Here is a 50,791-nt window from a genome sequence, read left to right on the forward strand (position 1 = left end):
AGCGCTCGACAACATTGTATAGAAGCTTTGCTATATCTATAATAATAGAGTCTTGAATGGGAGTCAGTTCGTATAGAGACCCATAGACAATATTTTTTAATTTTTTCTAAATGGTACAGCAAAAAAAAAGTCTGTGTTAATAAGAATGACATATACTAGTTTGATTTTATCAAAGTCATTGTGCAATGGGAAAGCGCTCTGGGTGAAAAAAAAAATGAATCAAGCCAAACAAAGTCTGGTTGAAAAACAGAATGGACTTCTGTAGATAAGGGTGCGCGGAGCCCATCAATAGTTGGCTCGATCAATAACGGCTATTGATAGAGAGGAAGACTGGACACTCCAGTTTGTTTCAGTTGCGTAAAGTGTTTACGTGTGCGGTGTTTACGAAGAAATTATCTGCTGAGACTGCAAGTCCTCACACACACGATTTAACACACCGTGCGCGAATGACTGACTTTGGTCATTTCTTGGTTCTAATGTGACACTGCATTATTATTTAAACGTTCTCAACATCTTGCAAAGATTACTCCTTAATTCCTCATCGACATGATGACAATTTGCATGACCAATAATTTTGCTTTGTGTCGTAAATAATGCAACAGGAACTCTTTTCTGATGATAAAGTTCCGTTTTTAAAAGTGTATTTATCATTGTTCGATTGTGCCCCTTCGTAGACATTAGTCCAGAGTCCACATTTGCTCATTTTAGACTTTAAAAAAAAGAATGTTGACTCTCTGTAGGTCTAGAAGTAACATCCGATGTGTTTGAAAGTAGGGTTTCTATCAGCGGTCAAACCCTGTTATCCAGGTTGTCCACTTGCAGCGCGCTGTGCTGAAACTGTAATCAATATGCAAAGCAGTCACTGAGTGACCAACAGTGACTGTGTCTGAATAAACACTGATATGGTAATTTGTGCTGTTAAGTTGATCAATACCTCTGATTAAATGTTTGGAATTCAAATTCTCTTTTAATCTGTCAGCCTGTAAACCCATTCAGGTTGATGGGGCATTTGATCAATCATAGGTTAATTAACCAATCAGACTGAGTATCAGCCATTAACTGATCAACTGAGCTCACTGTTTGTCATTGTCACAAACTCATTATACAGAGCACACACTAAATGCAACGAGTGCAGTGTTTCCTGCTTTATCAAGAGGATTCATTGATCTGATAGGATACTCAACATTTTACAGGATGCCACAGATTTTCAAGACAGGATTGAGTTGTCTGAGGTGTAATTGAACTACCACAATAAATTGTAAAATACTCAAGTTTTAAATTCTGTATTGTGTTAGTATCCATGGGGACACTTGAAATAAAAGGTTGTCATTGAAGCTACAAAAGAGTTGCCACACACAATAAGAACATTTGTTATCTTTCATGTGTTCTCTTGACAACTTGCTGTTTAAAATGGAATTAACGCCACCTTGTGGTTATAGGTGGTGCTAGCAAATGAAAGAATAATAATAATATGGTTGAATAAATGTCTTTATTGCACATTCATAACTGGAATACAGTTTTTGGTAGCCTACAGTAATGCTTTGCAAAAACTAACATCAAACAGTGCAACGTGGCAGAAAAACGGCAACATAGAAACAACACATAAATATAAAATGCTTTTTTTAGTCAGAAGAAATATAATAATTTCCAACTTTATATGATTGGACAGCCATTGATATATTTTGACTGGTCTGATCATTGCTTGATATTGACATACATGAGCTCCATTAATAACACAGGCAGTGATTTTGTCCCTGGATTTGTTGTCAGTGCATTAATGTCCACAGTTGTCAGAGTCCCTTCATCAGTGCAGGCCACCCCCTACAGCCATGACACCAAGTGCCAGCGAGAGCAGCGACGTCATTTTGGAGCCTTCAGTTCCTGCCGCTGCAACAGGAAAGGCGCAGAGAGTGGAGGAGGAAGTCAGAGACAGGAAGGGAGGGGTAAGTAAATGACAAAACACTTGAAAGCCATGACATCTTATCACATGAAAATGCACAACCTAACCTGTGTGTCTTTGCTGTATCATTGAATTCCTTATTTAGTGATGTATACAGTGTTACACCATTACCCCAAACATCTCTGATCCCATACTGGCCTTGAAGCACAATGAATTTCATCCTTTTCAAGTTTATATCGACAAGAATTTATCTGCTGCATTATACATCTTACAACAGTGCCCAGAACAGCTCTAAAGGAATGTCTAACCCAGATAATTCATTTGCCGATTCATTTGAACTAGACTAGAGAAATGAATGGTATGCTACGGCCGTGAACAGACCAAATGGAACTATCAATAGTCCTAAAGGACCGTGTTTATGCATTTTTTACGTTATCACAACTACTAATTGTACATCCCATTCTGCTGTGTATTAGACATTTAGATGTACTGTGTTTTGTCTACAGTTCCAGGGATCGATTGATTTCTGTTCATTTCTATGTGACGTGAAAATCTATGAGCACACACTCTTGAAACATGCTATGGTTATACACTAATAATCTATTTCACCTTACACAGCTTTACTAGTAATTCATCACTTTTCTCAGTATTACACGAGACATAAGTACGGTATTTGTGTAAGGTTAATGCAGTAAAGACTTTTGAAGCCAATCTGTGTGTAAACCGCATAATTACATGACCATAACTAATGCAAGCGCGATGGACTACTCAACTTAATAAGCACGTTTCAAAGTCATCTAACCAATAGTTATGCTGTACATAAAATAATGGAAAGCAATGCCTGCCTGCAGGGAGAAATACATTAAAACAATCAATATCTGCACGCAATCAAACATGATATATATATATATAGATGTATAACATATATGCTGAATGTAATTGGCTTTGAATCTAGTTTTAATGTAATGTAATGTTAATGAATGAATGAATGAAATTTATTTATGGAGCGCTTTTCACAGACATAACATCACAAAGTGCTGAACAGAGCAGAAAGTTAAAAGCATAAAAAAACATAATGTGACCCTCGGGTCAATAAATTACATTCACAGAGAAAAATAAATAAATAAAGAATAATAAAAAATAAAATAAAAATTTAAAACACATTTTAAGAGCAGGTCTAGGACATGGGTTTTTACTCAAACGCCAGCCTAAACAGGTGGGTTTTGAGCTGTTTTTTAAAAGTATCCACAGTATCTGCGAGGCGCAGAGTTGCAGGCAGAGCATTCCAGAGCCTCGGGGCCACTGCCTCAAAGGCTCGGTCACCACGGGTCTTAAATCGTGTGCGTGGGACTGACAGAAGACCTAGAGCGTTTGACCTGAGAGTGCGGGCGGGTGAATAGGGGCGAAGTAGATCAGCTACATAAGCCGGAGCCTGACCGTGAAGTGCTCTGGAAGTGATGGTGAGAATTTTGAAGTGTATCCGAGATGCTACAGGAAGCCAGTGGAGAGATCGGAGTACGGGGGTGATGTGAGACCGTCAATTTGTCCTGGTTAAGGTTGCTAAAGAGTGACGGACATATTTTAAATATCAACACAGTACTGATATACTGTGTTACTTTACACACCGTACGCTGTGAAGTGTTGGTAAAAAACAACAACAGATCTTACCATTTGAGAATTTGGAGTTTTCTGGAATTGAAAAAGACAGAAAAAGGGAGTTAACAGACAACCCCTCATCAATGGATGCTCAGATTATTGCACATACTGACGTTAACACACATGGGAGTGAGACTGACGTACATATCATTTACACAATCACGACACGTGCATACACACCTATGATGGCGAAAGTGGTCTCCATGCCGGCATGAATGTGATCAGTGACGTGACAGTGGAGCAACCAAGTCCCCGGGTTCCCAGCAACCATCTCCACAGTCTGGAAAACCCCGGGGAAGAGATCAAAGACGTCCGCACGGTGCACATGGTCCGTCTAACACACACAGCACATACGATACAACAGAGGGGAACGGAGAAAAAGAAACATGCTCAAACGGAGCAGAGGAACTTTCTGCGTGGGCATGTAGAGATTGTCATGCTCAAGAATAACATTTATTTCTACAATCAACACTTGAAATGATGAAGGCACCTGCAAATGACAAGGCAGTACAAAATACAAACCACACTTTTGGTGACCCGCCTTCACCACCCCACCCAAGACCTCACCAAACCCACCCTTCTTTTGTTCCCACAAAATGTACCAACGAGGAAGATCTTGCGGAGATAATGATGAGAATAAATATGAAACACACTTTTGAACATACCCGCGAAACCAAAAAGGAAATCTGGTTTGAATTGACACCAAACGCAGTTACTGAGCTTGTTTACAAGATGTTTAGCCAAGGCTTATCTATAGAGGGAACCAAAAGGTGCATCTTTGGATCGATGGGAAAAACAACACTGAATGGAAATATGTTGACTCCTTCAGCCTATAAAGAATTCATGAACAGTTCCTGATCGGTTTGGGATACACTCAAACAAACTGCTCCCAAATGTAAACCGTTGACTGGACTGAAAACAAATAAAACAAAACAAAATCATACAACTTAAATTATATTTAACGTAAACTGTCAGGATCCAGGATCCCTGTCTGACCCTGATCTCCTCTCCTCATGTGTTCTGTCATTCCCCTGTTTGTGATTGTGTGCCATGTGCTCTGTGTTTGTCCTCTGCCTCCAGACACCTCCCATGGCCGCACCCTTGATGGTGCACAGCTGAGGACACTCCAGCCGATCACCTCCTGCAGCCTGACACACCAGACTCAGGGCCCACTAATGAGTCCCCTGTCTCGATATAAACTCTGGTCCTGCAGTCTGGGGTTGTCAGGTCGTACCGTCTTTCACCCGCTTCAACCCCGTGGCATCCTCTGCCCGCCTTGTGTTCTACGGATTACACTCCGCCGCTCTGCCCTCCTTGTGTTACACGGACTACACACGCCGTCAAGCTGCCAGCCCTCCGGTGTCGAGCCACGGGCCTCACACCGTCGATCTGCCACTCGGGTGTCGGACCACGGGCTCCCACCGTCCTGTCTTAGTCAGGCTAAATAAAACCTGTTTCCATTAACTTCTGTCTCCTGTGGTCTTGCGTTTGGGTCCTACCTGTGAACTCCCGTGACATAAACAAAACATTTTAAATGATCTCAGCGCGTTCTGCTTTCCGACTATGCAAAGCATTCAAGACAAACTTCCACTGAAGGCACATCTCAACACACAATGCAGATGTAGCACCTTACCGCATGTTTCAGAGGGTTATAAACATTGACAACACCCGATATCAGAATTTTAGTGCGCAACTGAATTCAAACAGATGCGTGTGTGGATATGGAAGGATGGGACTTTTGTAAGATTATTTGTATGTATATATATATATATATATATATATATATATATTTTGCCTTTAGGCTTACCTTGTAGGTAAAAGTCTCTGCGTGGAAGTGAACGGTGTGCATGTCCACTTCGTTGCCCATGCCCAGTAGATACCAGTCAACTTTCTGGCCCCTGATCATCTCCAGTCCATGGAGGTTACCATAAAGTTTACCGTTGATCCCTTCAATAGACACATTCATAGAGATTACCACACACTCATCACATATAGAATCAGACACAAGCGGGACTTCCTCTGATGACAATGTATCGAAGGCTAATTTTAATATTTGATTTAATTTAGTTTACGTCTTGTATTTTGGTGAGCTTGCGTTTAAGCATTTATTTTTTTATTACATGTTTTATGTATCGTATTATATATTACATATCTTATGATTGAGTCTGTGTGAGTTCCATATTTCCCCATGTGGGCGATAAAGATAAAGTATAAAAATGTCAATGGTTCTGTCAGTTTTACACTGTATTCTCCACACGTTTCTATTCCTTTTTTTTATGTTCAATTCCATCCTAATCTTTTTCCTGCTGGGATGAACCTCCCTCCTCCGCTCTTATCTCTCACCGTGCATCATGTTACTCTCCTTGAAGTCTTCGTCTGGAATGAAGGTATCCGGGTTGACGTCAAGGTATGTTCTGATGTTGTCATGCAAGTACCAGGACTGGTTTTCATCATGCACCATAAAGAGCAGAGCAAACTCCTTCTCCACGTCCACCCTCTGCCTGTCGGGCCCCTCCCCACGCTCCAGAGTCCCAGGCCTGCATATCACCAGAGGCCCCAGAAGACCACTGTACAGATCCTGAACATGAACATAAACATATGAACCCGCTCCATCATAGTCATCCACACTTCAACCCCGACCTAAACATGTCCATTAAGGTCATTCTTTTTACAGCAACACTGAGATGTATGTGCTTCTATGTGACTGTGACTGTATAGAGGGAATATTTACCTTAATATAGTCAACATTAGAGTAGTAGGCATAAGAGATGCAATTAGGATCTGAGACCCCTGGAGCAGAGCTTTCAGGAACATCCCACGTCAGCTCGATTATGTGACCTGGACGCAAGAGAACATTAACTTTTTGTTAGAAAGCAACAGCAGACATTTTAAATGTTTTTTTCAAATATGATTCTTACCAGGTTTGACAGGAATGTGAGCGCCGCTGGCCTTCACTCCGTGTGCGCTAATCGAGTACGGACGGCTGGCTTTGTTCTTGAATGTGATCACGATCTGCTCTCCTACCTCTGCTTTGATTATAGGACCTACAGAGGAGGAAAACAACTGTTTTATTGATTTTAAACTTCAGAAAACCAATTGAGAGGGAGAATGCTCGTTTTCAATGATGCCGAGGTATACATGCAATAAGTGGAGAGACAAATGAAATCAAATCGTATAAAGGAAGACTACATGATTATATTAATGATAACAACAACAACAAAACAAATACTCTTCAATCCTTTCTTGGTGTAAGAAAAATATAAAGAGCGCTAAGCTTACCCATGATTCCCAAGTGTTGTTGGTTGGCCTGTCGTTCCTTCTGAACTCTGAAGGTGTCATCAGTGTATTCTCTATATACCACCTTCTTATAGCGCGAGCCAATTCTGTTTTTCCCATTCGCCACAAATATATTGCCTGGACTGGGAGACATGTACCAATTTGCTTCCATTAACAAACAGTAATAAGTTACGCCACTAATCACAGGCTCCGGCTCACAGAAATACATCATCCTCCAGTTATCTTACTCACACACCTGTTCTCTAGTGTGGCGTGGAGTACCGCTAGCTCCCAGTCTCTTTCAGGTGAGAAGTCCCACTCGATTTCTTCAGCACTAATAAAATACTGCACAAGCTTGGTCGGCCCTCCTGAGTGTGGGAGCTTTGGTTTGCGTTGCGGGCAGAGCTTCACTCTGTACTGCTGCCTCATGCCGGCTGAGTAGTGGTCCGTTACTCTGCAGCTCACCTCATACAGGCCTGACAGGGGAATGAAAAGAGGTTCAGCGTGTTGGACACATGAGTGAATATGTTTATGGCTTTAAAAATGACTGTGGAATTTTCTTTTAAGCGGTCTGGGATGAAGCCCTCAAAATATATCTCAGTAAATAATGCAAATACTGCAGATAGTTTTGACATTTCCGAATTGTATTGTCGTTGTTGATGTCACCAGTTGGGAGTAGTGTACACGTCACACAAGGTTATCTAAGCATGTTTATGAACATACGTCAAACAAAAGATGAATTATGGATGAATGCTGACAATGTGTGTGAGGAAAGGGATGTGGTTTTGGAGCGGCAGCACAGTGTACCGAGTGTGTGTGTGTGTGTGTGTGTGTGTGTGTGTGTGTGTGTGTGTGTAATATGACTAACCAGGAGTGCTTGGCTGCATGAAGGCAGTAGCGGTGGTGTGAGGGAACACGCTGATAGTGTCACGTGTTGTGCTCTGCTTCTCGAAGGTGTTCCCCTCGAAATAAACACCATGGATGTCCACCTCTGTACCTAGCCCAAAGGTGTACCACATAACTTTGTCCCCGGCACACATCTCCAACCCATGAAGGTTCCCATACATGCGTCCGTTTACAGCTGATATTAAAAGGAAGATTAAAACAGAAAAATACAGAGAGAAGTAAGAAAATACTGAAGAAATACTAGAAATAGCAGTACAAATATTGTATTAATGGTATGGACTTATAATCAGTATCAATCAAATAATATTTAAATGAAATACACGCAGTGAGGTAAAACACACTCTTTGCCAAACACGTTGATTACCATGCATCAAATTGCTCTCCTCAAAGTCTTCATCTTCTGGATTTGTCCTGTTGCTGCCAAACATCTTAATATTCTCCTCCAAATACCAGCTCATGTTTTCATCCATGACAGAAAACAGAAGGAAGAACTCCTTATTTATACCCTTCTGTAAAACAAGGCACACAGTAACAGTAAGGACATACATTGTAATAAATAAAAAAAGAAATACATTACATTGTTTTAAATTAAAACGTCAATGCCTGCCTTTCAAAGAAGTGAACTGTTTTGTTGTTACAATCAACTATATCACGTTATCTGATCTGTGATGGCCCAATTTCCTGACGATAGTGCTAAATAGATTATTCCCTGCATTTCTCAGTGAGAGAAAGTGTGTGTGAATGGATAGTAAAGCAGCACCTGGGCTCCGTTCTCCCCCAGCGTTCCCTTCTTGCACACGAGCAGAGGTCCTACTAATCCAGAGTTGGTGTCCGAGGCGGGATCAGTTGCAGAGTAGTACAGGTAGGGGATACAGGGAGAATCCGATGAAGACGGACCTTCTAGCACCTGCCAGGTGTAGGTGAAGTTCTCCCCTGGACCAACGTGGGAGCCTGGCTTGTCAACACCTACAGTATTGCACACAAAGAAGTAACTGTTTGTTTGAAATAGGCTTTTTGCTGTAAAACTCTATGCCTATAAATTGAGCCCGGAAACTGTTTTTCTATTGCAGTTTTTTTCAGAAATACAAACTCACTCTATTGAAACGCAGTCCTTACATGACTGTGATTAATTAAATGAATAAACCTTTCAGCATGAATTAATGCAGAATGGGAAGGCCAATTATCATTTGAACTTTTGGTCTTTGTTCAAATAAAATGAATTCCCTCGTCTAGCCAACATCAGAAGCACAGACAGACGGGGATATTTATTTCAGTCTTGAAACAAATGTCTCTGTCAACCTTAAATGTTAACAATCGGCTATAGCGCCTGTTTATAGAACACAGTTTAATGAATCCTCTCCCCTTATTACCACCTCAGTTAATCAAACAGTTGTAATGATGGCAACGCCACTGGTTGCTTCCTCACCGTCCTCATAGCTGATTCCCTGGAAGTGTTTATCATAGTACAGGCCATGAGGCTGTATGCTATAGTTTCTATCAGCTTTATTGAGGAATGTCACTCTGACAGTGTCTCCTTCCTCTGCCCTCAGGACTGGACCTGGACAAATACAAAAACATTATAACCAGACAAGAGAACTCAGGAGTAAGACAAGACGCCAGTGTACCAGAAACATACAACAACGGCAGAATGAAATGCTTCCCCAAATTTGGAATTTGGCGAAAGAGGGAGGCCTTACCTAAGATTCCTAAGTGTTGAGAATAAGGTGGCTTTGTGACGGTGAAGGTATTGTCTGTGTACTCTACGTATATCACTTTCATGTAGTCACCTCCGATCCTCCCGTCATCTCTCCCAAAAAACACCTCAGATGCACTATGAGAGAAAGGGGTATGAAGCACAATGTACTGTAGGTGAAGAGAACAGAGAATGACTGATATGCATTGTATATGTGGTCTTGATGAAACAGCGAGTTGGTAATTTCCCCTCACAGAAAAAGTAAACACAACAACTAGCTGACCAGTCAAGAGGGGGGGGGGGACGGACAATGTGTCGGGTCAGGAACAATAACAGAGACACAATAACAACTGAGTCACTGCATCACAATCTACACCGTTTACTCTGGACGCCACAAAACTGCCTCACCACAGGAACGACCAGTTCACGTATCATCAAGCCTGAGCAGTGGCCATACACACAGACAGCGAAATAGAAAAAGCTAAATAGTTGGGAGAAGGCTGGCATGAAACCACATGTGCACGGCTCACTGTGTGTTTGGTATAAACCTCAGTAGAGCTTTGCGTTACATCGCTGTTACCATTGATTCGGTTGGATGCAGCAGTATGCCACTCCTAATTTGATAAGGTGCCTGCCCACCTGTCGGCCTCAGTGAGGGATGCATTTTGAATCAGATTCCTTCCTGAGGGACCGTAGCTCCACTGGACTTTCTTTGCTGCCAGGTAATAGTTCCTCACCACGCCGCCCATCACTGTAGAGCCGGCTTTATTGCCACATGCCTTCACTTCATAAAACGCCTGCATCCCAGCTGGAACAGATAAAAAGAGACACACACAAACGTTACATGGACCATACATGCACAAAGTTAAAGCCTGTGGTGAAACTGGGCCTTCAGAGCCTCAGGGAATCTTCTTGTCTGAAACCCGACGAGTCTAAAGGGTCCGATTTAATAGTCTATACAAAATAAATATTCCAGGCTTCAGTTATCAGATTACTTCCTTATCTTTTCCTTGAGCAAACGACTGAAGGTGTGATTTGTATAGTACATCTATATATATCTGTGGATGTTTCTTTAAAGTCCCAGAAATACAAATAGGCTATTATGGTAAGCCTGGTATGATACAAAGGAAAGGAGTTTCACAAACGTAAGCATTATTTATCATGTAGCCATAATGTTGACCAAGTATGAATGACTCAGTTCTTAGTTCAATGGACTTTGGACAGCCTTAAAGTACAAGTCCTGACGTGTTTAGAGTAGAAATACAAGCTCAGCTGAGAGGAGACTCGTAACATCCCTTTGAAAAAATAACAGAGGTGTATAAAAGAAACGCATTCCCCACGTCATCAACTCTGCGCAACGTGAGCAGAGAGGCAAACGGTCACACAGAGGTTAAAGGTCAGGTGCCCTACCCAGCAAGTGGTCATTAACCTGGCAGGTCAACAACCACTTTCCTGTTGCTTTCGGGAGCATCTCAGCTGTCGCAAAGGTGGCTGGGAACAGGCTGAGGACGTCAGTGCGGTGGCCCCGGTCCAGCAGTGTATTCCCATGGAAAAAGGCAGAATGAATGTCCACCTCGTTACCCATGCCAAACAAATGCCAGGCCACTGCACGGTGCTGGCATAACTTGATTCCGGGCAGGTTACCAAACATGTAGCCATTAATAGCTGTGAAAAAAAACACAGACCGAGGTCAGAGAAAAGGACGAAGAGAACAAGCCTTGAAACCTTCTTGTATGCACTTTGTAAAAGGAATTTGAAGTGATGAGTCAGTCACATACCACAGTCAATTAAAGAATGTAGGGCATGCAGGGGGGGGGGGGGAGAAAACTGAGATAACCATTTTTAGATTGTGTAAAAAACTTCACATTAAAAAATAATATCTTTGTTGTCAACCGACTTTATGTGTGCGCAGCCGTTTTAGTATGAATTAAATGTGAGAGAAAGATCCCTCTCACCGTGCATCAGGTTTGACTCCTCAAAGTCTGGGTCTTCCCGGTCGACTCCGGCTGGATCAGAGCAGTTCTGAATGTTGTCCTCCAGGTACCAGCTCAAGTTTTCGTCCACCACGTTGAACATCAGGAAGACATCCTGGTCAACGTCATTACGGGCCGACTCTACGACAGACTCCAGCTTTGCCTGACCCCGGACTGGATCTGGAGTCTCCTTCAAGATTCCTGCGCTCATAGAGAAAGATGAGACATAGAGAAGGAAGCAGGATGAATATGTTAAATATTTATGCAGTCAAGCACAGATAAAACAACATTTCATCTTTTTTTCCCAACTAACTCATTCATTCCCCTGTGGTTTCCCACCATATTTGTATTCTTATGAAGCGTTCTTTTGTTGGCATTTTTTCATTGTAGTAAAGACTACGAAGCGGTGGTGTAATTGACTTTTTAAGCATGGGTGTGAAGAGGCCTCTGGTGACTGTAGCTACTGTATGATCAAGGAACATACAAATAAATTACATTTGGTATACAAATCAAACAGACAATATACAGACACATCATGAGAAACATGTCTTCTGATGTAGATTCAGTGAGATGAAATAGGACGTAGTCACATATCTTCATACCTTTCTTGCAGGTGAGCAGAGCCCCGATAAGTCCTGAGGCGATTTCCCTGGGCGCATCCAAGTGAGAGTGGTAGACCCATGTCAGGCAGTTGGCATCGTCATCTGTGGGGGCAAATTCTGGCCTGACTTCCCAGCGGTAACTGTAGCTGCCCCCGGGAGGAACAGAGTCGTCCTCCTTCAGCTTGTTTGATGTCCCATCTGGATAGAGCGCCCCTGTTAGACAAACACAAGCTGTTTATACTGGGACTATTCTGTTTCCTCTGATGTTTGGAGAGCAGTTCAGCCTGTATGTTTTCACTTTATGTCAGTAGAAAGCAATGCTATCGTCTTAACAAGCACATTTCTCTGATTTATCTGTTTTAAAAGCTAAACTGAGTGCATGAATGATGCAAAACATAAAATGCATGAATTTAATGATTCAACTGCAAATAGGTTGGATAAGCACATTATTCAATGGAGGTTTCCCCAAGTCCAGGTCATATTAATTTCCTCCATGGGTCTTATCTCTGTTAAACTTTCAGCCTCTATGTGTATAAGTCATATATGAACACATGTATGACCTCAGTCTTAGTGATTGATGTCACGGGTACACTGACCTCTGTACCAATCTGCACCCGTCACATGACATGGTTTAACACAGAATTAGCTGTTTTTTTTTACCAGTTTTATGTCTTGATGTGTTGACACCACCCCTTTTCTCCGCTTCCTCTATCCCTTCATCTCGCTCCCTTCCTGCCCGTATTTGCCATTTATTGAAATTAGTTGTCACTTAACAGAAATGTTCTTCATGACCAATTGACAGATTGATGTGAATTGCTTCATAAAGCAGTACATACATCTGTGTTAAGAGGGGAAAGAAACTGTTAGTTTCGGTTCCCGTCTGAAACTCCCCTGATGAGCGGGGGATGGGGGCCTGTTGCATAAGAAAGGGCTGCAAAGTTCAGAATACTACTTACCATAAAATACCATATTAGTCACCCAGTTATTGGAACTGTGCTGTGTCACCTTTTGTACTCTCTCACAGGTCATATTGGACTCATTTATTCCGTATCAGATTTGTTAGTCCTTTTATCTTATCAGTCTGTCAGTATATTTTTGTCAGAGATGGTCTGACTGGCATTACACAAAACTTAGTGGAAAAAAAGTCTGAAGTACATTAAACTTTAAAGGCCGTCCAGTGATCCCAATATCTTAATATCGGCTCCTGCACAGCTTATGTCTCCTTATTTCCGGGAGAAATAAGCCATGGCCTCGATAAAATACTCTGATTTAGCAGAACAGTTTTGCTTGTTTAGTGAGTCAGCACTAGTCAGAGTTAATTCTTCAGATATCTGTATCCCCATTGCTGTCATTATAACATATAAAGTTGTAAACCGTTAAAACTGATAAACTGCTATTGATTTTCGAAGGAAATCCTTTAGTATAATATGCAATATGAAACATCAGAAGTCGTCTTATTGTTATTACAGCAACTACGAGGTATCAGTTTACATGAACAGGTGTTCCTTTCCGTCTGAGTTATATCACAATAGATTCTGCACGGCTTTCTGTGTGTGAATACAGTGGATCTCTAATGGTGTTATGTAGCACTATACCCTCTGTATTCTTCTCATAGAAAACTCCATGAGGATGCATAGAGTAGTTCCTGGCCGCAAAGTTCTTCAGGTGGACCACAATAACTTCATCAACCTCAGCTCGCAGTATCGGCCCCAGGAAGCCCAACCAGGCCGGTCGGGGGGCCAGGCCGCTGTACGTGGCATCTGTATACTGTCTGAACATGGCTTTCTTATAAACACTGCCAATACGGTGGGGTCCTCTTTTCAGGAACACAGATGCATACCTGAGATAGAAGTGGAGACAGAGAACAGGTTCAACAGAAAGAAGAGGAGACAGAGGAGAAAGAGAAAGCCACTAATCCTGATTTGTTGGCCATTTCTTCAGGCTAGGTCAGGCTATTGGAGAGTACAGGATTACACAATGACATGCAGTTGTATGTTCTTATCATGAGACATGAATTCTTTTTGCAAAAAAGAAGCATCAATAAATACATCTGTCTTTAAATACAAGTGAGAGAAGCACAACAGCCACATGTGCAAACGACATGACACCACCATGACAACAGCGCAGCTGCCTAATTATTGCCACGGTACCTGGACTGTGTGACTGCAGCCGAGTGCACAACTGTATGTAATTAGCGCAAAAAGTAGAATAACTATTAAAAAGGAGCAAAGTGCCAATGTGGCAAAAAGGCGTGATGCCATTTAAGCGCACTCTGTACGATCTCACAAAAGGCTCCAAAAGGGATTATTTAACATGATTATTTCACATGATTTCCGAATGTCATTATGAAATGTACATGAAGGTGATGAATCCCTTAAATGTAGATGTAATGCAGCAGAACAAATTGCATCTGGTTGCAGCCTTCCAACAATTAGACTTGTCATTATCGTGATTACAGGTTTCTGTGGGCTAATAAGGTGTTACTGGAGCTGTAGCAAACAGTATTGCTTCTGTATATCCAGCCCTAACCCAAAGCAACAGGGAAGATGTTTACTTGATTCACAAACGGGTCGAACTGACAACCTTCAGATAAAGGAGCACCTGGTCAGAACAATTCTGTGCTAACGTGGGGGCTAAACGAACCTATTTCTGATCATTATGTAGGCGTGCTTCCTTCAGTATTGATGAGATTTGAGACAATCATCTCTATGTTGCATTCTACTGTATGCACCTTTTGTTATTGAAATGCAATGTAACTGCATCAAGGTTATAGTAAAACACATTACATCTTGGTTTTCCATTGGCTGATATTAGATTTTTTTATGAAGGGCTACGTATGAGAGACACCAAATTGATGAAGTATCTTTAGTATAAATGATCCACCAATGGATTTAATAACAAGTCAAATAGGAGGAACAAATAGACAATCTGATATCTGGAGAAGATAAGAAATATTGATCAATATATGCTAAAATAGCTTGGTTTGCTTATAACCAATGATTCGTCTGCGCTTTGACATTGTAAAATGACTGTTGGGTAAATTGGCTGGCTGATATAAGTCGAGAGATTCCAGCATTGTGCAAGCGACAGTTGTACTGTGCTTCAAAGTTATTAAACTATAAGATATCACCTCAGATGTCTGTCAGGTATTTCGTTATCGTCGAAGAAGAGCTTGACTCAGATACCTGTCAGGTATTTATAAGCTTATCAATCTAAAACTCAGCTGCAAAATACATGAATTGGGAAGCATTCAGAAAGGTCCACACTTGAACATTCTTATTGCACCTGCTTTCTGTTTAGTAACCTTTACATCTAAAATAACAGCAGTGGTGGTGTGATGCAATTGTCTCTCTGTGAGCGGCAGCTATCCTTGTTTCCTGACTTATTTTGGTCATACACTTAGCAAAGGAAGCCTCCAACCTCATGAAAGAAGTCACTCACTGTTAATCACTCAAGTACGATCATCTTTCCTGTACATCTGCCAGACTACCAGCAAAGCACACAACTCTGCCTTCTAATGTCTAGACACTGTCACACCCTGACAAGATGACATAGGACTTTTTTGTAATCTTAGTTTGGGTTGCTTCTGTTTTCTCTTACAAAGTATTGTAATCGCCTGAGATAAACTCAACACCCCATGTGTGTATTTGATATGACTGCTCTGCGATGACATTTAATCTGTAACATGTTTTTTTCTCTCTCTAAATAACTTGACTGCATCACAACTCACTCGTCATTTTCGACGCTTTGTCCGTTAAGCAGGTTTTTTCCACTTGGTGCGTAATCCCAATAGTCCTCAATGATCCCCACATAGTAGACTCTCTCCCTGCTGCGCCTCCCTTCCGCACCGGAGGAGAGAAGGAACATCAAACAATTCGCAATCAGCCCCAAAGTCCGCGCCATGTCCGGCTGATAGCTCCGTCTTAAAGCACGGCTTAATGTTGAGCGGATTTTGGTTCAAGAGGAGCAAGTGGAAACCTCCGTTGACTCTTCCACGCGAGCGCGTATTAGCTGTGTGCTTTGGGGCTGCAGCACTTGTGGAATTCTGCAAAGGGAAACAGTTGGCCTATTCAGCCAGAGAGCCACCGCGGCGTTACCGCCTCCTGTGGTATCAGAGTACAGGGATAATAAACACTCAGTGTTCTCGCGGTAATTATTGTAAAATGTTATTGAAATTGCCTACTGGGAAATTAAGGTAATTGATCCACTTATGCAAAAATGCAGACTCAGGCACCACGGGGAGTCTTAATTGGCTGTCAACTTTCCAGATGTGATGAACGTTAGTCAGCTGTCTAAAAATCTAATTTTTTAATTAAAAAAATAAAAGAATTGTTTAGATAGATAGATAGATAGACCCCTTTCTGATAAGACACCTTCGTCACCACTTAGTGGCTTCATGGTTAATACGCCATTTAGTAATGGATTATAGCTCAATAAGAACAACTTTGGTTTCCAGGTTGTGAAAAATCCCTCTGGCTGGTGTTTATCTTCTGTAGGCTATTTGGTGACATTAATGTTGATACTACATCATTTTTTTTTTAACTGGAGGTTTTACACTGAAGTCAACAAGCAAATGAATAAAATCATTTTTGTCCAGATTCTTTACAGTTTCTGACAGTGTCCTGTTGGAGGATAAAGCTATTCTATTATAACTGATCTTTAAAGTATAATGAGACGATGTATTGACCATGAACACTGTAATCCGTACAGTTTACAAACCCTTTATAAGTGGTAATCTTGTCTGAAGATAATCCTAATTGGGCTGAATTTGATCCAGCTCATGCTCTCAACCCCCAGCACAGCAGCCACAGCCTTCTTTCAGCCTGAAGCTTTGCATCGTTCTCTGCATCAAAGTGGAGAGGCTGACACCTGCTGACCAGCTGCGAGCTGTACAACTGTCGAGACCAAGGTGGGTGAAGATATGGCTCTGCCTCTGCAAAGTATGCAGGATACGTTGATATTACACAAAACACACATGCATATTCTGATCACTCTGCTCTTGTTACCTTCATTTGTATGATTGTGGTCCTTGAGCTTCTTATTTATGATAATCTCCACAAATCTCTTAAATACAATTTGCAACTCAAGCACAGTAATGATATGAAAACAAGTGTATTGGGTAGTGGTTCTCGTGTATTACCAGGGTCAGCTTCGGCACAGGACTCGATTGTGTTTCCTTTTGTCTTAAGCCCATCGAAAGAACACATTGTTCCACATAACACATAACACATAACACATTGTTCCACATTGTGTGCTGTCTGATACGGTGGTCAGTGATATTGGAGCCCCACAGGGAACTGTTTTGTCTCCCTTCCTGTTCACCTTGTACACCACTGTCTTCCAGTACAACTCTGGGTCATGCCATCTGCAGAAGTTCTCTGATGACTCTGCAGTGGTCGGGTGTATAAGGGACGGACGGGAGGAGGAGGACAGGGCAGTAGTGGAGGACTTTGTAGAGTGGGCCGGTAGAAATCACCTGCTTCTGAACGTGGCCAAGACCAGAGAGATGGTGGTCGACTTCAGGAGGCCAGATCATCCTCCACATAACTACACACTGCTCACTGTTGTTTGCTGGGGTTGACTTTTGCACTACTGTTCTTCACCTAGTCAGATAATTTAACACTATTCTATTTCATTGTGCATTTTTGTTTTATCTTATATATTCTATATTCTGATATTTAATTAGTCATACTCTGTTATTCTATTGTATATATTGTGCATTTTTTAATACTCAATATTTTGGTTACTCTGTTACTTTGCTTTTTGGTGTGTCTTGCTGCTGGGGATGAATAAAGTATCTATCTATCTATCTATCTATCTATAATCACTTGTGCTTTAATTTATTGTCAGGCCCCAGCCCAGCGCTTTAATTTGGTGATCTTCTCCAGGCTGTACGTTTCATTAGAGTTATGATTTGCATCTCAACTGATATGCCTTTCTCAAGTTTGTTTGTGGCTCTGTAATGTTTGTGCTGTTACATTATGTTACAGTCTAACAAGAGAGACAAAGTATTCACATTTTAGTGTGTCGTATCTCCACTGCCAACCACCAAACACCAGTGTTTAGGCTACATTGCCTTCCTTCGAACAGGACCTACACTTATTTTTCTTGTCACAGCGATGGTTAACATCTTGTGTCAGATTAAGCCTAATCTGATTCCAGATTTAGTTGAAGATTGAGACAGATTTATGTATTAATCTGCAGCGCTACCACGGTGAGCAGGTGGGGCATTGCACCTGTTTGTAGATTTGCAGCAAAGAACAGACGTCTTACACATTTTCACACAGCTACCCACCTCCTTCATACTACTGATTCTGGTTGAGAATGGACCTGCATTTATAATCTTACATTTTGAGAACTCAGAAAAGATTTTGAAGGATTAATCTAATTTCTATGTGAATGTTTATCAATTGAATGTATTTGAGAATTAGTGGTAATAAACGGTATGGCCTTTTTCCATTCATTCATAATTTATTATTATATTATATATATTGAAGATTAGGTGATTAAGTGAATGTATGAAATAGTAATGTTTTTAACACATAAATATAATAAAGAATCAAGAACATCTGAAGGGTTTTACTTCACTAATGTTCAATAAACCATTGATTCATAATGCAGCCATAGACTGTAGGATGTGAAACTATTCGTAGATCAGTAAAATATAGTCCCGACAGCGCCGTGCACGTGCACAGCTCGGTTACGTGCCTGCGCTCCCGTCCCAATGAACGCGCGTCTGCTGTTGGTTGTTGTGCAGTAGTGGTACAGACATGGCCGCCCTCAGCAAAATACCACACAGCTGCTACGAGATCGGTCATACCTGGAACCCGTCGTGTGTGCAGTCTGCTGTGGACGTCGCCAGGGGTGCTCTGGAGGTCTCCTTCAAAATATACGCGCCTCTCTACCTGGTAAATGTGGCCGTTTGACCTGAGATATTTGAACTTGTGACAGTTTTAGGTGAGACTCGAGCTAAAGTTAGCTAGCTAGCTAACCAAGTTAACTAGGCTAACTGTCGATACTTCTGCGGTAACGTCGTAAAGGTTTGCTGACACGTCGCTAGTTTTCATTAGGGGACAAAGTTTGAATGCATTGCTCGTGATAAATCTCAGTAGCAGGTAATAAAACATTGCATGCGGTACTTTACCCTTGCCCTATGAATACAAACTGCATGACAGTGAGCGGCTAATGATACGTAAGCACTTTGAATTACCTTGTTGTTGAAATGTGCTATACAAATAAACTTGCCTTGCCTTACCGTAAACAGGATCTGATCAGTTCAACCAGTTTTTGACGCACTGGAAGCATTCCTTAATACCGCACAGCCAACCATTATTATTGTTATTATTATTATTATTATTATTATTATTATTATTATTATTATTATTATTATTATTATTATTATTATTATTATTATAGCTCCAGCTGGAGAGTTTAATACAATTGCACAACATTCCTTACGTTTTCTCAACTGTCACGAAATGATTTGGCAACCATGTGACGTTATTGCAGATAGCAGCAGTTCTGAGGAGAAGGAAGAAGGATTACTATCTTAAAAGGCTTCTCCCGGAGATCTTGTGGTCCTCCTCTTTCCTCGCTGCCAATGGAGGCCTCTACATTGTTTTCTTTTGCCTGCTCAGGTTAGTAACGTTACCTTTAACACATACAATACACACACTGGTAATGACCCCGGCTCAGTTCAGAGTTTCAGATGCTATATTATCAGTGTTTGGATGTTTATGAATTATTATCTCAGGGTCTGCTGAGTTGCTTGAATGTGCCCTATTGCGGGTTTTTTTTGGAAAGATTAGATAAGATAAGCCTTTGTTGATCTCCAGAGAGGAACGTCAGGCATTGCAGTTGATCAAAACAAACCAAAGTCTTATAAATGCATGCTCAGTGTTACTCGCCTCAACACCTGGTGCATATTCTTTACGCTCAAAAGTGCTGCACGTGTTTCAAAATGTCTACCCAAACATTGCTTCTTTAAAGAAAGTCTGTGCTGACTGTGCTTGAGTCCGCTTTCCAGTTGAAAAACATAAAATGACACTGTTTATTAACTTCAGGAAACTGTTGGGAGGGTTCCACTCCTGGTCTGCGGGGTTTGGCTCGGCACTGCCTGCCTCCTATATTGCCATCCTCCTGGAGCGCAAGAACAGGTGACATTCCAGTTCTTCGTTTATTCTCACTTGATTTTTCTCATTTCTCCTTCTCTCTGAAAGTCTTTCCATGTTGAGAACAAGGGACACATTTGCCAAGTAACAGCACTGCACACACGTGACACTTATTTTTTGGGACCTAATTAAGTTGTTGGAAGCATCTGAAGCATCAGGTTCTGTGTTTATTGATAATATATCTGTATCTTTCTTTCTCTTGTCAGGAGAGGGATGCTGACAATATACATGACAAATCTTGTAAGAGCTACTTTGTTCATTTGAGCATTATTTGATATACTTAGAGATGTATAAGCTTCTTTTTTTTCACACAATGTATTTGTGACCGTGTCCTCTTGTCAGGCCACTGAGACTTTGTTCCGCATGGCAGTGACACGAGGCATCGTCAAACCCATCAGACACGGCGAGGTGAGATGACAGGGAGGTGTGGGAGTGAAGGGAGGGAGCTAAATAACGGGGCTCGGGGGCCCAAATAATATAAAAGTTCTGCTGCTAAGGGCGTTACACCCTGATCGTGTGTGTTCTTTCACATATTGCCAATCTCATGTGTCAGTAAAGAATATGAAGTAACTCAGCAAAAGTTGTCATATGTGCGTAAATAATAGTTTGTGTCCCATGACGATTAAATCATTATATCGTATGACTTTCATTACAGATGTGACCAGATGCTTATTTTTCACCTGATGCCCTTTTTTTCTGTCTTCCATTAGGTGCTCTTGTTCTGCACAACAGCGTCGCTCTACATGTTCTTCTTCAGGTCAGAGCAGCACAGCGGACAGATTCCTCCAGTCAAATCTGAAACGTTGGTCAAAAATGAAAAATGTATTCGAGTGAACGTTAAGAGTTTGAGTTAAATGTTGTGTTTTTATGCCGCAGGAGTAAAGACGGTCTCAAAGGCTTTGCATTCTCTGCGTTAAAGTAAGTCGTGCCTTCTCCCACCGATGCCTCAGTTTAGATCGACTGGTGGTGTTTTTGGTAAAGCTTACGTAGGTGGTGGGCTTTTTCTGTCACAGGTTCATCATCGGGAAAGAAGAGATTCCAACTCACTCCGTCGGGGCAGGGCAGATCAGCTCGAGGCCCCTTGAGAGGACGGAGGATCCCCAGGCCTCCGGAGAAAGGCCACCCAGGAGCAGAACTCTGGTAGCCCGCATCAGGGAACTGCTACAATCAATGTGAGAGGATGCACTCCTTTACACTGATGCAAAGATCTGTACAGAGTGCCTAATATTGACCTTTTATTGTTATTTTTTTCAGATGCAAAAAGGGTCCAAGACACAGATGTTGTAAACATTACCAAGACAACTGCATTTCCTACTGTGTGAAAGTAAGACACGTTTGTTATGATGGATATTAACACTCACATTTCTTTCTTTTATTGAATATTTCTTTCTTTTCTCTCATTGTCCAGGGATTTGTCCGGATGTTCAGTGTTGGCTACCTGATTCAGTGTTGTCTCAAAGTGCCTTCAGCATTCAGGTACGTGTTTACCAAACCCTCCCGGCTCCCGGCCCTCTTCTACAACAAGGAGAACTTCCAGCTCGGGGCCTTTCTGGGATCGTTCGTCAGTATCTATAAGGTACATGCTGTTATTTCTAAAATTGCGTCTTTTTGGTACTATGTTAACTGTTTCCCATATTTTTCCCATCTCAGTATCTCTTGTGTTATCTTGTGAATTTCTTTTTAACTATGTTTCTCTTTCGCTCAGGGAACAAGCTGCTTGCTGCGCTGGCTGCGCAACATTGACGATGAACTCCATGCACTGATTGCTGGTGAGACGGTATTGTGTAAACTGTCAAACAAAGTTTGTGTAGAGCAATTCTCCGGATTGTCTCAGCTGATGTTGAGTCATGTGTCAGCTGCTCTAACCGTAGGGATGTACAACTCGGTCAGAGGGTTACAAAATTGCGATTTGCTGTGCGTGTACATTTTAGGACCGCTTGCTTCTGCTTTAAAACGATGTGAGCATAATGGTAGCTAAAAGTGCTGTCTGTCTGTCTCTCTGTCTGTCTGTCTCTCTGTCTGTCTGTCTGTCTCTGTCTGTCTGTCTCTCTGTCTGTCTGTCTGTCTGTCTGTCTGTTTGTCTCTCTGTCTGCCTGTCTCTCTGTCTGTCTGTTTGTCTCTCTGTCTCTCTGTCTCTGTCTCTCTGTCTCTTTCTCTCTCTCTGTCTGTCTCTCTTTCTCTCTCTCTGTCTGTCTGTCTCTCTCTCTCTCTGTCTGTCTCTGTATGTCTGTCTCAGTCCCGCCCCCACATGCTCTATATGAATTTGAGTGTGTGTGTGAGTGTGTGTGTGTGTGTGTGTGTGAGTGTGTGTGTGTGTGTGTGTGTGTGTGCGTTCAGCTGAGAGGTTGTGTCCTGCCGAGTAGAGACCAGAGACTTGTCTTCAGTGTTTGACAGATATTAACAACTTAATTAATGATAAAATATATTCAGAGATGCATTGACGGTCTACATTGAGAAACGACGGCGCCAGCAACTTCGACAATTGAATTTAAAACCAATAAATAAGATCATCTACGGCATAAACACATGTCCCCCTCTTAATATAACATTGTTTATTTCTGTTGAATAAGAGTGCCTTTAACTTTCTCGTAGAACATTACATTAACCATCAATGTGGCATGTCTTGATAAACCTTACAGTGAAGGTGTCAATGAATAATTATAAAACAATAAGTAAGATTTAATGATGACAGAAGTTCTGATCAATCAGGAATATGCATTGTTTTAAAGATGAATAGCTTTTTAAAGAAGGTGGGCTAAAATGCACTAGAAGCCTAATCCTTTACAATAATTCGGGAAATATGCAATAATTAAGATCAGTGTTTATGATGGAATATTGGCATTAGAATATACCAGAGGCCACAAAATGAAGGCTTTTACAGGCCACAAGTGTTCACAAATCCCCCCCCCCCCCCCCCCCCCTGCTGGCTGGCTACGCCAAACTACAGTGGAATTACTATTTGTTCAAGCATATAGCACAGGCCTTTGTCACATGGTTATATGATGTAAAGCAGGTCACATTTGTTTCCAGACTTTGGCTAGCTCTGTAGTAACGTTCACGCCTGTAATCTGTTTGTCGGATGTCTCTTTCTGTCCTTAAAGGCTTCCTGGCTGGTATGTCCATGTTCTTCTACAAAAGCACGTCAATATCCATGTATCTCTTCTCTAAGCTGGTGGAGGTAAAGAGAATATCTGGGAAACACTTCCAACAGTAAAAAAAGAAAGAGCTACACACTGACTTTAATCTCTCATCTCAAGGATAGCAAAACCATATTTACTGAATATCAGTAAAAAGTAGGAGACACCTTTCAAATAACACATTAATGTGCATTATTTTGTTAAATATTAATGTCGGGGTTCACTGACGAACACCTAATTTTCATCCACATCCAGACAGTCCCTGGTGTGCACAAGTGTGTTTGCATGCATACAGACTGGAGCGTTAGAAATGCTATAGACATTGTCGTAGTTCCTAAGTTAGCTTGTTGCCAGAACAACTACAACAGATAAGATAGACTTGCATGTTAGTAACGCGCTACTAAACATGTCTGCTTATCTGTGTTCACCAGTTTATCGTTAACGGCACATGTACTAATCTCTGTCTTTAGACCATGTACTTCAAAGGCATTGAGGCGGGACGCTTCCCGTACTTTCCTCATGCAGACACAGTCCTGTATGCCATCTCCACTGCCATCTGTTTCCAGGCTGTAAGTAGCACGTATCCAAACATACATGCATACCTACTCGCAAAAATATGCAGAGTTAAGGATATAATGTATGACTCGTTACTGTCACACAGGCTGTGATGGAAGTGCAGAACCTCAGGCCTTCGTACTGGAAGTTCCTGCAACGTTTAACGAAGGGCAGGTACGAAACCTGGTGTGGGCGCTGTCAAAACTGTCATTGTAAAGGGACAATTCTCCACCTTTAACGTTGATTGTTGTCCATTGGAAGTAATAACTTCCTCGGTGCTTGCTATGCTGCTCACTGAGCCGTGCCTACATGTCCCAGGATGCATTGTGCGCCAGCCGAAGCGTAGTGTAGCTGAGTTGCAAGTTGAGAAACTTGAATTATGCCGTTTTAAGGAGTTTTCACAGCGATGTGAAATAGATACTAGAGAGGGAATTATGACATATTCAACTTCCAAACACTCGCTCGAAGCGGCTTGTAATACATCATTAAAATGACCAATGCCTAGATCTTTTATTTGAGTTTTTATGCAAATAACCACTGAGGATGATTATATCTCGCATAGAAACATGCATAGAATGAGAGAAGGTTGGAAATCTGCAGTTTTGTCACTTGAACAATGTCATCAAATCCTGTCTTTTTAACAGTAGTCCAACTGTTTTTACCATGTTACGGTATTTTTCACAACATTACAGAGATCCTTTTCCATTTTCCGCTCCTAGATTTGGTCTGATGAACCGACAGTTGCTAGATGTGTTTGGGACTGAAGCCTCCCGGGACTTTAAAGGCTTTGCTCCCAAACTGGACCCTCGTTACACCACGGTGCTTCCCCCAGGAGCCGACATCCAGCTCGGTTGAGTTGGGACTGGGCTGTGGGAGAGCTGTTCAGGGTGTCCCGCAACAGGGAAGAGGAAAGATTGTATGTTATCTCTGAGGAACTTAAGGATTTCTTCTGAAGGTGGTATGACAGCTCAGATGATGTGGTGTTGTGAGATGGGGTGATGCTTTGGAGGATGATAAGCTTAAGCAGGGCATCATGAGTTTCACATGTGGTGCTACACAACCGGGCTTTTATGAAAACAGGTAGCTGGTGAAATGAATGAAATGCATATAGAAGTATTGATTATTATTATATTAAGTCCTAATGAAACACTCAACAGAACAAGATATATATATATATATATATATATATATATATATATATATATATATATATATTGTTTATACTTTTTGTCAGGGTGACGTTACCTGTTCTGTAAGATGTGGATGGTTGTAGTACGGTAGATCACCGTATGCTGTGATTTGGATGGTTGCTCTAACAAGTCGCTCATCTTTTTCAATCGGGAACCGTGATGCTGACTGTGATTTAACAGGAGAAAGAGTTTGGGCTCACTACTCGATCATTTCTGAATACTGTTTCAACTGGTGTAAGTGATGATGAATGTAATTCTGTAGCCTGATCAAATATTTTATTCAGGAGTAAACAATGGGAGATGCATTCAGATTGTGATCTATGATGTGAAACACGGGGGTAGAAATTCACCATTTTTAACAAGTTACTCAAATCGATTTGTTTTTTGTTTATTTTTATTATTATTTTTAATGCAAGTTTTAACTACACTTGACAATAATGATTGCAATCAAAAGTCACCTATATAGATCATGTGGTTAAGGCAGCAGCAAGAACAATGGTGAATATTACTTTTGTGGAGAAGATGGTGAAGCATAAACAAAATGGTTTGGTAATTTGTCAGTTTACAAGACTCATTTACTGTAAATGAAGTGATGAAAATACCAATAATTTCACCTTGACACAAATTGGGTGTAAATACAGCTCAATAAACATTTGTAAATCACACTGACTATTCGTTTACAAGATAGTGAAATCATGCTAAGGCAGGAAATCAGAATGTGTTTACAACACATGCAAAGCACTGTTCTGATTACTTTGAAACCTGCATTCGCAGTTACAGTTATATGTATAAGTTTATTAAAAAGATAAAATACAAAACATGTAGCTGTACGGCTCTGGGAGAGGTTTATGGTGCCATTTTTACAAATTGTGTGCATATGTTTTTTTACTAATTGTCTGCTTTTAACTGCAAACTAACTCATTTGAGACATAATTATGTAGCTATACTGCCTCCCTGTGGACGGTTCGTGAGAAGAAAATATAATCACCACCGTCACAATCACACTTGAGTGCACTGTTTCATGATGTATTACATGGCAGAGGTCTTCAACAGGGGGTCCGCGAAATCTTTGGTTGATTAGACAATTATTTTTTATTCAAAATGCCTGGTAGTTTATTTGAACTGCCAGTTTGTTAACTTCATATTTTGAATTATATTCCAGCTTTAGACACCGCTGACCTCCCCAACAGAAGCAATAATTGTAAAAAGTGCACAATTCATGTTGAGACTAAAGTAGCGGTGTTTAAATAATAGTTAACATGTTAACTAAATCTATGGTTCCAGAGTTATATTACAAATCTCAGCAAATGTTTTTGATTGATGCAAAAAGAGTGTATATTAAAATATTTTTCAATCCAAGTGCAAATGTTGTTAGTTTTATGTGCTGAGTTTGTTCTCATATCATTTTAATGTTTGTTATATTTTTTGTGCTAGAAGATCATCCAAGTCTAAAATCTAAATGTTTCCAGAGCAGCGCAAGATGTTGACTCCTAACCTTTCACGGGTTCCACAATATGATTCCTTGTGATTTTGGAAACCTAAACCTTCCAGCTGACCACCCTCACAAAATTCCCCCTTGCCAATACAATGTCATATTAAATGTTCTGTGTCAGGTCAAAAGAGGTAACATCCCTGTATTTCTATAGACTCCTACTTTCCTCTAGTGCCACATAGTCAGTAAATCAATTGATTGACAGTATTCATAGTGAGCAACAACGTATGGATTTAGTTTCATCAATTCCGTGGGTTTTTTAAAAGTAAAAAGTGCTAATATTTGAGGATTAGTAAGTGTACAGCTCGAGTTACCTGCCTTGTTGACATCTAAAGTTCCTTTGCTGAAAGGAACAGTGTGTGAGATTTAGTGGCATCTAGTGGTGAGGATGCAGTTTACAAGCAACAACCTAATCCTCCGTTCTGCAGGTAGGAATATATCTTTAGGAATGCATTACTGCTGGGAACAACTCTTATCAATACGTACAATTTTAAAAACTCATAATTCAGGTTTGAAACAGGTTTGAATCATTTAGATACAACTAAATATTGCTTCTCGAGCAGCAACTAATGTTTGCAACAACAAACAGCAAAGTAATAGTAGTAGTATAAAGTAATTAATATCTCACTGGACACAAATCTAAAATTAAATCAATAGCATTCCTGAGTGAGGTTGATATCACTGAGCAAAAATAGGCAAGGTAATCGTGTTAAAACACTGCATTTGCAATTTTTCACAAACAAATAGCACACCTGATTAATAATGGGTTTATTTATTTGTTTAAGTACCAGGGAAAGGCTTGCAAAACCCAGGGAGTTGAGACTCAGGGTGAGGGTGCTGGTGTTGTGTCCATACTCCTGTGGACAAGACAAGAGAAAGGACACACCTGCTATAGGCCTGGACAGGAAATTGCCTTTGGAGATACGTTGTGGTCTTTGTTCCCCCAACTTAAGTTATGGAACGCCATTAGCTTTGATCATAAATAGTGTTTTCATCACTAGTTTAGCTTCTTACATCACCGCTCCTCCACCTACCAGCACCCGGCCATTACCACAGGTCCTCCTCACCCTGCGGCACTCCCGACATGCAGCATCACTGCAGTGTGACCACATGTGATGATGATATCTATTACATAATCAGGATGATTTGTTTAGGGTTAGTATTTCGTATTATTCCTTAGTTTGTCTAGTATTATTCATTTTTCAAAGTTGCTAGGCCTATTGTCTCTCATGGGTCCTCGACCTTCCTTCTCCCATATCCATCAATCCGAAATCAGCTGAGCTGCAAGATGAAACACAAACAGGTATTAGTCAACAGATTCACAAAGCCTAAACATAACTTGGGGGGAGCATTCAACAGGGTTATGCGAGCAGTGACACCAGACGGAGACAGTGCAGCATGTAATTATGTCATGGAGGAGAAGTGATGGCAACTGAAATGAGGAAAATTGGACTAACAGAAATATCAGGAATGAATATTTTAGTACAGAAGTAACGGAAAAGGGTATAATGTAGCTGTTTATTAACTTCTTGAGAGACTGGTTGAATAAAAAAGGACCTACCGGTAGTATGCAGATGGCGCAGTAATGGTCTAGATCCAGAAGGAGGCAGTAATGCAACAGAACGGATGCCGGCTGCCGTAAAAAAAACAAATGAAGAAGAAGAGAAAGGAAGTCCTCAGATCCGTCATTCGTATCCCGAGCAGTGGCTCCACTCTGAGTCATTCAAAAGGATACAAACTGATTACTTTTAAGATTAATGCGAATTCATGGGGGGTAAGAATAAACAGCGAACTAAAGGAAATGTTCGGGTAAGTACTGATGTCTGTACGTTAACGTAGCTAACGGCACAGTGTCCCAACTGCTTCATAACCACAACGTGTCTGCCTGGCTAACGTGTCTCTCCCGCTACTAGCCGTCCAGTAGCGGCCGAGCTGCTGCGGTGCTGACCCGGGAGGGTGGTGTCATCCCGGGGTTCGTGGGCTTCGACACGTCGGTCACCTCGGAGCTGAGTTATGTCCCCGCTATCCACGGCGCGGAGGAGATAGACAACCTGGTGGACGCAGATTTCCGCCTGGTACTCAGGAAACTCTCGAAGAGGGATGTTGTTACCAGACTGAAGGTAAGTTTAATATTATGGTCTTCTAATCACAGATAACACACACATGTAATATAACACAGGTAGCTACAACCAACCACTTGAAATATCATGAAAAACAATCTCCCATTGGGTGATGTTGAAGCCTCCCCGGGGTGTCTTTTGGTCCCGGTGTTGGTCTTGATGTTGGGTTCTCCTCTCAGGCGGTGCAGGACTTTGGGTCCATGTGTCAGGAGCGGGACGCTGAAGAGGTGAAAGGGGTCCTGCCATACTGGCCAAGGATTTACTGCAAGATATCCGTGGTGAGCTGGACATTCACCACACGACTTCATGTGCTCAAGTGTTTGACGCTTGTCTACATCAACTTTTGTAACTTTTCTCTCTATCAATATTGTCTCATCAGGACCACGATCGCCGGATCAGGGAGGCCACCCAGCAGGCCTTTGAGCAGCTGGTGCTGAAAGTGCGTCGCAGCTTGGCCCCCTTTCTGAAGAGCTTGATGGGCCACTGGATTCTGTCCCAGTGTGACACTTACACACCGGCAGCTTCCGCCGCATGCCAGGCCTTCCAGGCTGCTTTCTCTCCCACCAAACAGCCGGAGGCTCTCAGCTTCTGCAAGGACGATATCCTCAGTGTGAGTAGTACTGGTGGCCTTAGTGCGGACAAGGGAGTTTGTTATCCACTGAACTGAAAACAGTCAATTGTTCTTATAACTGCAGGTATTTCAAGATACTTTGTTGAAGGAAACGGCAGACACACTGAGTGATCCACAGTAAGTTCAAGTCTCTGTGTCCATTATTCTAACTCTGTAGGCACAACAATGTTACATTCGGTCAGATCCTTTTGCTGAGGAAACTGCTTCCCCTTGTTCTCCAGAAGTGTGACGGAGGAGGAGAGAGAAGGCAAATATGTGCGCATGCTGACCAGTTCTCTGTTGGGGGTGAAGAGGCTGCTCTCCCTGCTGCTCCAGAGTGACAGGACGGTCCTGGAGGAGAGACTGGCACATCTTCTTAACTCTGGGAAGTTCTGGAAGTACAGCAAACACAAGACACCACAGGTACTGGCATTGAGTGGGACTCCTAAACTAGTTCACTTGGTATGTGTTTTCATTTTGATGAACGGTTCTAGTTTGCAAAGATTGTAAGGGATAATATGTGATCTCCCCAAAAATACCTCATGCTACCTGAATCTTTGTGAGCTGGTCTCTCTGGATGCATTTAAAGGAGTTTTAAATGGTTTGGAGGCAGTAACATCTGGCTGTAGACGTTTCAGTTAAAATGTTAAATTACATCAGTTTGTCCTGCCAAATGCCACCTAAAATACATGCAATAATGTGTTTTGAATTATTAAATACTACTATGTTTCTCCACAGGTGCGAGGGGCATTTTTCGAGATGCTGTGTGCTCTGTGTGAGTTTACTCCAGGACTGGTCCAGGCTGAACCAGCCCGACTCTGCCCCGCTATTCTCCTCAGCATTGACGACACGGATCCCGTAGTGCTGCCTCCAGTGTGGGAGGCCGTCCTTCACGTCGTCTCTACGATCCCGGTAAGGCCGTGTTCAAAGGAATGACCTCACGTGTGCAGTCCATGCTACTGCCATTGTATTGTCAGGTGGTCTGAAAATGTTGTATCTGATCTCTGCTTTTCCCGCTCCTGTTACAGGATTGCTGGACACATGTGAACGCCAAGAAGGGCTTCTTACCTAAACTTTGGGCTCTACTGAAAGAGGGGGGCAAAGGCATGGCTAAAGCACTCCACCCTAATCTAATGCCCTTCCTCAACAAACTGCCCCAGCAGGTCACCGATCCCACCGTGGACTTCCACACCACCTTCTTCTCTTCAGTCATACAAGGGTAATTAGTTTTTGTGTGTGTCGGTACAATGTAAAGTATTCACCCTCCTGGTGTTTTTCCTACGTTGTTGCATTATAACCTGGAATTTAAGTGGAGTTCTATTGTGCGTGCCCATGTATTCACCCATCAAGTACCTTCAGAAGTCACATGATTCGTTAAATACAATCCACCTGTAAGCAGTAGTTTCTTTATAACCCAATCCTGCCTTCTTCTCCAGAACCTTGTCCCTGACCTGTCTCGAGAGCTCCTTGGTCTTCATGTTGCAAATTGCTTAGAGGTGTAGACTCCAGCCTTTCAGAGCAGGTGTAAAGAGACTGAGGTCATGTGACGTATCATATGACACTAAGATTGCACAAACTGCAATTATTGAACTAATTGTGTGCATTTGGTGCCACCAGATCCTATTTAGGGGCTTTTTTTAGCAAAGGGGGTGAACACATAGTCACCACTCCTTTAGGTTTTAAAATCTTTTTTTATTTTACGTCTCCATTTTTTTGGGGCACATTCCATGCAATACATTCAAATGCCTGGTTATAATACAACAAAATACATATATATATATATATATATGCATGCGCTTGGTCCGGATGATTATTCAATATTGCTATTATTTATCAAATATTAAGGAAACAATATTGTGAAAATCAGCTCATTTTGTGTGATCACTTCAGAAAATCCTATTGGCCAAATCAGATTCTATGCAAATTTTTTAACTATAATCAAAGGACATTGTAATTTGAAATCTTACTTAACAGCTTAAAACACCTTTTCCTGATTCATTGCACTGAGCAGTGATTTTAATTCTGTTGGATTTGATTTTGAATGTATTTGTCATATCTTCAGATGCATTGTGATAAAAAGAATCCACTTGTTGAAAGTTACAAATCATTACTCCTGTATCACACTCATCATCAAGTGTCTCTGCGTTTGTCTCAGGCTGTCAAGTGAGCGTGCTGTGACAAGTCCATCGGAAAGTGCCGTGATAGTGGCGTCCGTTGTCGAGTGCCTGCGGTACTGCATACTGCACAATACAGAAGAAGCGGAACAACAGAAGAAAATACGAACCATGCTTATTTCACAGCAGGTGGGATCACAGAGTTGCACGTATTTTCCCGTACATGTCAGATCTACTTAGGTCCGGTCTCACATTGTTTTGTTGTCTTTCTGTAGCTCCTGCCACTTCTAGAAAAGGCTCTTGGAACCCCCTCCCTTCAAAATGGTCCCCTCTTCCTTTTGGTCACTGAAATGCTTGTTTCCTGGGAGAGAAAGGCCGGCCTACATAGTGACGACGAAGCTAATGACAGCAGGGATGTCTTTCAAGTGCTTCTGGCAGACTTCTGGGAGGCGATGGGTCTTCTGTTTATGCGTTATGCCGACAGCGAGGATGCAGATCCCCAGGCTTTGGAAGGAGTAGCCACCTTGCTGCAGGTTTGGGGAATCTCTGGTTCAGACATGCACGGATACAGCGGCTCAACATGGCTGTCGGAGCCACTCGTGTCTTTTTAAAAGTGGCCGAAGTGAAACCGAAAACACAGTGCCTAAATAAATCGACTCTCGCTTTCTCTTGTGTCTCCAGGTAATGCGCTACCCGGAGAGGGTGAAAAGCAAGCACGTCCAGAAGAAGAAATCTGTCAAGATCTGTTTCTCTCAGCCAGAGAACAATGAGAAAAGTGGAGTTGAAGGCGTTGAGAAGCCGGCTCAGACAGAGCCGGAGCCGGTGAATGAGACGGCGTTTGGGTCCCTACAGACCCAGCATTTCGAGGACGTAGTGTGTCAGCTGGCCCGGCTGTGCCTGGCGCATGTGAATGAGAAAAACTCTGAGAGACATCTTGTTTTCCTCTCCCTTCTCCTGCAGTCTTTCCACACACCCAGGGTCTTCAGTGTAAGTCGTTTTGAGCCATGTATCTTGTCTTTTTTTTAATGACCGAATCTGTGAAAAATATGTACAATTGAAAGAATTACACATAAAATAGACTCTCCCCCCCCTACACCGTTCTTGCATTAGACATTGGTTGAGTTGGAAGACAAACTAGTAGACGGCGAGCTGAGGGATGAGGTGACCATGAAGAATCCAGCGATGCAGTTCCTGCTGGAGCGGGCGGTGGTGTGGCTGGCCGCGGAGGGCCGCACAGACACCGAGCACTTGGTGGAGATGGTCTTCAGCTCACTCTACTGCTGCAGCCAGCAGGAGACCACCCGCATCCTCAACCATATCAGCACGGTAACCTAAGATGCCGACGGCAGAAGTTCTGACCTGATGTTGCTGCTGTTTCTTTGCTGACGTCAGTGCTCTTCCCTCTGGTTTCTAGATGGATTTGCAGTGGGGAATTATCCTGCAAATTATTCAGAGGGTATGTTTCTTCCCTTCACAGATCAAAGTGTGTTATCTACCGATACATCACGTGCACATATCGGTAGTTCTAAACATCTGTGTCACTGTCTGTCCTGTCAGGCGTGTTCAGATCCTGAGACGCTCACGAGCTGTCACGATTGGCTGAAAGGTTCAGTTCTTGGGGAGCGACTCCTGGGATTGACTGAGGAGCTGTGCAAGGTGGGAGGCAGCTCTCCCAGTTCTACCTCTTCTACCAGCAACCACAGTTGGACACTTATCAGCTTGGTCCTCTCTCAGCACCACAACAATGGTGAACACACACACACACCATCACACATGCACTAACAAGTTTTACATTTTTTTTTTCAGTGGAAAAGTACTTTTTCGCTGGACTCTTGATGCTCATCAGTTATGGATTTTTACTATTCGTCACCAGACAATCATCTTTTCTTCTCTGTGTTTACTTGTGCAGGGCCTGTGATAGGGGAGGTGTACTTGGAGAAGATCTTAGAGAGGCTCCACGCCACTCTCTCCGAAACCAAGAGTCTGTCGGATGCCGGCGACATGGAGCCACTCATCTGCTTCATCTGCGACGTGGCCTCCACGTTCTTCTCTTCTGTGCAAGACTGTCTTCTGCTTCTCTCTGCTGAGGAACTCTTGCTCACCGTCTTCCAGCTCACCGCCCAAGATCAAACACACACACGCCTGTCTGGTAGGTACTGGCACAGCGCACAAACGCATATTATTTTCGGGGAAGCTGACTAACAAAGTTTTGTTGACTTCAAAGACTCACTTTTAGATAAGCTGAGGAACGTGTGTGTGGCTGGGGTCCAGTCATTGGTTCAGCACTCTGAATATGAGGTCAAGGAAGGTGGCTTCCTGCACAGCGCAGCCCTTTGGGTGACAAAGCAACTACTCACCATTTCTCTGGATATTAAAAGGTAACAAAACACCCTCTGTGGGTTTGTCAGTAATCACTTCCCTTACATTTGGGCCTGTACGTCGTGTCTGTATCCATGCAACCACATCTTAAGAATCTGTCCCAAGGCTTTGCCGTGGTTCAAGCTTCCTCTTCTCTGTGTGTAGTTTGCAGGTTCTTACAGTGGCTGTACAGAGCCTAGTGGAGACAATCCTCTCAGTCTGTGATGAAGATTCCTCCGTCCTCGTCCAGTTCTTTACACAACTGACGCCCAGCCAGACCGAATGGACAAGAATACGACGGGCCTTACCACCTCAGGTGAGCCAGCCAATCCATCCTCCTGACATAAGGAAAATCTATTTCTTATTCCGGCACTATTATACATTTGTTATGCAGACTTTGCTGTGGAAGGATTCTGCTTTTATTAGATTCTCCACGTGAAACTCTTTGACATTCATTCATTCATTCATTCATGCGTTCTTCCTCTTTTTCCCCGTCGTCTGCAGTGGATCAAAACCCCTTTACTGTCCGGCCGTCACCGAGGAGTTTGTGAAGACCCCTCCATGGAAATCTGGAAGTTTAGGGTGTCGGTCAGGCCACCAGCCCACCTCTGTGCCTGTGCCCTGTTGGGGAGGGTGGCCCAGACTGTCGCAGTCACACCGTGTGACAAAGAGGCAGAATGTGCTTCACGCTTGCCAAACCTTAAGCACACAGGTACACAAACACTCACAGGAAATGAACTAAATCTCTGTAACTTTGATGTTTTTTTTCAGTTTTGAATCTGTCCAAGTCAATCCATGATGCTGTTTAATATGTTTTGTATGTGCGTGCTTTTCTTTGGCAGTTTCAGAGCTGTTGTATGCACTGCAGTGGTGTAAGGAGGTGGAGGACATCCCTGCCTATCACAGCCTGCTGACTGACTCAGGGCTCTTCGGAGGGCTCCAGAGCCAGGTTCCAATGAAAGATCTGCTGGGGACACTCTACTCAAGGTGCCCTACACACAAGATCAACACATGGAATCAGTTTTGCATTTCATGGAGCCTCTTCAAAAGATTATTTTGAAGAAATGTAATACATGACATAGCGTCTGAAGAAACGGTATCCATTGCATATATGTGTGTTGTTACCCTGTAGGTCGGTGGAGGATGGAGGTCTCTGGTCTCTGACTCTGGAGAACTACATCCACACCAATAACTTGGCAGCCACACACAGTGCAACCGTGAGGAGGCTTTACGGCAGTGCAGACAGGTTTAACCATTTATTTATTAATGGCATTTTTTTCTCCTCAGAAAACTCAAATCTTTTTACATTACATGGCCCCTCTCGCCACTGTTGCACATTGAAAATGGTCTGTTTGGTCAGTTTGTTCCCGGTGTCTCAGGGCAAACTGAGCACGCTCCAGGTGCTCTGCCCCACCATGACCACAGAGGACCAAGAGACTCTTGTGGCTCTGGCAACTGCTGGAATAATCAACTGGCAAGAAAATGACAGTGAGATTACACACATAAAAACACACACATGCACAAGTGCATACATGCACCTTTTGGACTTGAACCAAACAAATGATGTGTGTGTGTGTGTCACAGATGTGTACGGGTGTCTTGCGGTGCTGCTGTGCTGTCTAAAAGCCAACACACACGTAGAGGAGGAGGTTCTGCAGGCTATCCTGGCCACCGTGATGGAGTGGAGGAGCAGCAAGGAGGATTGGTTCCTCTTTAGCAGGTAATGTGGTCACACAGACATTTTAAACATTTCTTTCATGTTTATTTAATCTCTTGAAACACTGCTCAAACTTCCGATGCATCTACATCTGTCACATCTCGGTGTTTCAGTGATCTGTCTCAAGCAACTGCAGAAGAGTTGAACCTTGCTGCGGAGATGATGCGCTTTCTGTCCTGGCTGGTGACTAATTGTCCCAGAGTTCTCGGGGGCAGCCAGTGGGATTTCTTGCTCTGCTCTATGTTGGCGTGGTTGGAGGTGAGACATTGGTCGTGCATATTGTGTGGTTTTGGGGGACTTTGAGGTCAGAGGCCATTGAGCGGCTACAGAGTTGAGCTCTCGGGGGTTGAACTCTTCACCGTAGGTATTTGAATTGTTAGAGTGCTCACCATGCTACTCTGCTGACTCTAAATAAAGGAATATATATATTTTTGTTTCTTATTCACGGCACGCATCTGCTGTCCCTCTCGATCTCCGACTTCATTTGCTTGCCTTCCAATTTCAGACCGCCAGCGAGAATGTGAGCAGCTTATGGAACCCTTGGGTGCAGCTGTTTGTGTGTGAGAACGCTGCAGCGATAGTGCAGCTGAACCAGTTCTTCACATCGTCTTCTCCCGATGTGCTGGAGAAACTGCCGTCCGAACTGACCCGTGAATGGACGGAGTTCTTCGTGGAAGGAATCTTCAACCTGCTGTTTCCTTTACCGGTCAACATCACAGGTGTGTGTGTGTGGATTTAGTTTAACTTATGACACAATGTCTGAGAAGCAAGCCTACTCGGGGGGGAAGTCGAGCACCAAAATGTACCAAATACTTGTTTTTCATTTCGCATATCACTAGTAAATAATGAACATTTATGCATGTCTATCTCTAATCTTTTAAAATGCATGTAACCACTTTCTGTAACAGTCCTGAATCCACAACTCGTAGTGCTTCTTGTCTGAACGCAGATGCCTTCACTGAACCGGATGACCCCGTTTTCCCCTTGGCGGTGCTGCAGTCAGTCGGCATGGCTCTGACATACGTGCGTGTGGAGCAGCTGACACAGAACTCCCTTCCACCACGGTTCATAGCGGACCAGAAGACGAACCTGCCAGAGCCCCTCCAGACGCTGCTCAACACTTTCTGTCCTCTGCTGCTGTTTAAGGCCAGGCCTCTGCAGATCACGGTCCACCACTTGTTGGAAAAGTAAGGATTTTATTGTAAGAGTGTGTATCAGTGCGCAAATGTGGGTACATTTTTCTTGAATTAACAGAGAAAAGCATTTCTGCTAAGAAGTGACTTAGTACTTGTCTCTGTTATGGTTTCAGTTCTCAGTCTAAAAATAAAGAAAAAATGTATTTTTATCATTTCCACAAAAACAAAACTCTCCCGCCTGCACCTGTATTAACAGGGCGGTCGAGCAGCATTCCTACAGCGCCATAAATTACATTTATAGAACAACTATAACACAATCATATTTTTCAATTTTTTTTAAAGATGCCAGCGTCATAAAATATGACTATATATGAATGGAAAAAACAATCATCGACAATCCCGTCAATCGTTGATATATCATACAATCGCCAATCTGCACAAGCCCAGAATGATGCCCTCACGCTCACCACGAGATATAAAAGAAAAATGAACATGGTTTCTTATTGTCAATTCAGGGTCATGCCTCAGCTGCCCGAGTGTGACGGAGAAGGAGACAACAACAAGTCTGATGATGATGGTGATGAGCCATGTCTGTAAGTAAACTGAGGAAATCATAATACTGTGTGTTATATATGGATTTAAAGGAAGTTATATTTTCAAACTGTTCTTACAGTTCCGTTTCATTTCTGTGTTAAGTTCTCCTCCCGCGTCTCTGATGGCCGTCCTGTCGACCTGTGAGGAACTGTGCGATAGTATCCTGGCGGGGGTTCAAGTGGGAGAGTTCGCAGTGGTCCAGCCTCTCGGTGTGGAGTACTCCTGCATCCTGGGCTACTTACTGGCCTGGAAGCTGCTCCTCACCTTTTTCAAATCCTCACCCTCCCATGTGAGTCATGACGGAGCGTATGAGATGATATACACGCAAACATATTTATACGACTGCGTGCTTTGAAATGTTGTCGCAGTATTGACTCCTCCTCTGATTGTATTTCCAGCTGCGAGCCCATTATGCCCAGTATCTTCGGAGAAGCGGCTCCCTTAACAAGCTCCTCCTTCACCTCTTCAAACTGATGCCGGAGAACCCCGTCTGTCCCGGCCAGGGGCCGGACACAAAGGAGAACAAAACCTTCTTTACAGAGAGCCAGTCTCTGGCTGTTCACAGTAAATTAGAACACGCGCGCCTGCAAAACGTCCGTACCCAGCTGGGAAATGTGAACAAGCTTCTCACCTCTGCATTTTCTCGCCCACAGACAGCGAGAGCGTTGAGTGGGAGCTCCCTCACCTGGCTTGCAGTGTATACTATAGCACAGTGCAGGATCTGCCTGCAATGGTGCGGCTTTGGTGGAACAGTCAGGAGAAGAGAGTGAGCGCCGCTGTGGAGAAGTTCACCATTAAATACGTCAGCCCTGTTCTCTCAGCCCAGGAAATCTCCTCCGTCCACTCGAGCACCCAGTTGTTTGACAGCATGACTGTAAGTTAGTGGATCTGCAACGTTTACTAGTTCAGGCGACTTCCTGTAAGACTGAACTCCCCCAGCGGCAAAAGGCAAACGGTGTGTGTATTTATCTTAATGCCCGCAGGTGAAGGCCCGCTCGGCAGCGCGGGAGGTGATCGCTACCTATTCTGTGGACGAGATCTTCATCGAGTTGGTGATTCAGCTACCACAGAACTACCCTCTGGGCTCCATCACTGTAGAGAGTGGGAGGCGCGTGGGAGTTGCTGTGCAGCAGTGGAGGAACTGGATGCTGCAGCTGAGCACTTACCTCACACATCAGGTGGAAACACAAACACACAATGTCTGTTGTTCAACCTGAAGCTAGATTATATTCCTACCAGTGAAGTTCTCTCGAGCCAAACCCGGTCGAGGAATAAGGATTGATGTGATTGGGGTTCTACGGCTGTTACTGTTTGATACTACCGCTGTTCATCATACTCGGCAATACTGCCGTCTTTAATACTTTATCCCTGGGGGCCATGCAATGCTGGGTTTCACCACCCAATCTTTCTTTTTAGGGCTCGGCTAAGGAAGAGAGGATGAAACGAGTGAGAAAGGGTAACTGTGGGTTTGTTTGTTCAGAATGGCAGCATAATGGAGGGCCTGGCTCTGTGGAAGAACAACGTGGATAAGCGTTTCGAGGGAATAGAGGATTGTATGATCTGCTTCTCTGTTATCCACGGCTCCAACTACTCCCTACCCAAGAAGGGATGCCGCACCTGCAAAAAGAAGTTCCACTCAGCGTGTTTGGTGAGATATATGTATATATATATATATTAGATCATATGGTGGAAGATCGTCAGGGTCTTCTCTGCAGATGTTTTTGTATTTGATTGATCATCATAACAGAGAGAGACCAATAGCACTGGTAACAAACTAGTGTGTCTGTATATGAGTGTTGTAATAATTCATGAATCCACAGCCCCACTACCGGCTGTGTCATACACTTTTCTGTCTCGCAAATGCACATAATGCACGCTGACATATAGTTTTAACTTGAACATGTTTTCTGACATTGCTTTGTTGTCGTTGTTTACGTTGATCTATTTCTTTCTCATCTTTCGACAGTACAAGTGGTTCACATCCAGCAACAAGTCCACCTGTCCACTGTGCAGAGAAACGTTCTTCTAACGCAGTCGGTTGACGGTGTTTGTGATTTCATATGGAAGGTTAATAATGTCTCGCTCATCAGATCACAATATGGGTTGAAATTCCTTCTCACAGGCTTTTCTCTGACTGAGACTGAACTTAAGTAGAGTTGAAAACTAGCGATGATTATATTTTGGTGACTTTAATGTCGAATTCCAGTGGTTAGGGGTTGTGATGCTGTCATCAGTTTGTTTATAGCAGTGCTTTTACTGTGCTGTATATGCGCAACATCAGTAGATCCCTGCCGGTGTTTTTCAGAATGAGCTTTTATCTTTTTGTAGACTTGCTTAGAAATGTACAGGTGTGTAGAAGAGGCTCAATCACCAAAGCTGGCTTAAATTGTATATAAGCACCTGTCAAAATAAGTAATTTTACAAATATATATATATAAAAAAAAAAAAAAGATTCCCAGAAAAGGTTTGAAAAATATTTCCTAATATTTAGGAGTGCAAAGAGATCATGTCTTATTCGTGACATGCCTTATACCATTATGACATGGTGAGATCACCTCATGAAAAGCGGGAAAGGGAACTTCTTTACGGAGGGTTTTAATTTCAGAATGCCGATGCTTCCCCTGTGCCTGTATACAGCTGGAAAATCAATAAAGTACCTCTGGATGGATACTATTTACTGATGCAATTTGTCTTTGTCTTAGAACAGGGGTCAAACAAAACGTGCACAGAGAAAAAGTGCAAGCCACGTTCCACAGAGACTGATATTGATGTAAAAAAAAAAAAAAAGTTTAAATATATGCTAGATTAGAACATGTAAGGCTTACACTGCATACTAATAGTTTAGTTCTGATCTGATTGTGATGGATTACAGCGAGTGTTGTATTACCTTTAATAGTTATTGTGACTCATCAAATGCATACTAGTTTGTACTGGCTTTGTTTAACCGGCAGCCCTGCAGGATGTTACAGCTTCCAGAGCGAGAACAGAACAAAGTACAGCGCTTAGAATTTCCTTATGAGTTGTGCAACTCCGAGCAATGCATATGCACACATGAATGTGGCACAAAGACTGCTTATGCATATTTTTACTTTATGCATACACAAACCTTTTACTCTTGAGTTTCATGAATCTGGCCCCAGGTGTATTGTTATGCTCATGAGCCATTAAATACCTTTGCCAAAGCTAGCCTCTTGTATAAGTTAATGATCGTTTTGTATGATAATACAGTTTCAAGATTAATGATCACAAATAAACAAGTGCATACACAGCTTAAAGGAAAAAGCTATTGGGACTATGTCTAATATTTGTTTCCAGCTGGGACCAGCTCTCCCTCCTGGCTATAAACGACTGTATTGAGGATTATAGGGCAACAAATGTGACATTTATGATATGCTTTCACTTTATTTTCCATAACTATGTTAATTGTAAGTCAACTGTCAACTGTAATGAAGCCCAAGTGCTTCGGTGAACTGTTATGTTAACCGGAGCCTCCAATTACAGTTATGATATTTTCATATAACCGTTACTGTAAATTAACCTGTGCTAGTTTCCAGGAAAAGACTGTAATTAGCCTCAGCCTGTGACTGCTGGCACCAGTCAGCCACGCTCATTTATCTTGGGTCCACCACCTCCTCACGTTGAATAATTGATCTGTGTAATGGAGGCTTGCTCTCATCAGTTGTTCCTATGGAATTAATTATGACAGATTAAGCATGATCAATGAATTAATCCCTATCATTTGATCTGCCGTATATATGTGTGTGTGTGTGTGTGTGCAAGCGTGTGTGCATTTCTAATTCAGTATTGCGATCAAAATATATCAATATATACAGCCAGCATCCATCATCTGCCCTTGACCTTTTTAATGGCCATTGATCTGTTTGTTAGGCATACATATTTATACTGAAATCCCCGTCTCTGACATGTTTTGACACACACACACACACACACTCGGACAGCCTCAAATCTTACTGCTCATTATCTGCTTGATTAAGCAGTGCTGCAAATGGTATGCACTACAATACTGTGCTGTGGGCAGCCTATTATTTTCATAATATAGGTCTTTACCAGAAGATGGCAGCATAAGCACAAGACACGGCTGTGAGGAATAAAACTACTATTTGAGGAGGTATTTACATATTTAACTGAAAGAAAGGGGATTATTTTTCTGGTCTATTTGGGTGGATTAAACACCCTACAAAGATCACATTTTACTGTTACATGTTCTGTCTTGTTGCTTGTCAGACAAAGAATTTTTCAGTTCACCAAAATAATTAATGGAGAATTTTTAAAGGGAATTAATAAGAGGTCCCACGGGGATCATTAATGTGCCATCTTTAATTACTCAATTGAATTTGACGAATATATTCAGTCATAATGCTGGAGCCTCTGCAGTCTGAGTGTTGGAGACCCAGGACCATGAGGATATAAACAGTGTTCGAGGGATGGGTGCTGCCAGTCAACATGGCTGAAGATATGGAAACGTGACTTTGACATTTCTGAAAACATGATGTCAAAATAGCAATTCATACTCTCAAACATTAGGTTTTAATTTGACGTAATCAGACTTAAAACTACTTTGCTATAGCAAACTCAATTTGTTTAATAATAAAGAAATGAAACCAGGATTTATGTGCTTTAGGTGATGAATATTACGTTTCTTTTGTTAAAAGAGACAAAGAGTGCGTATCAGACAAAGAGCGCGTATCAGATTACCTGTCTCCTTCCTTAATACTGAAAGTGCTTGCGATGCCATCCATCCATAAGCTTTCCTCTTACACTGACCCACTTGCATGAAACTGCTGTGCTAGTACTAGCTAATTAGCAGCCAACCTGCCTTCAACCTGTCAATTCAGCGGCTTTTCTGGCCTTCGAACCTGATTGGTGGAGGCTCGGTTACTTCCTAATTAGCCAGGCCTATAGTTAGCTCTCATTTCGCTCTCCCTGACCCATTTGTGAGGCCATTAACATTCCAAGCCGTATGTAGGAGGTCCCATCCTAGTCACGCCACTCCTCAACACTGCAGGCAACTGCTTCTGCAATTTGTGTGTGTGTGTTACACGTACACGTGCATGTTCCTCTCAGTGTGACTCTGATATTAATTCTACTGAAATGAATCCCACTCATTTTATTTGCCTCTGTGTAGCTGGTCTCCCTCTCCTCCTGCACCTCTCTCTCTCTCTCTCTCTCTCTCTCTCTCTCTCTCTCTCGCTCTCTCTCTCTCTCTCTCTCTCTCTCTCCCATGTTCACCATCATATAGCACACTATGAAATTACACACAGCATACAATGAATATCTGAATTTGTTGAATGCAAAAACATGGGAATTTATCAGGTTCATTTGTCCTAAACCAAAGCAGGGGACTTTACAATTCTATTGGGGTTATTCTCTCAACTGCACTCAGAAGCAAAATGATCAATTTTATTAACATTTGCCATTTTCATATAATTAAGGTAATAAACAATGATTATTGACCTCAGTCTATTGCCTCCTAGACATGCATTTGTATTAGTCATTCAGGCTGGAGAAGGCCGCCTGGTCTGCCACAGTTTAAATCGAATGTTATTACTCTGTCATCACGTACAGGCCTTTTATGGGTTTATATTGCCACTGCTGGGTTATAGCAGCATTGGAGGACACCAGGTGGTTGAGTGTTCTGGTTTCATAAAACTGTCTGTGATTCAGAACTAGAAAATTCTATATTTTAAGGCTATAGAAACTGAAAAGAGCAAGTAGAATGCATGCAATATCGTTTTGTTACAGAATGCGTGGTAACAGTAAAAAAGAAGAATTAAAAGGCCATGTCTAATTTGATTTAGAAATGGTATCAGTCGGCATGTGTGCGTATTCTATTCATGACTATTTGAAAATCCACTTTATCATTTTATTATAAAACAGTTTATCAGTTTATCAAGTTTTAAAAAGTGTATTTTAAAGGAACACGGTGTAGTATTTATAGGGGAATATATTAGCAGAAATGGAATATAATACTAATGAGTAGATTTTCTTTCGTGTATAATTACCTGAAATTAAGAATTGTTGTGTTTTTGTTACCTCAGAATAAGCCATTTATATCAACATACGGTGTGTGTCCTCTTCAAGGAGCTGGCCGCCATGTTTCTACAGTAGCCTAGAACGGACAAACCAATCAATGGATATATAGAGCCATTCGCATTTTGACGCTTTGGCATTGCCCACCACAGTTCTCCTACAAGCTTGGCACACGGAAGAAGTTTCAGTTGTTTGCAATCTACAACCTCACCGCTAGATGCCGCCAAATCCCACACACGGCACCTTTAAGTCCAATTGAACTAACTGTCCCATGATGAAACTTATCAGCCGAAGGGGCAATGCCTGGCAAAGGACTATTTAAGTATTCTGTAGCTCTGCCTAAGTTCACAGTCAAGCACCAGCAGCATAAGTCTGCCTACAAATAGCACTGGCGGTGTACTTTTTGTCCTAACAGAAAAACCTCCAGTCTTCAGTCAACCGACCCAAAAGTGGTGCCATAGTCTTCAGAACTAACAGCACATGAGAAGTGTTAAAGGAATCCGAGCATGACGATATCCTTTTAGATGCAACTAGGCCAAATACACGAGTGGTACATCCTGAATATTTTAGGTTGTGTGTGTGTGTGTGTGTGTGTGTGTGTGTGTGTGTGTGTGTGTGTGTGTGTGTGTGTGTGAACTCCTGAACATGAGCTAAATAGATGCAGGGAACAGGGACAGTTAGGCTTTAGCTCAGTGTGAGTTTACTCTTTAGTGTTATTGTCATTAAAAGTAGAGACTTACTGTGGCCTACCGAGAGTTCACATACAGACCTCAATCACATCCCATTCACTAAAGTTAGAGAAACCCACAGGCATGCCCATATATTGTACAAATGCTCTATATATAGTGATAGGGGCTAAGGAAATGGACTTCTATTCCCTGTGGCAAAATTTGATTTACTGTTCTATTTAAATGGCCACAGTCTTTCAGAGAGGTTGGTGTTGTCGCTGAGCCTGAGGGTGTTTAGATACATCAGGCTGTAAAGTATCCATTTAACATACAATGCAGAAGGCACACGGAGTAGAGGAAAGCACTGCAATTAGCACATTCAAATCATACTCGTGCATTTAAATCCAACATTTGGCTGCTGTTTTGATATTTTCTTTCTATCGTGAGAATGTTTCACATTCTGTATTTTTAGCCAGGCTGTCAGCGCGGCTCTATGTATATCGAAGTCGGTCGGTCGGTCAGTCCACCACTTTGGTCCAGACTGAAATGCGAACAAGCAAATGACTTTCAAACATTGTTATTGTGAGCCTGTTAGAATGCTGACAGTAGGATTGAGCTCGTAGCACTGCAGCCCCACAGAGTTGCTCGCATGGCTGTAGAGGATTCAGATATTTTACTCAAGTAAAAGTAGCAATACTTACAGTGTAAACAAGTAAAAGTCCAGCAGTCAACCTCATACTTGAGTAAAAGTACAAAAGTATTAGCATCAAAATATACTCACAATGCAAAATGACCCATTTCAGAATCACATTACTGGATAATAATTATTGATGCATTCATGTATAAATCACTAAATCACAACCATGTTGCAGCTGGTAAAAGTGGTGAGGGCTAGTTTTTATGAAAGTAATATATCATAATGTATTGGTTAATTTATATGTTGTGTTGATAATCAACATTTTCAAAGTGACTTGTAACTGATGCTGTCAGATAATGTCGTGGAGTAAGAAGTGCATCATTTGACTCCAAATTGCACTGGAGCAGAAGTTTAAATCATCAATCAGCATAAATATTCAGGTAAAGTACAAGTACCTCCGAATTGTACTTCAGTACAATGCTTGAGTAAATGTACCACTTCTGTAGACTCTTGCTCTTTTTATCTCAAAATATGTTTCAGTATCAGTCGGATACAAAGTCATGAGGCTCAAACAAAAAACTCTCTCTTTTCTCACCTTGACATCAAGGTTGTCTTGATATCTTTGCCGACATCATTCAGAGACACATCTTTTTTTAAGTTGCTGGACTGCCTGTCGCTCTCTGCTTCAGCTGGAGCATTTACTGCAGTGAGTATATCAAAATCCGATACAGGCTGATTCTGCTTGTCTGCATCAATCATCAGAATGGCTCAGCTGATAAACAAGTGATACGGCCCGCTGCAGTGCCACAAACGAAGTGACAAAGCATCAGATCCTTCAAGTTTTTACACAATTAGGTAAATCCTAATTGCCAATTATTTTGATTTGTAATCCTAAAGGTATTTAATGAGCTCATTTAATGGTGCCATGGAGCATGATAGAGAACGGTAATTGGTTTTTATAAGAAGTGTAAAAATCAAGGTGTGCTTGTGAAGTGGGAGGAGCCATTACGAGAACATTTCCTACAAAAGAAGTTCAGGAAAGAATCTGGAAACCCCAGCTGTGGATCAATACAAGACACACATGGAGTTTTGAAGTGAGATGCTTTGGTGCTGGCAGCTCCCCTCTTAATGATCATCCACTGATGATGATGTATTTATGTACATCCATCTTCAAGGGTAAAGCTGAAAGGTAAAAAGAAACGTGTGTTCACTGGCCATGCAGCTTTTTACAGCTGTAAAAGTGGACGTCTCACTCTCCAGTTCTAACAAGGTCAAAGCTGTCTGGAAAGAGTGAGACCGGGGAACTATAATATACTCCAGGAAAAAGAGTCATCCCTCATACACACAGCAGACGGAGGACTGGAGGAGAGAGAGAGGAGGGAGGAACAGTGTGAGGCCGAGAAAAGAATGGAGATGAGCGAGCAGAAGGGGAGATTAGGACAGTCAGATGGGGAAGACGGAGAGAGGACGCAACTAGATAATGGAGAACTGGAACAGGGAGTGGGGGAGGACGAGTGTAGAGGAAGAGAGTGTGGCTGACTGCCCTACCCTAAAGCAGCGATGATATGACAGTTGTCTGAGGCCAAATCGGAGGCCAACTCATTCCACTGATGAATGCCTCTGGCTTTACCAACCTTCACACTCAGGGATGAATGCACAACTACTTTCTTCTGCTGTATCTAAGAGAACGACTCTTTTGTAACACTTCCGTTTTAGGTACCGTAAGTCATAACTGAGCTATCATTGTACATTCCCAACAAAAGGAGACTAGTATTGGCTGATCTGAAACGTAACTCATTCCCATGCCGTGGTCCTATACGCAGCTTTCATCTCTGTGACATTAGCGTGACTCGGCCATGCTGGCACCAGTCAGCGGCACTCATGTACACTCACATGCCCTGCTTGTCATTTCCTGCATGTATTCAGCTAATGGCTAATAAATAAAACAAATCAAGCTTATGACAATGGAATGATAATTCAACATCAATTACCCCCTGCACCACCAGGACACTTTAGTATTTCACAGAGCCGGGAGCAGAGGGAGGGGCAGAGAGATACATGAAACAAATGCTGCCAGTGGACTAATACTCACATTATGTCTACATTATCTCACTGTGCAATAGAGCCATATCAAGGCTAGCAAAATAACAAGGTAATCAATTAAGTTAACCAAGCAATTAAGTGAATTAATTGCTTGTATGCCCAGGAGTTTCCTTGGGCTTGTGCTGTGGACCACATTTCCACACTGGCCAGTGATTAGATTACAGAGTTAGTAATGCCATTTCAGGCTCAAGTGTAAGAGCTGCGAAGTGGAGTCCCACTGGTTGCTGTAAGCCTCCATCACAAAATGAACAGCACAAGGCACACGACTGCATCTGCAACATACATAAGGAGGTTGTTTGTAGGGACAAAGCGTCCAAAGGTATTGAGATACTTTCTCGAAGCCAATGTTATATTGACTTAAATCTCTTTTTGATGGAATCTTCATGAAATGAAAGAGCAGGTCCCCGCAGTGTAGGGTACTCTTGTCTTCTGAGGAGGATGTAAAGCAAAATTGCTTCGGCATCTAACAGACGAATGATACTTTGCTTACTGTGATACACAGTTGACAGAGACGACACAGCAGGCCTCTCCCAAGAAGAGACGTCAGCGTTGAGATGTTGTTTATTTCAGATTCCCTTTTATGAGTCTCTGTATGAACTGTTAGCCTGCCTTAAAGGACAATGGTCACACTGTGGGGAACATGGGGGAACTCCTTTAAATGTATGGCCAGCATACTGACACTCACGGGTAAGAAAATACATTTTCAAACAGTCAGAAATCTGTAGTGCAGCGCAAATACAACAAAGGAAGAAAACACCACTTAGGCCCCATTTTCACAACAGACACATTACACCTTCTTACAGCCTGATTCTGTGAAATTGTCATGGCTACCTATCTTCAGAGTAGCACATTTTGATTGAAGAGCATATTGATACATTCCCACATGCATTTTCATGGTTTATACTTGTTATTGTTTGTTCTCTGTTTGCACTTTTGTCAAATCATGTTGACGCAAGCAAGCCCGGTAAGCATTCATCTCAATGATATTTCTGAATATGCTAATCAGGACTTAATTGGTGTTTCGTGATTACTCAACCCGAAGTAAACAATCACCTCAAATCCCTCATTTGTTTGTACATTCATCTCACTCGCCATTTTAATTGACTACAAACTAAGGTGTGGAAATGCGGTTCCTTGAAAAGAAACAAACAACGAACGACTGAGCCCACTGTCTGAACTCGAAAACACGTTGATGATACGTTTCAACCATGCAACAGACTTTTACACAAAGTGTCCTTATTGTATCGTTATGTTCGGTTTCGCTTGCTCAAGAGAACAGAAAATTGCACACTTTATAAAACACCTTTTTGTTTGCACATATTTCAGAGTGGATATTTTCCCTTTGGGCACCGTAAAGTGTTTTAACTTCAGATGTACAAAACACACACACACACACACACACACACACAGTAAACAGATTTGTAGTCATTCAGATTTGTCCTGCTCTGTTTGTCTGCCAGGAATCTTGTGCTGTTTCTTCATGCATTAAGAGACCCTGTCATTACTGTCATGTGCTGTGTTTGAGCACTGTGCTACCGCACTAGACATCTTGGTCGGATTTCACCAGAACAGAATGTGTCCATGTCCCTCTGTCCCATTTTCGCTTGTATTATAATGAACATGCTGACAGTCAAATTAGCACGGTGTTACTGTCGTAGCATGCTTCAGCGGCATGGCTGCGCAGCTGTCCAACTGTGATAGCACACCGCACTCTGTTAGAGGATCACAGTACAGCCAATGCAACGCAGGGGATGGTGTGTCGTGTTGTAAGCTGAATGCACCTTTATTCGGATTCCATCATTGATCTTTCGTCGTAATTCTATTCCATTTTAAGGATTTTCTTTTGAGAGCCTCTTTTCAAAATAAGAATGTTTCATTGCCTTATTTTAGCCACTTCAAAAAAAAGATTAGGCACACACAATTAGACAAGTATAGAAAATGGGATATCAGTGATGACCACAGTTGTGGTTGTTTGTGGTGTTCCATAACGAACATCCAGGAATGTAAGTCACACTGACAAAACGTTAAGTCCTTTTGTGGATATGTACACGCACCCATACAGATGCAGACACACACACACACACACACACACACACACACACACACACACACACACACACACACACACACACCTATTCACACCATATTTGTGGGGAAAAAAAGCTCATTTTAATAGAGACCCCCTGAGTAAGCTTCACTCTAACAGTCTAACACATGACTCCTATTTTTACACACACACACACACACACACATACACACTACACAGGACAGACCATACTCTTTAATAAGCTCCCAAGTGTTGTACTGTTATTGTTGATTTCCATGCCAAAGACACAAAGATGTACATAATCAACTTCACATGTAAGCAGGCACAGACACACTCTGTACACGTGCATGAATGCATGAACACTGGCAGAACCACAATCAGATACCCCTTGCTCTGCTTTTGTATCACAAACACACACTGTACAGTATCTACAGTCTGTCAAATAATTCCCATATACCTGAATATAAACCTGAAGTCTGTGATATGGTGATGTGATTTGTATTGCAGTCGTAAGAGTCTATTCAGAGAGAGCTCATAGGACGAGTATTTAAACTGAGACTGGATAACTCTTTTCCTTTTGTTTAGTCTGAGATAAATCAGTTAATAGAGCGCTTGAATGCAAATGGTCCCAAATTTTCTCCTTTTTAGGCACTTTATCTTGTCAAGTCAGCACGCACTTAGTGAGGCAATAAAAAGCAAGTTTGTTGTTACTGCCTCCTTCATCCCCATCTGATTTATTACGAGAGGTATTTTTATGGAGGAAAGCTGTGCCGGTGTTGGTAAAAGTTAAACAAGGACACCCTTAAAGCATTGTTTTATGAGGTTGGAATAACACAATTATATTGTTGGTTACATACTTAACCTTAAACTTTATTTTGTGACTATATTTTGGGGATATTGTTGGCATTGGGCTGTATACAACATATGAGCTACTTTTGTTTCCGTTGTCCTTTTAGCCAAGTGCCACTGTGACCGCGTGTGTGACGTAATGTCAAAAACATTAAGTCCCAACGAATGACTGAGAGCATTTCTGACATGAACTCTAGCACAATCCAACATATACACATATATATATATATATGTGTGTGTATATGTCTATATATATCTCATAATAAGTCAGTGAGATTGACTCTGAGTGTTTTTGACACCAGGCCTGCTGCAAAATATCTGACAAAATAGGCCAACGGGTACCTAAAGCGTTTCATGATCATGGATGAATTTGAAATGTATAATTTTAACGGCTCAACTAAAAAACAATAGGACATGAATCTTAAATTTCCTTTATTTGTGCTTTTCCTCAAAGGTCACTTGTGGTCACTGGTGGATTTTAAAGGTCAGTGTCCAGAAATATAATGTGTGTTAATTATATTTTAATTGGATTTATGATGATGTTTGAGTGTTAATATTCCATTGAGGACATACAGTATATCACACTCTTGTCCTCTCATATCTTGTGCTAAAGCAGAACGACCAATACATGATTTTCAAAACACATTATTGTTCCTTCCTCTAAGGATCATTTAAGTTGTTTCTTTCCATTGTGTGCTCTTGCAAAAAGAAAGGTACTCCACTGACCGTGTTTTCAAAAAAGCAAGTGCTTGCTGTTTATTACGTGTACCCAACATTAGGAAGTGTACCCATTTATATGCCCTTTCTTGTACTGAGTGTACTCATAACATACATTCTAGAGCTCACAGTGTTCTCTTTATGTGCAGACTTAAAGATGAAATAATCTCTGTGTTGGCTGTGATCTTGTACCAGACTTCAAGCTTTACTCAAACAATTAGCTTTGGGTGTTTTTACAGACTCGAAGAGGTCACAATTTCCTTCACCTCATTTTTGTACAATATTTTTTGACCCCCCTCAGTGACCCTTTCTTGACCCCACTCTAATTTGCATGTCTCGTAGACAGATGGATAGATGAGGTAATCATTTTTCTCTTTAACTTCTTTTATTGGCATCGGGAGGGCTATAAAACACATCTAAGACTTGCCTGCAGTCTCGTCATTAGTATTCATCTGACAAAAAGAAGTTTGGACTGCACAATTAAATTACTTCTCAGACTTTCTTTCTTTTTTAATTTTT

General features: G+C 42.0%; 3 protein-coding genes across 3 annotated transcripts; 2 read left to right on the forward strand and 1 right to left on the reverse strand.

Moving 5' to 3' along the window:
- Positions 1-1,529: 1,529 nt before the first annotated feature.
- On the reverse strand, positions 1,530-16,003 carry hephl1b (hephaestin-like 1b). Its single transcript, XM_079282946.1, has 20 exons — positions 15,737-16,003; positions 13,602-13,846; positions 12,007-12,219; positions 11,387-11,605; positions 10,842-11,096; positions 10,071-10,239; positions 9,436-9,569; positions 9,165-9,296; positions 8,499-8,704; positions 8,103-8,247; positions 7,701-7,913; positions 7,089-7,308; positions 6,836-6,975; positions 6,475-6,600; positions 6,288-6,394; positions 5,900-6,134; positions 5,364-5,503; positions 3,737-3,890; positions 3,569-3,589; positions 1,530-1,887 (listed from the first exon to the last, which is right to left on the reverse strand). Exons 1-20 carry the CDS (start codon positions 15,907-15,909, stop codon positions 1,805-1,807), a joined length of 3,330 nt encoding a protein of 1,109 aa, XP_079139072.1. The 5' UTR covers positions 15,910-16,003; the 3' UTR covers positions 1,530-1,804.
- Positions 16,004-18,776: 2,773 nt separating this feature from the next.
- tmem135 (transmembrane protein 135) lies at positions 18,777-26,418 on the forward strand (the record flags this gene model as incomplete). Its single annotated transcript, XM_079283208.1, has 15 exons — positions 18,777-18,914; positions 19,516-19,643; positions 20,070-20,162; positions 20,384-20,417; positions 20,520-20,585; positions 20,888-20,934; positions 21,054-21,095; positions 21,191-21,349; positions 21,432-21,501; positions 21,586-21,753; positions 21,883-21,946; positions 23,279-23,355; positions 23,785-23,883; positions 23,976-24,043; positions 24,589-26,418. The coding sequence occupies 15 exons, from the start codon at positions 18,777-18,779 to the stop codon at positions 24,722-24,724; spliced, it is 1,389 nt and encodes a 462-aa protein (XP_079139334.1). The 3' UTR covers positions 24,725-26,418.
- A 1,808-nt stretch (positions 26,419-28,226) lies between these two features.
- ltn1 (listerin E3 ubiquitin protein ligase 1) lies at positions 28,227-39,836 on the forward strand. Its single transcript, XM_079282905.1, has 32 exons — positions 28,227-28,360; positions 28,465-28,671; positions 28,851-28,949; positions 29,051-29,281; positions 29,367-29,419; positions 29,524-29,704; positions 30,020-30,193; positions 30,310-30,500; positions 31,437-31,584; positions 31,671-31,928; positions 32,077-32,382; positions 32,506-32,721; positions 32,810-32,851; positions 32,953-33,142; positions 33,305-33,544; positions 33,620-33,773; positions 33,919-34,069; positions 34,258-34,465; positions 34,596-34,740; positions 34,886-34,999; positions 35,114-35,241; positions 35,338-35,473; positions 35,584-35,728; positions 35,976-36,189; positions 36,420-36,657; positions 37,122-37,199; positions 37,303-37,489; positions 37,599-37,764; positions 37,854-38,074; positions 38,184-38,378; positions 38,681-38,848; positions 39,167-39,836. The coding sequence occupies exons 1-32, from the start codon at positions 28,319-28,321 to the stop codon at positions 39,227-39,229; spliced, it is 5,289 nt and encodes a 1,762-aa protein (XP_079139031.1). The 5' UTR covers positions 28,227-28,318; the 3' UTR covers positions 39,230-39,836.
- Positions 39,837-50,791: the final 10,955 nt, after the last annotated feature.

Source organism: Melanostigma gelatinosum (genome assembly GCF_949748355.1).
Source record: "Melanostigma gelatinosum genome assembly, chromosome: 14".
NCBI lineage: Eukaryota > Metazoa > Chordata > Actinopteri > Perciformes > Zoarcidae > Melanostigma > Melanostigma gelatinosum.

Excerpts from the sequence above, each read along its gene's own strand:
- hephl1b (XM_079282946.1), bottom strand. The coding sequence starts at position 15,909 with ATGGCGCGGACTTTGGGGCTGATTGCGAATTGTTTGATGTTCCTTCTC. Across the intron at positions 7,309-7,700 it reads CATGCAGCCAAGCACTCCTG|GCCTGTATGAGGTGAGCTGC; the intron begins GTTAGTCATATT and ends TTCCCCTGTCAG. Across the intron at positions 6,395-6,474 it reads TCACATTCCTGTCAAACCTG|GTCACATAATCGAGCTGACG; the intron begins GTAAGAATCATA and ends TCTTGCGTCCAG.
- ltn1 (XM_079282905.1), top strand. The coding sequence starts at position 28,319 with ATGGGGGGTAAGAATAAACAGCGAACTAAAGGAAATGTTCGG. Across the intron at positions 35,242-35,337 it reads CAACTGGCAAGAAAATGACA|ATGTGTACGGGTGTCTTGCG; the intron begins GTGAGATTACAC and ends TGTGTGTCACAG. Across the intron at positions 36,658-37,121 it reads GTCCACCACTTGTTGGAAAA|GGTCATGCCTCAGCTGCCCG; the intron begins GTAAGGATTTTA and ends TTGTCAATTCAG.